Source organism: Salmo salar, chromosome ssa01 (assembly GCF_905237065.1).
Source record: "Salmo salar chromosome ssa01, Ssal_v3.1, whole genome shotgun sequence".
In the NCBI taxonomy this organism is placed as follows: domain Eukaryota; kingdom Metazoa; phylum Chordata; class Actinopteri; order Salmoniformes; family Salmonidae; genus Salmo; species Salmo salar.
The window spans coordinates 50,241,256-50,312,982 of record NC_059442.1 but is presented as its reverse complement, the minus strand read 5'-3'; the positions used below and the strand labels follow the sequence as shown (position 1 = coordinate 50,312,982).

The following is a 71,727-nucleotide window of genomic DNA, read 5'->3' as shown; positions in this document are numbered from 1 at the left end:
GGCACACCTGTATTTGGGGAGTTTCTCCCATTCTCTGCGGATCCGGACTCTGGCTGGGCCACTCAGGGACATTCAGAGACTTGTCCCGAAGCCACTCCTTCGTTGTGTGCTTAGTGTCATTGTCCTTTTGGAAGGTGAACCTTCGTTCCAGTCTGAGGTCCTGAGCTCCCTGGAGCAGGTTTTCATCAAGGATCTCTCTGTACTTTGCTCCGTTCATCTTTCCCTCAATCCTGACTAGTCTCCCAGCCCGTGCTGCTGAAAAATATCCTCACAGCATGATGCTGCCACCATGCTTCACCTTAGGGATGGTGCCAGGTTTCCTCCAGACATGACGCTTGTCATTCAGGCCAAAGATCTTGGTTTCATCAGACCAGAGAATCTTGTTTCTCATGGTCTGAGAGTTCTTTCGGTGCCTTTTTGCAAACGCCAAGCAGGCTGTCATGTGCCTTTTACTAAAGAGTGGCTTCCGTCTGGCCACCTTACCATAAAGGCCTGATTGGTGAAGTGCTGCGGAGATGGTTGTCCATCTGGAAGGTTTTGCTATCTCCACAGAGGAACACTTGAGCTCTGGTTCTTGGTCTCCTCCCTGACCAAAGCCCTTCTGCCCCGATTGCTCAGTTTGGCCGGGCTTCCAGCTCTAGGAAGTGTCTTGGTGGTTCCAAACTTCTTCCATTTAACATTGATGGTGGGCACTGTGTTCTTGGGGACCTTCAATAGTGCATACTTTTTTTGGTACGCTTCCCCAGATCTGTGCCCCAGCTCTACGGACAATTCTTTCGACCTCATAGCTTGGTTTTTGCTCTGACATGCACTGTCAACTGTGGGACCTTACATAGGTGTGTGTGTGTGCGCGCGCCTTTCCAAATCATGTCCAATCAATTGAATTTACCACATGTGGACTCCAATCAAGTTGTTGAAACAGCTCAAGGAAGATCAATGAAAACAGGATGCACCTGAGCTCAATTGAGTCTCATAGCAAAGGGTCTGAATACTTATGTAATTAAGGTATCTGTTTTTAATAGATTTGCAAACATGTCTAACCCTGTTTTGCTTTGTCATTATGGGGTATTGTCAATTTGATGAGAAAATAATTGTATTTTATAATAAGACTAATGTAACAATGTGGAAGCAGTTGTGGTCTGAATACTTTCCGAATGCACTGTAGCTACCAGTCTTTGTTTTGGGTTTTCTTTTGTTTCTGCAAGCTTACACCTTCTATTGAAGTGAAGATTTGTATGAAAAGATTAAAAGCAACAAAAAAAAGTAATAAAGGAAATGAGACACTATGATTAACATTAGATTTGTCCTTTTTAGATAACTATACTAAATATATTCATGTCACAATTGATATCAAACACTGTTTTTAGAAGATCTACAGTAGCATCAACAGCACTCAGAATGGTAGCACCATGATGGAGCCGGAGGCTAGCTAGTTTCCGTCCTTTGGGTACGAAGACTTAGATACAAAACCTAGGAGGCTCATGGTTCTAGACTTAGAGTAATTATGACAACTTCCGGAGGACATCCTCCAATCAATCGGAGCTCTTGCAGCATGATCTGACACCCAATCAAAGGATCAGAGAATGGATCTATACTGGATCAAAATATAAATGCAACCATTTCAAAGACGTTATAGTTAATAAGAAAATCAGTCAATTGAAATCAATTCATTAGGCCCTAATCTATGGATTTTACATGACTGGGAATACAGATATGAATCTGTTGTTCACAGATACCTTTGTGAACAACAAATAATTTTAAAGCGAGAGCAAAACTACCCTTCCCCAGAGATGTGCCTCGACACAATCCTGTCTCGGAGCACTACGGACAATTCCTTTGACCTCATGGCTTGGTTTTTGCTCTGACATGCACTGTCAACTGTGGGATCTTATAGGGAGGTGTGTGCCTTTCCAAATCATGTCCAATCAATTGAATTTACCACAGGTGGACTCCAATCAAGGATGCGCAATGGAAACAGGATGCACCGAAGCTCAATTTTGAGTCTCATAGTGAAGTGTCTGAATACTTAAGGTATGTCATGACGTGACTTTCATTAATGTGATGACTTATTTATTCAAAACACTATGTTTAATTGTTACCTGATTAAATTAATGTAACTAACTCATTAGGAATTTGAGGCACAACGGAAGTTGTTTAACGAGATACCATCTCCCGAATTAAACTCTAGAAGATATACACTGCTCAAAAAAATAAAGGGTACACTTAAACAACACAATGTAACTCCAAGTCAACCACACTTCTGTGAAATGAAACTGTCCACTTAGGAAGCAACACTGATTGACAATACATTTCACATGCTGTTGTGCAAATGGAATAGACAACAGGTGGAAATTATAGGCAATTAGCAAGACACCCCCAATAAAGGAGTGGTTCTGCAGGTGGTAACCACAGACCACTTCTCAGTTCCTATGCTTCCTGGCTGATGTTTTGGTCACTTTTGAATGCTGGCGGTGCTTTCACTCTAGTGGTAGCATGAGACGGAGTCTACAACCCACACAAGTGGCTCAGGTAGTGCAGCTCATCCCGGATGGCACATCAATGCGAGCTGTGGCAAGAAGGTTTGCTGTGTCTGTCAGCGTAGTGTCCAGAGCATGGAGGCGCTACCAGGAGACAGGCCAGTACATCAGGAGACGTGGAGGAGGCCGTAGGAGGGCAACAACCCAGCAGCAGGACCGCTACCTCCGCCTTTGTGCAAGGAGGAGCAGGAGAAGCACTGCCAGAGCCCTGCAAAATGACCTCCAGCAGGCCACAAATGTGCATGTGTCTGCTCAAACGGTCAGAAACAGACTCCATGAGGGTGGTATGAGGGCCCGACGTCCACAGGTGGGGGTTGTGCTTACAGCCCAACACCGTGCAGGACGTTTGGCATTTGCCAGAGAACACCAAGATTGGCAAATTCGCCACTGGCGCCCTGTGCTCTTCACAGATGAAAGCAGGTTCACACTGAGCACGTGACAGACGTGACAGAGTCTGGAGACACCGTGGAGAACGTTCTGCTGCCTGCAACATCCTCCAGCATGACCGGTTTGGCGGTGGGTCAGTCATGGTGTGGGGTGGCATTTCTTTGGGGGGCCGCACAGCCCTCCATGTGCTCGCCAGAGGTAGCCTGACTGCCATTAGGTACCGAGATGAGATCCTCAGACCCCTTGTGAGACCATATGCTGGTGCGGTTGGCCCTGGGTTCCTCCTAATGCAAGACAATGCTAGACCTCATGTGGCTGGAGTGTGTCAGCAGTTCCTGCAAGAGGAAGGCATTGATGCTATGGACTGGCCTGCCCGTTCCCCAGACCTGAATCCAATTGAGCACATCTGGGACATCATGTCTCGCTCCATCCACCAACGCCACGTTGCACCACAGACTGTCCAGGAGTTGGCGGATGCTTTAGTGCAGGTCTGGGAGGAGATCCCTCAGGAGACCATCCGCCACCTCATCAGGAGCATGCCCAGGTGTTGTAGGGAGGTCATACAGGCACGTGGAGGCCACACACACTACTGAGCCTCATTTTGACTTGTTTTAAGGACATTACATCAAAGTTGGATCAGCCTGTAGTGTGGTTTTCCACTTTAATTTTGAGTGTGACTCCAAATCCAAACCTCCATGGGTTGATAAATTGGATTTCCATTGATTATTTTTGTGTGATTTTGTTGTCAGCACATTCAACTATGTAAAGAAAAAAGTATTTCATAAGATTATTTCTTTAATTCAGATCTAGGATGTGTTGTTTAAGTGTTCCCTTTATTTTTTTGAGCAGTATATATCGATAAATCACTTATTAATCATTACCTCATATCAGTTCTCATTCTGAACAGTTGTGACCTTGCATCCGCAAGAACCCAAACTTTTGCTCGTTATTCAGTACTACACATTGGTTTCATTTATTTACTAACTAAATAATAACACAGAATACACATATACACACACATTAAGGAGACAAGTCCCTAGTGGACTGACAAGATGACAGCTTGTTAAACATATGGAGAGGGTTGGGGAAAGAGATAGTGAAAGGGGACATTTATCGTGGATACATTCTAGGACCATCTTCACATTAATCATATACCTTGCACACGAACTGCCGCCCGTTTGGGGATAAGAAATGAATTTACGTGTTGAATGTTCCCCTTTCTCTGTCAGAACGAAGCCCTCTCGGAAAGTTGTTTCGGTGAGCCTTTCCCATGGGCCACTTGTACATGCTCTAATTGTCCACCAGAGGTCATAAAGTCCTTCTTAGTTGTCCCATCTCCAATGGTGATGAGCGTAGTAGGATAGTCGTGTAGATTATCTGACGTAAGCTGTTTTACGTCAGATAGCTTACGTCAGATATCGAGAAAAGCTAATCAGCTGTACCAGGGATTGTCTGAGGTGAGATTCTCGCCATTTTCATCCTCGGGTAGATAGTCAAAGTTCCACACCACTTTACACATGCAGCTGCAGACTGCCGGTGTTTCTGGTCTGGTAGGTGAGGTTATTTTCTTCAACTCGCTTTGAGGCTCTAACCATTTCCCACATGTAGCTGATGCTCCACGCTTTACTGGTCTTGTGTGAATTTCGTTACCAAGGCTTTTTATGCCCATTGGGTAAAAAGGGGTGTTCCATCATGCTGACAATCTCTGATCTCACTCGGGGCATGGCTAGTCACTGTGCATAGTTTATATGAAAAACAATTCTCATTAGACACTAAAATCACATTCCTATCTTAACAAAAATAGTTACATCCGTTTTCATATTACATAGACAACGTAATGGAAGGAAACTTGACATATAAAATGGGTACACTTTGTGTTACAGTATTTTCTTGATACCATTCTTAATGACATCACAAAATAAACAATGTGACATGATTATTCTTTAGTACTGACCATTAACATTCTTATCTTAGAAATATTGTTCTAATATTCACTTTTTGGGTGTTAGTTTTGGTGGCAGAAGTATTCTGGGGGACAAAGGCATTCCTTTCGTTGATACTGAAAAGCAGGAGTGAGATTCCCCTCCTCCCTAAATTATGAGAGGGGTCTGGTCATCGTCTGCCATTTGCCAAGCTGATCTGAGGCCTTGGATCCTCAGCCAGGAGAGTCATGACCGGTATTTCTGTTTTTCAGCGACAGGGACTGGGAGACAGGGTTGAGGGGAAACATGAACAGAGAGATCCTTGATGAGAACAGAGAGATCCTTGCTCAAGAGTGCTCAGGACCTCAGACTGGGGCGATGGTTCACCTTCCAACAGGACAACGAACCTAAACACACAGCCAAGCAGGAGTGGCTTTGGGACAAGTCTCTGAATGTCCTTGAGTGGCCCAAACATCTCTAGAGACACCTGAAAATAGCTGTGCAGTGACGCTCCCCATCTAACCTGACAGAGCTTGGGAGGATCTGCGGAGAAGACTGGGAGAAACTCCCCAAATACAGGTGTGCCAAGCTTGTAGCTTCATACCCAAGAAGAACCGAGGCTGTAATCGCTGCCAAAGGTGCTTCAACAAAGTATTGAGTAAAGGGTCTGAATACTTATGTAAATGTGTTTTTTTATTTTTTATTTGCAAACATTTCTAATAACCTGTTTTGCTTTGTCATTATGGGGTATTGTGTGTAGATGGATGAGGAAAAGGCTGTAGCTAGTGATGCACCGATATAAACATTTTGGCCGATATCCGATATTTTCTTTGCCAAATAAAAGAAAATACCGATAACCTTTTAAGCATTCTAGTACAGTTAAATAGTTAACACACACACATGGACGCAGCGGTCTAAGGCATTGCATCTCAGTGCAAGAGGCGTCACTACAGTCCCTGGTTCGAATCCAGGCTATATCACATCCAGCCGTGATTGGGAGTCCCATAGGGCGGCGCCCAATTGGCCCAACGTTCACCGGGGTAGGCAGTCATTGTAAATAACAATTTGTTCTTAACTGACTTCCCTAGTTAAATAAAGGTTACACACACCACTGACCAAAAAGTTATTTTCTTGGCCTTTACGTATGTCCCCATTACCAGTAAAACAATCAAAACCTATTTCTTTCACTTACTTGCTGTGCTGTTTTGCTGTTCATTTGTTCAGTCGTTTCATTCTCAAACAGGATTTCTATGGAACACCGTTTGGGTCTTTGACGTGTCAAATAACACGCCAAATAGTCTTATTGACTAATCAGGACCTGAATATGACTGCAAGTCACATAATAATTGAACGCTTTCACACATTTTTTACGTAGTTATTAAACATTGATTACACTCACTCGTATTTCATATGTCACAACGATTCATCGATACATATGCTTTGATGCTGGTAAAGTTGTCTCGCGCACCTACAGTGCTGGTCATAAAAAAAGCTAGCTAGCTCATGGATGCAAACGATGTTCTTCCCCAAAAACATAGCAAAACGACAATCTGTTTCAGTCGCTATAGTTAGCTAGCTAACTAAACTCAGCAAAAAAGAAACGTCCTTTTTCAGGACCCTGTCTTGCAAAGATAATTTGTAAAAATCCAAATAACTTCACAGATCTTCATTGTAAAGGGTTTAAACACTGTTTCCCATGCTTGTTCAATGAATCATAAAAAAATGTATGAACGTGCACCTGTGGAACGGTCGTTAAGACACTAACAGCTTACAGACGGTAGGCAATTAAGGTCACAGTTCTGAAAACTTAGGACACTAGAGGCCTTTCTACTGACTCTGGAAAACACCAAAAGAAAGATGCCCAGGGTCCCTGCTCAGTTGTTGAATCTTATGTTAATACAAATATTTACACAAGTTAAGTTTGCTGAAAATAAACGAAGTTGACAGTGAGAGGACGTTTCTTTTTTTTGCTGAGTTTATATAGCTAGATGTCATCTAAAATAACCCTCATTTATAAGACCGTTCTTATTTGATTAATGGTGGTCGGACCCATCTATGTGAAGCTAGCCACAATAAGGATTAGCCACAATAGTGGACTTTGCGGTTAGCCATCAAAATAAAAATATGGCATAGTTCTACTATTTGTATTCATTTGCATCACTGTCAATGAAATACTTGTATTTTGAAGGCAACCCGCAAATTCCACTATTGTGCCTAATCCTTATTGTGTCTAGCTTCACAACACATAACCCGGTCCGGTCGAGCCTCACTAACCAGATGAAGCTAGCTGGCTGCTTATAACATTAGCTTTGGGAAACAGGGTTAAGTAGCTGGCTAGCTATTTATTTTCATGAACTTAAATTCTATTTCAATAGGCGAACAAGTGGCAACCTAGCTAATTCTTACTGACAAGGATTCCTAAGTCATTGCTAAGAATAATGAAAATGACTGCAGTGTTTACTGGTCATTGTTTTCAGGCTGGTTCTATTGGTGCTAGCTAGGTACCAAGCTAAAGCTAGCTACCCCAGAAGTTGCGGTCGAACAAATGATTCTTTATTACCAACGCGGTATTGTAAACACATTCGTGGCCGGGGATTGCTGACTTTTTTGTACAGCTTTGACAGTGTTACTGTATATTTTTTGACACGCAAAGACCCAAACGGCGTTCCATAGTATGTATGTCGTGAAGCTAATAGCAGTGACACAGGTAACTCCGGTAGGGCAACATCGGAAAAATAGCGCACTTGGTAGTGTTAAACGGTACTCGACCAGTCGGTGAAAGCCAACATCACCCACGCGACAGAACAGTTAATTGTCAAGGGCAATGAATTCCATTATCTTGGCTTTAATGGATTTTGTCTCACTGAAATGTTGTTACTCTTTCAAATGACTGCTTGACTTGTTGACTGCTCGATCCACACAGCAGTCATTGTGGGGTTGTTTAGGAATGCCGTGTTGCACGTATACCGCAACATTTTACGTGCCGTCATTACGTCATGTACCTTCGTTATATAGGTATGCATGTCAGCTTTGACATCGGTTTTGCACATTGGGCGTTAAACTAGACAATATCGGCCGATTCCGATTCCATATATCGTGCATCCCTAGCTGTAACGTAACAAAATGTGGAAAAATGTTAGGGGTCTGAATACTTTTCGAATGCACTGTAACTAACGAGATTACAGTGAACGGAAATGTACACTTAATCCAGTATAAATTAATGTATATAACTTATTATACAACAAACAACATTCACAAATTCTACAGCACAATGGCAGAGTCATGTCTGAAGTGTAAAACTAATAATGACTCAATAATCCAAGCCTAGGGCTGTTATGGTGGCCATATTACTGCCACACCGGTCACCGCCACACCAGTGGTCACGTGTCATGACCATAGTCAAATCCAACGTGACCGTTCAGAAAATGGAAACTAGGCTTCTCCAAGGTCTGATGCTGCTGATGGTCATTAGCAACCTACCAAACTTGCTAACTACCTGGTACTCAGCACTCTATTGTCCCTCTAATCACTCTGACATCAATGCAAATGTCATCGAGAATCGAATCAAACGCTTTATGTGGTGTTTTCCCGCTAACTGATTGCATTTTGAAACATTCATGCTTATAGCCTACTGCTGTGTGTGCTTTGCTGTGCTTATAACGTGAAGAAATAGCTAATAGTTTATCAACATTTTAAGCTAAACGTTCTGATCTGTTGCATCAGCCTCATTGCTTTTAAAAAGTGTTTTGATGCTAGTGGTTGTATTAATTGGGATTTATCGCATCCCACAACTGTCCCAGACTATGTTTTGAATATTTATTTCTTGCACAGAAGGACAAGTTGACCAATAGAATAGGTCAACTTTTGTACTATGGGAGATAGTAGATTGACATAGGCTAGTGCTTTTGCTGTTCGGTAGGCCTACTCATCTTTTTGGCTGATGAAAAGTAAATGTGGACAGTTCTTCTAACATCTTCAACATGCGCCTAAGAATTCACGTGAGAGCATTGGCTAATAAGAATTGCGATATCTGAGAGAGCCATGTGAGGGAAAGGTGCTTGGAGCACGTTGCCAGGAGAAGTGAATTATAATTATTATATTCAGCCCAACGGCACAACAGCCACTGGCTGCAAAAGGCATGGATTAAATGTGATAGACACATTTCAGTTGAAGGCATTGTTGTACAACTGACTAGGTATCCCCCTTTCCTTTAGGGGGCATTACTGACACTCGAGGGATGCTGCCGGAAAATGTTTGGCATTGTCAAGTGCTTGTGAAATGGTAAATGAGAGTCTGATGGAGTGTGTGAAGCCGGCGAAAGAAACAAAGCAGAGCTAATGCCTTTCATGCGACTTTTTTCAAATCATCATTAGAGTCGCATCATGCAGCGTTACAATGTAATAAAAATAAAAACATATAGTTTAACATTTGTATCATAACTAAAGTTGCATGAATAACTCTAAATTTAGCATATAGGAGGACCTGTTTCTTTGTTAACCGCTTGACACAGAATAGCCGCATGTGCACACTCCCTCAGAAATAGTTTAGAGAAAATATCATTTTTATTTAATTCAGCTATGTTCAATTGTATTCTTCATACTATAAAATTATATAAAATAATGCCACGGAATTCTAAGCAAATCTTGTCTGCTAAATGAACTAACATAAGGACTACTCATATTGTGTTTCTTTAGACCTGTAAAATAAATAATGGATTTATTGTGATGGTGTAGGTTACACAGTTGAAGTCGGAAGTTTACATACACCTTAGCCAAATACATTTAAACTAAGTTTTTCACAATTCCTGACATTTAATCCTAGTAAAAATGTCCTGTCTTAGGTCAGTTAGAATCACCACTTTATTTTAAGAATGTGAAATGTCAGAATATTAGTAGAGAGAATTATTTCTTTCAGCTTTTATTTCTTCCATCACATTCCCAGTGGGTCAGAAGTTTACATACACTCAATTAGTGTTTGGTAGCATTGCCTTTATATTGTTTAACTTGGGTCAAACGTTTCGGGTAGCCTTGCACAAGCTTCCCACAATACGTTGGGTGAATTTTGGCCCATTCCTCCTGACAGAGATGGTGTAACTGAGTCAGGATTGCACACGCTTTTTCAGTTTTGCCCACAAATGTTCTATAGTATTGAGGTCAGGGCTTTGTGATGGCCACTCCAATACCTTGACTTTGTTGTCCTTAAGGCATTTTGCCACAACCTTGGAAGTATGCTTGGGGTCATTGTCCATTTGGAAGACCCATTTGCGACCAAGCTTTAATTTCCTGACTCATGTCTTGAGATGTTGCTTCAATATATCCACATAATTTTCCATCCTCATGAAGCCATCTATTTTGTGAAGTGCACCAGTCCCTCCTGCAGCAAAGCACCCCCACAACATGATGCTGCCGCCCCTGTGCTTCATGGTTGGGATGGTGTTCTGCGGCTTGCAAGCGTCTCCCTTTTTCCTCCAAACATAACGATGGTCATTATGGCCAAACAGTTCTATTTATGTTTCATCAGACCAGAGGACATTACTTTGTCCCCATGTGCAGTTGCAAACTGTAGTCTGGCTTTTTTATGGCGGTTTTGGAGCGGTGGCTTCTTTGCTGAGCGGCCTTTCAGGTTATGTCGATATAGGACTCGTTTTTACTGTGGATATAGATACTTTTGTACCTGTTTCGTCCAGTATCTTCACAAGGTCCTTTGCTGTTGTTCTGAGATTGATTTGCACTTTTCGCACCAAAGTCTTCCTGAGCGGTGTGACGGCTGCGTGGTCCCATGGTGTTTATACTTGCGTACAATTTTTTTGTGCAGATGAACGTGGTACCTTCAGGCATTTGTAAATTGCTCCTTTTTTTCTGAGGTCTTGGCTGATTTCTTTTGACTTTTCCATGATGGCAAGCAAAGAGGCACTGAGTTTGAAGGTAGGCCTTGAAATACATCCACAGGTACACCTCCAATTGACGTAATTTACGTTATTTAGCCGACGCTCTTATCCAGAGCAACTTACAAATTGGTGCATTCACCTTATGATATCATTTTACATTTACATTTTAGTCATTTAGCAGACGCTCTTATCCAGAGCGACTTACAGTAGTGAATGCATACATTTCATGCATTTTTTTTGTAATTATTATTATAATTTTTTTTTTTTTTGGACTGTCCCCCCGTGGGAATCGAACCCACAACCCTGGCATTGCACACAGCATGCTGGCGTTGCAAACACCATGCTCTACCAACTGAGCCACAGGGAAGACCATGTCAAATAGCCTATCAGAAGCTTCTAAAGCCATGACTTTTCCAAGCTGTTTAAAGGCACAGTCAACTTAGTGTATGTAAACTTCTGACCCACTGGAATTGTGATACAGTGAATTATAAGTGAAATAATCTCTGTCAACAATTCTTGGAAAAATTACTTGTGTCATGCACAAAGTACAGTTGAAGTCGGAAGTTTACATACACTTTGGTTGGAGTCATTAAAACTGGTTTTTCAACCACTCCACAAATTTCTTGTTAACAAACTATAGTTTTGGCAAGTCTGTTAGGACATCTGCTTTGTGCATGACACAAGTAATTTTTCCAACAAGTGTTTACAGACAGATTATGTTCTTGTTAATTAACGATCAATTACTGTGAGACCGACAGTTACAGTATTTCCTTGACAATCGCCGGCTGACAAAATTTCATGACTGCCACAGCCCTAGCCATGCTTTCTGGGAATGTTATAAAGTCCAAATGTTATGGGCGGAGTTAAAAAGTTGACTGTCAGAAGTTTTACAATGTGAATGTTCTTTTAATCCGTCTGTCTGCATATTTCAAGACATGGCATATGAGGGTGCAGTGAGACACCCAATGGGTTGGATGATACTTTTCCCATCAATCATCTTAAAAAAACAGATACTTTAAAACTGGAAATCAACCAATCCTCAGCCGTTAACGCAATGGAAAGATCAAATGCTTTAATATCTAAAAATGTTAAGTGAGTGGGCTACAAAGAGAAACAAAATGGTGCAGTTTGAGTCCATGTGGTGGAAAGTGATGTAGTTGATGTCTTGTTTTTGTTTGTATGTGTACTTATGTTAATTATTAATAAAATCTTTAAAAAGTATTTTGATCGTGAATCAAATAATACATTTTGTGCAAGTTTTCACTTAACATTTTCAACATCCAATGGTTAAATACATTTAGTCAAGACAAGGATGGTTTGTAATGGCTTTTAGAATAGACAAGCATCATAATACCCATAAAACCTAATGATATAAAACACAGAAATGGTTCCAATAGTTTTATCGCCATTCATTTTTCACATTGTGAATTTTAAAAACACTTAAAATTAAGTGTGTGTTTGGTGTAGAGTTACCTTGGCGTGACGTTTAGATAACCGTGTAATTCTTTCTCGGACAAGGTGAGTTTGATCAATATGTTAGCCTCAATTTAGTCTAAAAAATTGGAAATGCTCATTATCAACAAGACTACACATTCCTGCTGGAAGCACGTGCACGTCATCTCTAGCCAACACTGTCAGCTACTGTTCACCTGCGCGATCAGAGACCTGTACCCAATCCATGATGAATCCATGTGCTGTATTGAAATTCATTTGAAAGTGTTTAGCTTCTTCCACCCTTTTTCTCTGTCTTGGCTAGCCACTGACTACTCTTTAGCTAGCTAATTAGCAGAGCAGTAGATCAGAATTTTTAGTTTTTTATTACTTAGCCTAGTGTAACGTGTATGCTGAGAGTCAGGAATCAAGTACAGGGAGTGAATAATTTAATAAATAAACGAACATGGACAAAACAATAAACACGAGCAGCATATAGACATGAAACAATGGAACAAAAACAGTAACACCTGGGGAAGGAACCAAAGGGAGTGACAGATATAGGAAAGGTAATAAAGAAGGTGATGAAGTCCAGGTGAGTCTGAGGCGCTGGTGCGTGTAACGATGGTGACAGGTGTGCGTAATAATGAGCAGCCTGGTGACCTAGGGTGCCGGCGAGGGAGTAAACGTGACACCTAGATAATTGTTTGTACAGTATGTTTATCCTGTGTTGGTGAGTGTAGCTATTACGTTAAATTTGCAATACAATGTGTTCTATACAGCTGTCAACATTATAGAAGGAAAGAAGGAAAGAGACACTTAATCAATTAAATAATCACCCCGGATACCAGACCGATGAATGATAACTCAGTACTGGAATGTTGTCATTGATGAGAATGAATCTAAAAATCTATTGACATTCAGAATTGACTTTGTTTAGACATCGAGCCTGTATTGTAGTTTCATGATCAGAGACAACTCTTGAAAGGCACAGTCTTGTACATGCATGCATTCATTCTTGATTTATAGGATCCTTCCCACTATATGATTGATATGTCAAGTGATAAAATCCCAAGGTATCAATTAAAGGTTTTTGGAAAAACTGCACTTGTCCTCGTAAAAATTACAGTATATTAAATATTCTACGACTAATGTCATCAATCAAATCTAACTTTATTTATTTAGCACGTTTCTTAGGTATTCAAAGTCAAGGTATTCAAAGTCATGCATTGAAAGGCATTGTGGCACTTAACATCCTTCCTTTTGGCAGGTCTCTGTAGGTGACCAGGGGATTCGCTCTACCACATGCAAATACCCTCCGTGGAGCTCATAAGTGTAGCCATGTAACCTATTTTGACAGTTCACAATATCGACCGTACGGATGGAAAAAGCCAGCCATGCTCAACCAGGTGCAGTCAGTGGAGGACCTGTACCCGTCCGAAGACTACAACCCTCTGTCCCGAGAGCCCACAGAGGAGGATCTTCAGTGGCTAAGGAACCGTCTCCGGAGCAGGTTCAGTGGAATGGCATTCTCCTTGAACTTGAGACACAACAACCGCTACCCTTCCTGTCAGCCCTGTCTGTACCGGACATTGTTAAAAAAAAACTGGGGCATGCAGGCATTCTGGCTGGAATGGTGCGGTCGGTGGAGCAGCACGAAGCTATACGGCAGGCAACAGCTGGACAGCACACCAACCCCAACTGGCACACGATGAGGAGAGGGAGGTTGGCGGCCAGCAATTATGGAGCAGTGGTTAGGGGCAAGCGCATTAATCCGTTGTTGCTAAAAAGGGTCCTCAGATCACAGTCGTTGGATGGGGTGATGTCTAAAGTGGGGCACAGATAATGAAGAGGGTATCACGGCATTCAAAATGGCTGAAGGAATGGATGTGCAGGAATCAGGGCTTGGGGTCAAGGATCCTGGGTGCTTCACCGGATGGTCTGGTGGGCACCACAGCAGTGATAGAGGTCAAGTGTCCCTATGGTGCAAGGGACCTTACTATTAAAGACAGTGAAGTCGAAGGATTTCTATATCAACGAGGGAGGGTCTTATAGCCCCCGTGAAGACCATCCTTACTGGCACCATGTCCAAGGTCAGCTCCACATCACTGGAAGGGACACCTGCTTTTTCCTTGTGTGGACCACCAAAGCCTCACCATCCCCATCCAGCGTGATGACCTCTGACAGACTCATATTGCTCCTCCTGTCAGTACCTGTTCAGGGAAGCCAATGTCCCAAAAATATTCACACTAGGCTCCCAGAATAGGTTATATTACATACAAGTTTTGCTCAAAGCAGCCAACTAAAATAATGTAATTAACTTTGTCATGGGCACAGTGGGAAGTCATATATGTGATGTTCAAATAATTTCTTACCCCGTATGTCTTACATGCTGAAGGCCCCAGTCATTCCTGACTAGGGTTGCACGTTTTGGGGAATATTCAGAGGTGGAAACTTTCCGTGGGAATATATGGGAATTAATGGGAATATGGGAATTAACTAAATATATGCAAATTAATATTAATGCCATTTAGATGTAGATGTTTTTTGCATTGGATATATTTACCATATATGGAGACAGAAACCTTTAACCTTATCATAAGTAGACATAATTACAAATGATTAAATCCTTCCAATAGAAAAATATATATAATTTAGTTACGAATTGAACTTTAATTAAACCTGTTGACTCTTCACATGGGATGATTTCACTGAACAAAAGAAGGGGAATTTTGAATGACTCCCAAAGATCCATTGCATCTCCCAAAAACGTTTTCAACATATATCTGTAAATGTCCACCTCTTGAACATCAGACTCTGAGGCCTCATCTTCACTGTCACTTTCCAACCTTGTTGTCAGGCTCAAAAAGCCTCAAATTTGCCCGGATGGCCACCAATTTTTCAGCCCTTGTATTGGTCAGCTTGTTGCATGCTTTGGTGAGTGTGTTCCCAAACAAGGATCAGTTGCGCTCTGAGGCGGCTGATGTTGGTGGGATTTGGAGGATGATGGAGGCAACAGGGGAAAGAGCCTCAGATCCAGAAAGTCCCTTCCACCAGGTGGCTGATGAGATATGTTGGCACGACTGCCATATTGCATCTGCATCCCAAAGTCCTTGCTTGGAAGTGTACTTTGCCAGACTGCCAAAAACCTTGCCCTCATCCAAGCCAAGGTAGAGAGACACAGTAGTGATGACACCATAGGCCTTGTTGATCTCTGCACCAGACAGGATGCTCTTGCCAGCATACTTGGGGTCCAACATGTACGCTGTGGCGTGTATGGGCTTCAGGCAGAAGTTTTCACGCTTTTTTTATGTATTTCAGAACTGCAGTTTCCTCTGCTTGGAGCAACAGTGAAGTGGGCAAGGCAGTATGGATTTCTTCTCTTACATCTGCAAGCAGAGTCTAAACATCAGACAGGATGGCATTGTCTCCCTCAATCTGTGCAATGGCTACTGCAATAGGTTTCAGGAGTTTCAGGCTGCTTACCACTCTCTCCCAAAATACATCATCCAGGAGGATTCTCTTGATTGGGCTGTCTATATCGGCAGACTGTGATATGGCCATTTCTTGGAGAGACTCCTTCCCCCCAGGAGACTGTCAAACATAATGACAACACCACCCCAACGGGTGTTGCTGGGCAGTTTCAATGTGTTGCTCTTATTCTTCTCACTTTGCTTAGTGAGGTAGATTGCTGCTATAACTTGATGACCCTTCACATACCTAACAATTTCCTTGGCTCTCTTGTAGAGTGTATCCATTGTTTTCAGTGCCATGATGTCCTTGAGGACCAGATTCAATGCATGAGCAGCACAGCCCAATGGGTGTGATGTGAGGGTAGGAATCCTCCACTTTAGACCAAGCAGCCTTCATGTTCGCAGCATTGTCTGTCACCAGTGCAAATATCTTCTGTGGTCCATGACTGCCTTTAGCTCATCTGTAAAGTAGAGACTGGTGTGTCTGTTGTACCTTGTGTCTGTGCTCTTGTAGAATACTGGTTGAGGGGTGGAGATGTAGTTCATTATTCCTTGCCCACAAACATTCGACCACCCATCAGAGATGATTGCAGTACAGTCTGCTTTCTCTATGATTTGCTTGACCTTCACTTGAAGTATGCATCCAGCAAATGAGTAGATAAAGCATGTCTGGTTGGAGGGGTGTATGCTGGGCGAAGAACATTCAGAAATCTCTTCCAATACACATTGCCTGTGAGCATCAGAAGTGAACCAGTTGCATACACAGCCCAAGCAAGACATTCATCAGCATTTCTCTGACTACGTTCTTCCATTGAGTAAAAAAACTTCTGATTCCAGGAGGACCATGAGCTGTTGCTATCGATAAGGTGTCTGATTCATCATTTTCACCTCGAATAGAAGTAGAGGGACTTTTGTCAGAGGTTGCTTGTTGTGAGCGCTGAGGGAACTTTATGCACTTGGCCAAATGATTCTGCATCTTTGTTGCATTCTTCACATATGATTTCACACAATATTTGCAAATGTACACAGCTTTTCCTTCTACATTAGCTGCAGTGAAATGTCTCCACACATCAGATAGTGCCAGTGGCATTTCCTGTACAGATTAGATTTTTTTTTTGTAAAAACCCAAATACAATTCCATGTACAGATAAATAGTTAAGCATTTAGATTAAACAACTCCTTTGTAAGATAAATGTTTTAAAATGAAACATGTAAGGAAAAGGGGGAATTAACACTCCTCAGTTAGCTGACTCAAGCAAGCTAAAACCCACATGGTAGAAAAAACTAACCAGCAGAAAGTTAGAAATGATTTAAACACACTTTGCTGTAGGCTACTATTTACTAGTTAACAAAAGATCATGTATGTCATATAAAATATATTCACCTCACCCAGTATTGTAATCAAAACTTACCAGAAAGCATATAGTCCTTGGCTCAGACAGTGTTGTAGTGTAGGCTCAATAGTATCTCATTAGTGTGCAAGATCTTGAGAATCAGCTGTACGTGTGATGGAAGAGTGCACTGTGCATGCAGAGGGTTGCAATTCCATTGAATTGGGGAGAGTTTAACCAAAATATGTCACAAGACCACAAAAAAGGTTCACTGTTATATACTAACTTTTTTGATGAATTTAAGCAAAATTCCCCAAATTCCCAGGTTTAAATTCCCATGTGTTGTCACTGGGTTTCCAGTCCGCCCATCTGAAAGACAAAAAATAAATAAAAATGAAGTTACTTTTACTTGCAAGCTAAGCTGATTACTAAAATGGTAACATCTATACTGAACAAAAATATAAACACAACATGTAAAGTGTTGGTCCCATGTTTCATGAGCTGAAATAAAAGATCCCAGAAATGTTCCATACACACACAAAAAGCTTATTTCTCTCAACTTTTGTGCACAAATTTGTTTACATTCCTTGCCATGGTGTTGGCATAACGTTAGCTAGCAAGTCTGACTACACGAACGGTGAGTTAATGCTAACTTGCTCATTAAAAACTTAAAAGGGTCAATAAAAGGTCACAAGTAGTCATGCTAGCCTATGATGTTTTATTTTTGCTTGTAAGGAAGGTAACATGTACACAACTACAGTTGGTAGTTATCTAGCTAATTTTCATAAGCACCTAGCTATCCACAGATCTTTGACCTAACCAAAATAGCTTGTTACCAGCTAGCAAACAGGGCTTACAGTCAGTACCTTATCACACGGCTCCAGCAACGCCTCTCAATTACAGAGGTTGGAAAACGATAAAATGCACGTGTGCTTATCGGAGTAGTGGTTACAATCCGGTACATAGCACAGACCATTGTTGCTTCTGATCTACGGTTATTAAAAATGATTTGAGAAACTAAAAAATGCTATAATGTCTATTTGCTAGGTTACTTGGCACTTGTCGATGAAAGCTTGCGACACAATGAATAGTTCTGTTTGATAGACATATTAGTGGCTAATTAGCATTTAATTTTAGGTGGGTAATTACAGGCGAATATATTGACAGAAGTTACCTTGTCCGAGAGAGAATTGCGCGGTTATAAAACGTTAAGCCTACACGAAACACAGAAGTAATTCTAAAATACCCTACGGAAAAATGAATGGTGAAAAAACAATTGGCACCATTTCCGGGTTTTACTGCTAGGTTTTATAACTCATACTGTGGTACTTAATGAGGGCTGAAATGTGTTTAGTGTCAATTCAGTTTTTTTTTACAACATCAACTCAACTGAAACATTTCAATGATCTTTCATTAATAAAAACATTGTGTGGCCTGAATCATGTTAAGAAACTGTTGATCAGTTGAACTCTTGTTGAGAAGAAGAATTTTGGTTTGACACATGGCCTGTAAAATGGCATACAGGGAAAAAAAGGAGGAAAGTGGAACACGTGAGTAAATATGGAGTGGGGGATTTCACAAGCCTTCTGGAAGATCTGATGAAGGAGAATTTTTTATTTTTTTTATTTAACCTTTATTTAACTAGTCAAGTCAGTTAAGAACTAATTATTATTTACAATGACGGCCTAGAAAACGTGAAATATGTTTTGAGTGAATATGGAAAAGAAGATCACACAGAACATTTGGAAGAGGTATAGAAGGAAATTAAACTTGACGAGAGTGAGGATTAATTAAATATGGTGGCAGATGGGGACTGCTGAAAAGGAGCTGAGAGTAGAGGGAAGTGGTGTGGTGAGGAAGGTCGGCGTCAAGTTCAAAAAGAGGGATAAGTGCTCCAGTAACTCAGAGATGGAACCTGACGAGTGAGGATGACTGCTGAGTTCGAGCCTCGTTACGATGATGACAAAAATGATTCTGGCCCAGTGGTAGTGAGATTTGTGGAGAGAATGGATCCTTGTATTCTGGCTGATCCATATGTGATGTTGGCTGGAGAAGAGGTTGGGGACTGTTGAGTTGGTGAAAGTAACTCGAAGTGGACTCGTGATGATTGATTGTGTTTCTTCCGTCCAGAGGGAGCGGGTGCTCCGGACCACACGACTAGGGACAAGAAGTGTGACTTGCTTTCCACTTCGGAGCAGGGCGTCATTGAAAAGAGTGATACATGTTGAGGAGGATCGGCTAAAATGGAAGATTCCTGGTTTCTGTGACACCCACCGATTGGTGCGACGCAGACCCGGTGGAGAGCGTGGTGAAACGGAGAAGACATTGTCTGTTCTGCTGAGTTTTGATGCAGTCTTTGCACAAAAATGTCAAGTTACGATGTGCTAGTTAGCCCGTGAGAGCTTATGGTCATGTTTCAGCAGTGTGTAGGAGAGAGATTCCTAGATGTGAGAAGTATGCAGTAGGGCATGAGATGAAGGAATGTATAGTATTGGTGGAGAAAGTTGTGTGTAAGCTGTGGGGATACCCATGGCCAGGGACGTCACTATTAGCAAGTACAAATTACAAGTCAAATCAAAGTTTATTTGTCACGTGCGCCGAATACAACAGGTGAAGTGAAATGCTCACTTGCAGGCTCTAACCAATAGTGCAAAAAAGGTGTTAGGTGAACAATAGGTAAGTAAAGAAATAAAACAAAAGTAAAAAGACAGGCTATATACCGTAGCGAGGCTATAAAAGTAGCGAGGCTACATACAGGCACCGGTTAGTCAGGCTGATTGAGTAAGTATGTACATGTAGATATGGTTAAAGTGACTATGCATATATGATGAACAGAGAGTAGCAGTAGCGTAAAAGAGGGGTTGGCGGGTGGTGGGTGGCGGGACACAATGCAGATAGCCCGGTTAACCAATGTGCGGGAGCACTGGTTGGTCGGCCCAACTGAGGTAGTATGTACATCAAAGTACAGTTAAAGTGACTATGCATATATAATAAACAGAGAGTAGCAGCAGCGTAAAAAGAGGGGTTGGGGGGGCACACAATGCAAATAGTCCGGGTAGCCATTTGATTACCTGTTCAGGAGTCTTATGGCTTGGGGGTAAAAACTGTTGAGAAGCCTTTTTATCCTAGACTTGGCAGTCCGGTACTGCTTACCATGTGGTAGTAGAGAGAACAGTCTATGACTGGGGTGGCTGGGGTCTTTGACAATTTTTAGGGCCTTCCTCTGACACCGCCTGGTGTAGAGGTCCTGGATGGTAGGCAGCTTAGCCCCAGTGATGTACTGGGCCATACGCACTACCCTCTGTAGTGCCTTGCGGTCAGAAGCTGAGCAATTGCCGTACCAGGCAGTGATGCAACCAGTCAGGATGCTCTCGATGTTGCAGCTGTAGAACCTTTTGAGGATCTCTGGACCCATGCCAAATCTTTTTAGTTTCCTGAGGGGGAATAGGCTTTGTCATGCCCTCTTCACAACTGTCTTGGTGTGTTTGGACCATTCTAGTTTGTTGTTGATGTGGACACCGAGGAACTTGAAGCTCTCAACCTGCTCCACTACAGCCCCATCGATAAGAATGGGGGCGTGCTCGGTCCTCCTTTTCCTGTAGTCCACAATCATCTCCTTAGTCTTGGTTACGTTGAGGGATAGGTTGTTATTCTGGCACCACCCGGCCAGGTCTCTGATCTCCTCCCTATAGGCTGTCTCGTCGTTGTCGGTGATCAGGCCTACCACTGCTGTGTCGTCTGCAAACTTAATGATGGTGTTGGAGTCGTGCCAGGCCACGCTGTTGTGGGTGAACAGTGAGTACAGGAGGGGACTGAGCACGCACCCCTGTGGAGCTCCAGTGTTGAGGATCAGCGTGGCAGATGTGTTGCTACCTACCCTCACCACCTCCGGGTGGCCCGTCAGGAAGTCCCAGGATCCAGTTGCAGAGGGAGGTGTTTAGTCCCAGGATCCTTAGCTTAGTGATGAGCTTTGAGGGTACTATGGTGTTGAACGCTGAGCTGTAGTCAATGAATTGCATTCTCACATAAGTGTTCCTTTTGTCCAGGTGTGAAAGGGCAGTGTGGAGTGCAATAGAGATTGCATCATCTGTGGATCTGTTTGGGCGGTATGCAAATTGGGAGTGGGTCTAGGGTTTCTGGGATAATGGTGTTGATGTGAGCCATTACCAACCTTTCAAAGCACTTCATGGCTACGGATGTGAGTGCTACGGGTCTGTAGTCATTTAGGCAGGTTGCCTTTGTGTTCTTGGGCACAGGGACTATGGTGGTCTGCTTGAAACACGTTGGTATTACAGACTCAATCAGGGACATGTTGAAAATGTCAGTGGTCCGGAACAGCTGATGCTCTCATACATGCCTCAGTGTTGCTTGCCTCGAAGCGAACATAGAAGTGATTTAGCTCGTCTGGTAGGCTCGTGTCACTGGGCAGCTCGCAGCTGTGCTTCCCTTTGTAGTCTGTAATAGTTTGCAAGCCCTGCCACATAAGACGAGCGTCGGAGCCGGTGTAGTATGATTCAGTCTTAGCCCTGTATTGACGCTTTGCCTGTTTGATGGTTCATCGCAGGGCATAGCAGGATTTCTTGTAAGCTTCCGGGTTAGAGTCCCGCACCTTGAAAGCGGCAGCTCTACCCTTTAGCTCAGTGCGAATGTTGCCTATAATCCATGGCTTCTGGTTGGGGTATGTATGTACAGTCACTGTGGGGACGACGTCCTCGATGCACTTATTGATAAAGCCAGTGACTGATGTGGTGTACTCCTTAATGCCATCTGAAGAATCCCGGAACATGTTCCAGTCTGTGATAGCAAAACAGTCCTGTTGTTTAGCATCTGCTTCATCTGACCACTTTTTTATAGACCGAGTCACTGGTGCTTCCTGCTTTAATTTTTGCTTGTAAGCAGGAATCAGGAGGATAGAGTTGTGGTCGGATTTACCAAATGGAGGGCGAGGGAGAGCTAGGTATGCATCTCTGTGTGTGGAGTACAGGTGATCTAGACATTTTTTTCCCCTCTGGTTGCACATTTAACATGTTGATAGAAATTTGGCAGAACTGATTTAAGTTTCCCTGCATTAAAGTCTCCGGCCACTAGGAGCGCCGCCTCTGGGTGAGTGGTTTCATGTTTGCTTATTTCCTTATAAAGCTGACTGAGTGCGGTCTTAGTGCCAGCATCTGTCTGTGGTGGTAAATAAACAGTCACGAAATGTATAGCTGAAAACTCTCTAAGCAAGTAGTGTGGCCTGCAATTTATCACAATATACTCTACTTCAGGCGAGCAAAATCTAGAGACTTCCTTAGATTTCGTGCACCAGCTGTTGTTTACAAATATGCACAGGCCGCCCCCCCTTGTCTTACCGGAGTGTGCTGTTCTATCTTGCCGGTACAGCGTATATCCCGCTAGCTGAATATCCATGTCGTCATTCAGCCACGATTTCATGAAACATAGGATATTACAGTTTTTGATGTCCCGTTGGTAGGATATTCGTGATCGTACCTCGTCTAATTTATTGTCCAATGATTGCACGTTGGTGAGTAGTGTTGACGGTAACGGCAGCTTACCCAGTTGCCTTCTCCGGGTCCTGACCAGGCATCTGGCTCTTTGTCCTCTGTACCTGCGTCGCTTCCTCTTGCAAATAACGGGGATGTCGGTCCTGTGGGGTGTTTGGAGAATGTCTTGTGCGTCGTCTTTGTTGTAGAAGAAATCTTAGTCTAATCCGAGGTGAGTGATCGCTGTCCTGATATCCAGAAGCTCTTTTCTTTCTAGTAAGATACGGTTGCAGAAACATTATGTACAAAATAAGTTACAAATAACGCGAAAAAAACACATAATAGCACAATTGGTTGGGCGCCAGTAAAACTGCTGCCATTTCTTCCAGCGCCATTTTTGGGTTGCATAACTATACTGTAATTTTCCATGAAGAAAAATAGTTGGAAAAAGTATTTTTATCATTATTTTGTAGCAATGTTTTTATTAACCATGTCCAATATTTGTTAAGCAATAATAAATAAAAAAAAGCTTAATGTTACTGTTAACTAATGTGATGTCACGTCCTGACCAGCAGAGGGAGCAATTGTATTAGTTTTGGTCAGGACGTGGCAGAGATTTTGTGTTACGTGTGAGTTGGTTGTTGGACTCCCAATTGAAGGCAGGTGTGTTGAGTTGCCTTTGATTGGGAGTCCTTTATAGTAGTGTGTGTTTTTCCTTGGGGTTGTGGGTAGTTGTTTTTGCACTGCGTTTTGTGTGCCTGCAAAACTGTTCCTGTCGTGTTTATTGTTTTTTTTCCTGTGGATGCTTTACTCGTGTTTATTAAAAATATGAGTATCCACATTCCCGCTGAGGCCTTGGTCCATTCCTGACGACAGACCTTACATGTGAGCTAGTCATGCACAGTGCACAGTGCAGTTCCAACACAATCCAAAGGGTGGCAGCCTAGAACACAAATTCATGTTTAGCATCAAATAATGTTATATTTACGTGCAATATAGCAAGATTGGGATTTTAGGCCGCCATCCTTTGGATTATGTTGTAACTGTGTAAACTCACATTAGCAGTAGGCTTGTATTGTAACTGTAGAGTGGGGGGGGGGGTCAATTAGCTACAGGACTATATTTCTACCTATTTAATTACACAAAAACAAATACCCCCCCCCCCTCCAACACCCCTGTAGTAACAACACTTCACAATTTTACACACATGTACATACCAGCATACAATTTACATTTACATTTAAGTAATTTAGCAGACGCTCTTATCCAGAGCGACTTACAAATTGGTGCATTCACCTTATAATATCCAGTGGAACAACCACTTTACAATAGTGCATCTAAATCTTTTAAAGGGGGGGGGGGTTAGAAGGATTACTTTATCCTATCCCAGGTATTCCTTAAAGAGGTGGGGTTTCAGGTGTCTCCGGAAGGTGGTGATTGACTCCGCTGTCCTGGCGTCGTGAGGGAGCTTGTTCCACCATTGGGGTGCCAGAGCAGCGAACAGTTTTGACTGGGCTGAGCGGGAACTGTGCTTCCTCAGAGGTAGGGAGGCGAGCAGGCCAGAGGTGGATGAACGCAGTGCCCTTGTTTGGGTGTAGGGCCTGATCAGAGCCTGAAGGTACGGAGGTGCCGTTCCCCTCACGGCTCCGTAGGCAAGCACCATGGTCTTGTAGCGGATGCGAGCTTCAACTGGAAGCCAGTGGAGAGAGCGGAGGAGCGGGGTGACGTGAGAGAACTTGGGAAGGTTGAACACCAGACGGGCTGCGGCGTTCTGGATGAGTTGTAGGGGTTTAATGGCACAATCATACCATTATACAATCTTTTCTCCAACTAAATATTCACAATGTTTGCAAGTTATATTACACAGTACTTGAATGTTAGTCCATCCATAAAGATTAGAAATGAAATGAAACAGGAGGAGCAAACCTGTCTATGACTTCACTCTTTCCCAAGCGTGTTAGTATGTATATCTTTTTCAATTGTCACGATACATTCTATCTTGGATCATTGGGCTCCTAAGCCAGGTATGTAGGTATCTTAATGCACTGAAAGATCTCTCACAGCTGCTTACTGGGATGGTCAGCGCGGCCTGTATGATTGCTTTCAGTGATGGGAACATATCAGGGTCTAACAGTTTATACACACAGGACATGTCAGAAGTGGCATTTTTCCTTTTTGAGAGGTAATGTTTAGCAAGAATTACTTCTTCTGGCTTGAGAGAAATATGACATGTGTGTCTTGTGTGGACCTCTCTATGCTCTCTCTGTACTGCCTGCTACTCTCTCTCGCTCCCCTCTCTTCTTTGCTGTCTGCTTTCCTGGAGTTCCTATATTATTACAGAGACGGCATAGTCTCAGAGCCTTCTCAGTGAGTATTCTGATCAGACAAACACACACAAGCAATATACAGTTGAAGTCGGAAGTTTACATACATTTAGGTTGGAGTCATTAAAACTTGTTTTTCAACCACTCCACAAATGTCTTGTTAATAAACTATAGTTTTGGCAAGTCGGTTAGGACATCTACTTTGTGCATGACACAAGTAATTTTTCCAACAATTGTTTACAGACAGATTATTTCACTTATAAATCACTGTATCACAATTCCAGTGGGTCAGAAGTTTACATACACTAAGTTGACTGTGCCTTGAAACAGCTTGAAAAATTACAGAAAATGATGTCATGGCTTTAGAAGCTTCTGATAGGCTAATTGACATCATTTGAGTTAATTGGAGGTTTACCTGTGGATGTATTTCAAGGCCTACCTTCAAACTCAGTGCCTCTGCTTGACATCATGGGAAAATCTAAAGAAATCAGCCAAAAAAAAGTTTATCTTGTTCTCCTCAACTTTGTGCCTGCCAAAATATAATTCTTTGACTCCTCCTCTTAAAGTGCCACCGTGCACAGACATTATGGTTTTAGGCAGCACTAAAAGGGTAGGGCAGGCCAGGGCACATGATTGGCGTGTTCATTGCAGTGTAGCCTAGTTTGTTTTACACCATGCCAGCAGAGCAAAAGAGTCGGGGCTGAGACAAAATCAGTCAGGGCTAAAGCCCTGAAAGCCCGGGTCTGGTGACTCCAATGCCCATGGGACTAGCGATCGGAGGTGTCCGGTGAGAGAAAAGCAGGTTGAGGTTGCCAGGGTTAGAGTAGAGCAGAAAGTGTTGTATCCTGAAGCAGTGAAGAGAGTGGTAGAGAAAGATGGGTACAGGGTGAGGTTGGCAGCAGCTGCATTGAAGTAGTCGGGATTGAGAGATTTTACTGCAGAAGATTTGCAGGGGGTGTTGAGTGGTAGTGCTCTGTCCTCCCAGACTGTTGGCTTGGAGTAGGATTAGATGGGGGTAAATAGTAGAATGTGGTGGTGTTTTTCACTGTTTTGTGTGGGCTAATAGTTGGCAGGGTAATTTTCCTTTTCTCCAATGTTGTATTACTGGACATTAATGTAGGTTGGCTGTGACTGGCCTCACACTCCAGTACAGTAGGTGGCGGTGTACGCACCCAAAAGTTGGATGCGAACCGCCAACCTAAACCCAAAGAAGATGTCCACTATCTTGGTTGTGGAACTCAACTATCTTGGTTATGGAATTGTGTTTTGCCACAAAAGTCCGGTTGTGACTGGTTTGATCCAGTCTTCTGAGCATGCGCAATCGGTGTAAACAGGAAGAAGCTGCGAAAACCAGGGAAAATCTAGAAGACGAATATATATTCAACGGGGAAAAAATCATAACGTTCATTGATTACTCGTAATTGTATTATTTTAGCACACGAATATGTCAACGAATATTATTCTGAATAAAGTATTTTAGCACAGCGGTACACGACGATAGTCAGCAACGTTACATTAGCTAGACTTTTCCTTTATTTTTTACAGATTGGCAACTAACTGAAGCTAGTAGCTGTCGTTTCGTTTTACTAGAAAATAGTTTGCAAGAATCTAATTTGGACAGACAAGTCGAGCAATATTTTTTCACACTGCGGCCTGTGAACAACGCCGGGGATTGTCAGTAAACTAACGTTACACGGTTCATTTCCCCTCTCCTTTCAAGTCGTCCGGATGGCCTGCTAACCTCCTATTGTCGGAGTTTCGGGTCAGACTCCCCTCGTCCAAGCACGTTTTCCCCCCTAAACCCTGTCTGTTGCTAGCTACGACAACAGACAGTCTATAGAAATGGTTCAGAAAGGTAAGGCGGAGGTGGGGACGTCTCAAGTGGAGGTTGAGGCGAGCCCAAGCTCGGGGCCGTCTGACGCTGGTTCAGAAGCCCCTGGCTCAGTGGAAGAACCGAGAAGCATCGGGGTGGAACTATCGGGCCGCAGGAAATTCATCAGTGGAGTCGTGGAGGGTGAGTAGAACATATTATATTGAACAAAAATCACATTGATTTGGTATAGCTAGTGATTTTCGTGTTATGATTTTGATGCATACAAGATTTGCATACTAGTCGAATGCCAGAATAATTGTGATTATGCAGGACACTTATTAATAGTCCATTGTACTATTAACAACTGCTCAAGGTCGATGACCCATTCAGAGGAATTATGGGATGTCATTATCTTTAAATCGATCACGGTCTGCTTTCCCAAAAGCATCATAAGATCAGGCCCTACACCCAAACAAGGGCACTGCGTTCATCCACCTCTGGCCTGCTCGCCTCCCTACCTCTGAGGAAGCACAGTTCCCGCTCAGCCCAGTCAAAACTGTTCGCTGCTCTGGCACCCCAATGGTGGAACAAGCTCCCTCACGACACCAGGACAGCGGAGTCAATCACCACCTTCCGGAGACACCTGAAACCCCACCTCTTTAAGGAATACCTAGGATAGGATATATTAATCCTTCTAACCCCCCCCTAAAAGATTTAGATGCACTATTGTAAAGTGGTTGTTCCACTGGATATCATAAGGTGAATGCACCAATTTGTAAGTCGCTCTGGATAAGAGCGTCTGCTAAATGACTTAAATGTAAATGAAAATATAAGGCTATCATTAGAAACTTCGTAGGAGCATCTTAAAGCTGCAATATGTAGCTGCTTGGGCCACCTGACCAAATTCACATAGAAATGTGATTTATAGATCTGTCATTCTCATTGAAAGCAAGTCTATAAGAAGCGATCTTGTGTGCAACTGCAGCCCACAATTCGGGGTGTTCCTGCATGTGTGCATTCCACATGCATCCCGAGCATCCCATTGAATGTATTATCTTAATTTTTTGGTCTCCCGGAGTCCTCCTTGTTTGCTAGCGGGAGACAGTGTTCTTCACTCGCAGCTGCCGAACACTTGCACTCACTGTCGTTAACAGAACAGTGGGAAAACACTGCCTGACAGGCGGGGGCGAAAGGACACTGTCTACCGGTCGCCTCTCTCCTCCTGCTAGCACAGCAGGTGGGAGGCTGGGGCAACACCAGGATGAAGGACACGGTCTACCGGTGTATGGCTACCTAGTTACTGTTGTCACCCCACCCCTTCTTCTGAGTGGTTTTTCAGCGGCTGGCATACAATGTGATTGTGCATTAACGCCACCTACTGTACTGTAGCACTCCCGCCCGTCCTAGCATCAAAATGTACTGATAGAGAAGTATAGAGTGTGTCCTGCAGATGCAGGAATGCCCACATGCAGGAACGCCACGAATTGCAAGCCGCAATTGCACCCTTCTCCTAAGAAGCTGTAGATCTGAGTCACTTTAATAATTCTACCTACATGTACATATTACCTCAATTGCCTCGACACCGGTGCCCCTGCACATTGACTCTGTACTGGTACCCCCTGTATATAGCCCCGCTATTGTTATTTACTGCTTTTTGAATTTTTATTTTTTATTTAACTAGGCAAGTCAGTTAAGAACAAATTCTTATTTACAATGACGGCCTACTAAAAGGCAAAGGGCCTCCTACGGGGGCCCGGGATACATTCTTTAAGTAATAAATACAATATAATTATAGGCCAAAACACACATCACTACATAAAGAGAGACCTAAGACCACAATATAGCAAAAGGAAGCAACACATGACAACACAGCATGGTAGAAACACAACATAACAACAACATGGTAGCAACACAACATGGTAGCAGCACAAAACATGAGACAAACATGATTGGGCACAGTCAACAGCACAAAGGTCAAGAAGGTAGAGACAACAATGCATCACACAAAGCAGCCACAACTGTCAGTAAGAGTGTCCATGATTGAGTCTTTGAATGAAGAGAGTGAGATAAAACTGTCCAGTTTGAGTGTTTGTTGCAGCTCGTTCCAGTCGCTAGCTGCAGCGATCTGAAAAGAGGAGCGACACATGGATGTGTGCTTTGGGGACATTTAACAGAATGTGACTGGCAGAACAGGTGTTGTATGTGGAGGATGAGCGCTGCGGTAGATATGTCAGATAGGGGGGAGTGAGGCCTTAGAGGGTTTTATAAATAAGCATAAACCAGTGGGTCTTGCGACGGGTATACAGCGATGACCAGTTTACAGAGGAGTATAGAGTGCACTGATGTGTCTGATTTGGTGGCAAATCTGATGGCCGAATGGTAAAGAACATCTAGCCGCTCGAGAGCACCCTTATCCGCCGATCTATAAATTAAGTCTCCGTAATTTAGCATGGGTAGGATGGTCATCTGAATCATTGAGAATGACACAAATATTAATTTTCTCAAAGTTTGCTGCTTCAGTGTCTTTAGATTTTTTTGGTCAGATGTTACTATGAAATACTGAAGTATAATTACAAGCATTTCATAACTGTCAAAGGCTTTTATTAACAATTACCTGAAGTTGATGCAAAGAGTCAATATTTGCAGTGTTGACCCTTCTTTTTCAAGACCTCTGCAATCTGCCCTGGCATGCTGTCAATTAACTTCTGGGCCACATTCTGACTGACGGCAGCCCATTCTTGCATAATCAATGCTTGGAGTTGGTCAGAATTTGTGGGTTTTTGTTTGTCCACCTGCCTCTTGAGGATTGACCACAAGTTCTCAATGGGATTAAGGTCTGGGGAGTTTCCTGGCCATGGACCTAAAATATTGATGCTTTGTTCCCCGAGCCACTTAGTTATCACTTTTGCCTTATGGCAAGGTGCTCCATCATGCTGGAAAAGGCATTGTTCGTCACCAAACTGTTCCTGGATGGTTGGGAGAAGTTGCTCTTGGAGGATGTGTTGGTACCATTCTTTATTCATGGCTGTGTTCTTAGGCAAAATTGTGAGTGAGCCCACTCCCTTGGCTGAGAAGCAACCCCACACATGAATGGTCTCAGGATGCTTTACTGTTGGCATGACACAGGACTGATGGTAGCGCTCACCTTGTCTTCTCCGGACAAGCTTTTTTCCGGATGCCCCAAACAATCGGAAAGGGGATTCATCAGAGAAAATGACTTTACCCCAGTCCTCAGCAGTCCAATCCCTGTACCTTTTGCAGAATATCAGTCTGTCTCTGATCTTTTTCCTGGAGAGAAGTGGCATCTTTGCTGCCCTTCTTGACACCAGGCCATCCTCCCCGATCCCGCAGCTGAATCAACTTTAGGAGACAGTCCTGGTGCTTGCTGGACTTTCTTGGGTTCCCTGGAGCCATCTTCACAACAATTGAACCGCTCTCCTTTAAGTTCTTGATGATCCGATAAATGGTTGATTTAGGTGCAATCATACTGGCAGTAATATCCTTGCCTGTGAAGCTCTTTTTGTGCAAAGCAATGATGATGGCACGTGTTTCCTTGCAGGTAACCATGATTGACAGAGGAAGAACAATGATTCCAAGCACCACCCTCCTTTTTGAAGCTTCCAGTCTGTTATTCGAAGTCAATCAGCATGACAGAGTGATCTCCAGCCTTGTCCTCGTCAACTCACACCTGTGTTAACGAGAGAATCACTGACATATCAGCTGGTCCTTTTGTGGCAGGGATGAAATGCAGTGGAAATGTTTTTGGGGGATTCAGTTCATTTGCATGGCAAAGAGGGACTTTGCAATTAATTGCAATTCATCAGATCACTCTTCATAACATTCTGGAGAATATGCAAATTGCCATCATACAAACTGAGGCAGCAGACTTTGTGAAAATTTATATTTGTCATTCTCAACTTTTGGCCACGACTGTAGAACAGTATTCCCCCGTCTCTCTAGGAGCATTTGTGTGCCCAGGCATCATAAGCGTATCAAAAGGATCCCACCCTGGTCACCAATGTAGCTGACCGATTGTAGAGAGACAAGTGCATCAGCAGAATGCAATCTAAAGCTTGTGTAGTACAGAGACGAGAACTCTACCATCTATGGCTAAAGCCTGGACTCCTGACGGGGACAATGTAATTCTCCCCACTGCATGTTAAAATAGTAAAATAATGTTTGTCACCTGTTACACTGATTCTACATTGAATTTAGTCTTTGAGATGCTCAAACAAGCATATGTATCTGTAGTTGGTGTTCTCCAACTCTAAAATGCACTAGACTGTGTCAGGAAAAAATCCAATAAGATGAGACAACAGGCAAATGCATATGTGGTCTTAATGTCTGAATAGTGACTGCAGGGATAGTTCAAACTGCAGTCGGATTGTTCTCACAGGTGAGTGAATCAGCCCATGCTTGGTGAATGGCACTTGGTTGTTCTCTGGGAGCAGGACACTGGAGAGCTAAATAAATCATGTGAGACATTTACATTTACTTTTACATTTAAGTCATTTAGCAGACTTACAAATTGGTGCATTCACCTTATGATATCCAGTGGACATCTAAATCTTTTTTTTTGGGGGGGGTTAGAAGGATTACTTTATCCTATCCTAGGTATTCCTTAAAGAGGTGGGGTTTCAGGTGTCTCCGGAAGGTGGTGATTGACTCTGCTGTCCTGGCGTCGTGAGGGAGCTTGTTCCACCATAGGGGTGCCAGAGCAGCGAACAGTTTTGACTGGGCTGAGCGGGAACTGTGCTTCCTCAGAGGTAGGGGGGCCAGCAGGCCAGAGGTGGATGAGCGCAGTGCCCTTGTTTGGGTGTAGGGACTGATCAGAGCCTGAAGGTACGGAGGTGCCGTTCCCCTCACGGCTCCGTAGGCAAGCACCATGGTCTTGTAGCGGATGCGAGCTTCAACTGGAAGCCAGTGGAGAGAGCGGAGGAGCGGGGTGACGTGAGAGAACTTGGGAAGGTTGAACACCAGACGGGCTGCGGCGTTCTGGATGAGTTGTAGGGGTTTAATGGCACAGGCAGGGAAACCAGCCAACAGCGTGTTGCAGTAATCCAGACGGGAGATGACAAGTGCCTGGATTAGGACCTGCGCTGCTTCCTGTGTGAGGCAGGGTCGTACTCTGCGAATGTTGTAGAGCATGAACCTACAGGATTGGGTCACCGCCTTGATGTTAGTGGAGAACGACAGGGTGTTGTCCAGGGTCACGCCAAGGTTCTTAGCACTCTGGGAGGAGGACACAATGGAGTTGTCAACCGTGATGGCGAGATCATGGAACGGGCAGTCCTTCCCCGGGAGGAAAAGCAGCTCCGTCTTGCCGAGGTTCAGCTTGAGGTGGTGATCCGTCATCCACACTGATATGTCTGCCAGACATGCAGAGATGCGATTCCCCACCTGGTTATCAGAAGGGGGAAAGGAGAAGATTAATTGTGTGTCGTCTGCATAGCAATGATAGGAGAGACCATGTGAGGATATGACAGAGCCAAGTGACTTGGTGTATAGCGAGAATAGGAGAGGGCCTAGAACAGAGCCCTGGGGGACACCAGTGGTGAGAGCACGTGGTGCGGAGACAGATTCTCGCCACGCCACCTGGTAGGAGCGACCTGTCAGGTAGGACGCAATCCAAGCGTGGGCCGCGCCGGAGATGCCCAACTCGGAGAGGGTGGAGAGGAGGATCTGGTGGTTCACAGTATCAAAGGTAGCAGATCGGTCTAGAAGGATGAGAGCAGAGGAGAGAGAGTTAGCTTTAGCAGTGCGGAGAGCCTCCGTGACACAGAGAAGAGCAGTCTCAGTTGAATGACCAGTCTTGAAACCTGACTGATTTGGATCAAGAAGGTCATTCTGAGAGAGATAGCAAGAGAGCTGGCCAAGGACGGCACGTTCAAGAGTTTTGGAGAGAAAAGAAAGAAGGGATACTGGTCTGTAGTTGTTGACATCGGAGGGATCGAGTGTAGGTTTTGTCAGAAGGGGTGCAACTCTCGCGCTCTTGAAGACGGAAGGGACGTAGCCAGCGGTCAAGGATGAGTTGATGAGCGAGGTGAGGTAAGGGAGAAGGTCTCCGGAAATGGTCTGGAGAAGAGAGGAGGGGATAGGGTCAAGTGGGCAGGTTGTTGGGCGGCCGGCCGTCACAAGACGCGAGATTTCATCTGGCGAGAGAGGGGAGAAAGAGGTCAAAACACAGGGTAGGGCAGTGTGAGCAGGACCAGCGGTGTCGTTTGACTTAACAAACGAGGATCGGATGTCGTCGACCTTTTCAAAATGGTTGACGAAGTCATCCGCAGAGAGGGGGGAGGGGGAGGAGGATTCAGGAGGGAGGAGAAGGTGGCAAAGAGCTTCCTAGGGTTAGAGGCAGATGCTTGGAATTTAGAGTGGTAGAAAGTGGCTTTAGCAGCAGAAACAGAAGGGGAAAATGTAGAGAGGAGGGAGTGAAAGGATGCCAGGTCCGCAGGGAGGCGAGTTTTCCTCCATTTCCGCTCGGCTGCCCGGAGCCCCACATGAGAGATGAATGAATGAATGAATGAATAAAATAAATCACAGCAAAGGAATGTAGGAAAATGAACATCCTGAGGCAGGGTGCTACGCAATCATCCTACTCCAACTATTGGCAGGGAAAATTTGCCATTTCTTATTTGTCAGCATGAATGAAATTAGTGGGTCCTTGATGACAGTATTAGATTGACACTACTTGTCCTATAGATTTTTGTAGTATAAAATTATTACTTGGAATAAACTGATAGCTAAACTGCTCCTTGTCCCAGAATGACACGCTAGCAAGTGATAAAGCTGTCTGCGCCTGGTAGTTAGCAACAGATCTACTTGTTATAACTACCTAACTAATTAGCAAGGTATTTTTATTGAACCACCCATAAGACTCATGAACATCTAATCAAATTTGATTAGATTTAATTAGCTAAGTCAGTTAAGAACAAATTCTAATTTCCAATGACAGCCTACCACGGCCAAACCCTAACCCGGACGCCGCTAGGCCAATTGTGCGCCGCCCTATGGGACTCCCAATCACGGCCGGTTGTGATACAGCCTGGAATCGAACCAGAGTCTGAAGTGACGCCTCTAGCACTGAGATGCAGTGCCTTATATTTACATTACTAAGTTTCCTGTGTTCTAAATTGGGAGTCTTTTTACAGGTTGCATTGACTGTATCACATTTTTTTAAACTAAATAACGTTAGTTAATTATCTACTACCTTAGATAAGGATAACGTGATTGGCAGACGTGACCAGCAGAGAGAGTACCACGACTTTTGATTGGTTTACAGTTTAGTACTCGCCGGCGTTACCTTGCGAACATAAAAGTAAGTATTTAGATTTTTTTTGTTGCAAGAATTGACATTGCCAATAAACAGAAATGTACTCAGAAGAAATAAATGTAAAAACCTGCTCCCTCAACAAGAGATCGATCATCTCGAACACTAAAGCAGCTAGCTTGCTACCACCCACCACCTAATAACTTCTAAATGAAGTTGACTACATTCAAAGTTGCCAATGTCTTGTAATCGATACAAACAAGTGATGTATAAAAATATGCTTCAAATGAAAACCTAGACGGCTGCGTTCAAATAGGCCTCAAGCCTACTGTAGGCTATTTCAAACATATTGAAATAAAATGTAATGTTAAATCAATTGAGTTCTATTTTTCTACTTGTATGCTACTGTCTGTAATTTGTCTCAATATATTTAATGATGTGTAGCCTTACTTTTGCACAATGTGGCAAATCTTGATTTAGTGCATTATTATAGGGTAAGCATTATAATAAGCAGCCTAATATTTGCAGTCACTAACCAGGTTTCCATCCAACCTTTTTTATGCGTGTAAAGAAAGTAACGTTACATGTCCGATAAAAAAACATGACTGGTCTGATGACTGGATAAAAAAATGGCAGGCCTCATGGAAACAGCACATTTTCCAATAAACTTTCCAAATCTCGACAAAACTAATAAATACGCTAGACAGGATGATCTTTTTGTGTCGGTAAAATTCATTATACGAGAAATGCGCAAATATTAATATAATAACCATCATATCGAAATAAACATGGAGTCGTCCGGGGCCACGTTGTGTGTTGCTCCTGCTACGACTCGGAAGTTAATTTGATGGAATCTCTGACATTTTATTCATGCAAATGAGAATATTCGCATTAACATCTTTCGCCAATTGGATGCAAACCTAGCTAATGCCGATATCTTTCTAGAAATTGATCTGTCGTCAGTATTGTGGGACAATTATAAGATTTTAATGGAGAAAGCTGATCCAAGAGTAGCGTTGCCTTTCTTTTGATGCTATCAGTGTCGGCACATGCCTCAACGGCTCACTTAGCGAATGTTTTCTCTGCGTGGTGTTTTGGGAAACGTATGTTACATCTTCGTTCGTTGTAGGAAAGATGCATCGTGAAAACACTTGTTAGCCTAAGTTCCACCGCTGTCAGGAAACCATGCCCAGCTTTGTAATGGCTTTGAAGAAGCTTGATGTAGGGCCCTAGCTACGTATTGTTGATGGACGAATATGTTGCATTGCAATACCAGGTTATGATTGGATCTCCGGCATGCTATTATGGTAGAAAAGGAGCGACATTAGGGGTATTCGATTCTGGCCCGTGTTACCCTGGGGGCGACTTTGTTCTGGTTGAAAATTGATTGCATTCGTTTTGGAACCGGGCTGCCTCCCGGGCGTGAGCCAAGTGCCCCGTTTAAAGCCCACGGCAATGTCGGCTCAAAACAAAAGTGACACAAGCTACATTAATCACTTGGAGTAATGAGTAGGTATGTGTATTCACATGCAAAGTGGTTGCTTTTGATAACTGTTGATTTGCGTTCCCAATATATATTTGATGGAAAATGTGTTTCTGGACAATGCACCATGCTGCCTTATTGACAACATGACTGAGCAGGGCGCTCCTCACGTTTTTTTTCTCCCTTTTTACGACACAGGCTATAGACCGATGCACCGCGGCTCAGGTTAATAGAACTCCTTCAATGGCCGTGTTCAAGAGCATCCAAACCGTGATTTATCAGGGGTAAATAGTGACTGACTGATCTACAAAGAATACTGACTGATCTACAAAGAATGAGTCGTTATTTATGTTGCAAGGTGATTTGTAGATCAGTCAGTCGGAAGTCTGATGCCGACAGTGCAGGAATGTCGAACAAGCCCAAAGAGCATCGCATCAAGGCAGTGATTAGCGCCGGCTGTCGGCCAATCAGCCAGTTACAGACTCATTTTCAGCCGGATACATTTTCCACTTCTTATTAACTTGGGTTACTTTTCATTTAAGTTTAAATTCGCTAGTCCATCGAGCCCTCTTCTACTGGAATGAACGATATGCATCTTAGGGCTCCCGAGTGGCTCAGCGTCTAAGGCACCATCACAGTGCTTGAGGCGTCACTACAGACCCTGGTTCGATCCCGGCCGTGATCGGGAGTACCTTAGGGCGGCACACAATTGGCCCATCGTCGTCCGGGTATGGGGAGGGTTTGACCGCGGTAGGCCGTCATTGTAAACTAATAATTTGTTCTTAACTGACTTAACTTAAGGATAAATAAAAACATTTATAGCGATCTATTGAAAGGAAAGGCGCATGTCTGTCACAAAGCGAGCGATGACAGGGAAACGCTGCAGAGAGGAAGAGGTGAAGCGAGAGGTTTCACTTGCCAAAATCTGTCCAAAATAAGCCTTTATCCTGAGTTAAATTTTTTAAATATTTTTTTGTTATTTTTTAACTGACGATTTTAAATTATGAAAACATCAGAGGAAGATGGTGAATCATCACTGCAGGAACAATAAGTAATGGAGAGCCTCATTCTGGTCCAAATATGATAATTGAGACCCTCACGAAATCCTGGCATTAAAACAGAATTCAACAATATAAAAAAATATTGACCTTAGTAGGGAATCAACTAAATGTATTGAGAATTAATTAATTTGCCCAATTTCATCATAATACATTAACAGAATGCATCAGTGATTCGTATTTCCTGCAACTTTCTGAAGAGGCATCGAGAATGCCCCTGTCTGTGTGTGCAGTGTGCACGTCTACCACTTTGTGTAGCCTTCAGTGATTATGCTAATGAAAACCTTCTGGTAGATGGAAAGGCTTTCCCAAAAACCACAATGAAATGTTAACTACAAAGTAACAAAAAATACTGCTAAACAACAGCCTCTTGCTACAGTATATGTGGAAAACACTGATCAAGGAGGAGCCTAATGCAACACCCATACAGTCTTCAGGGCACACACATGGCAGCTGAATGTACACAGCCAGGGGAATAGATGGGGGTGGATGTCTGCAGGCCTGGAATGTTTGCTGTGTGTGTTAAAGGGATACTGCGAGATTCTGTCATTTTAAGAGTCTTTTCATTTTTCTACTTACCCAGAGTAGGATGAACTCGTGGATACCGTTTTTATCCAGTCATTGCGCTCGCTAGTTAGCATTGGCTCGCGAAACTTCAGCTAACTTCCTTCATACTGCACGCTGAGACATTCAGAAGGCATCCACAAGCCTCTAAGTAGAACAAGGGCTTAAATAACAATCTTTCTTTTATTTGCAACAGGCTTCTATGGCCGGCCATGGACAATGGAACAAAGGAAAGAGCTGTTCAGGAGGTAATATAATACAGCAGGCTGGCATATGGTGTTGAATAGTGCTCTATCATAATGGAATGGGTGAATGTACTGAAATTTTCAATATCATCAATTTAGAAATGGCTTAAATGAATTTAGTCAATATGTTCTGTGATAAACAAAACATACCATGTCACACAAAGCCTGTGTTAATCACAATATGTATTGTTCCCCAGACAGCAGAAATGGGGCTTGAACACATACCTCTATGCACCTAAAGATGACTACAAACACAGGATGTTCTGGAGAGAGATGTACTCAGTAGAAGAAGCAGGTAAGGTTGTCTCATGGCCATGGGTTGAAATGATTCTTGTCACATATACAGACAAATATGTAATAAACAAACAAAAGTACACAGGTGTTGCTGCTTGTGCTTGTTGCAATAGTGCTCTGCTTTGATAAAGAAGCTTGCTCTGAAACGCGTGAGCATGAAACATTTTCAAAGGGAATTATGTTGCCGCCTTGAACCTACTCATAGCATTTGTTTTACGTTCCTATGTCTGAGCACCCCTTCAGCATTTCAGGACATATTTGAAATATTAGTTACAATACAGCGATGTAATAAACAAACCATGCCTCACATATTTCACATCAATACTGAGTGTGTGTGAGTGGGTGTCACGCTGATGTGAAATAGTATCTGTAACTAATGCATCTCTCTCTTTATAGAACAACTGATGACTCTGATCAGTGCTGCAAAGGAGTATGGGACCGAGTTCATCTATGCTATCTCCCCAGGCCTAGACATCACCTTCTCTAACCAGAAAGAAGTGTCCACACTCAAGAGGAAACTGGACCAGGTAACACAAACTGTAAAAAAAAAAAATGCAATCTTTCCTTCTTCCTTTTAGACGACGCACTAAAATAACTCCTTATGTGCTTATAGAGATTTTAGGATTGGGTTAGAGGAGTACTGTCTTGCTAATAACCATAATCTTTCACCACAGTTAAGAATGTAGGCCTATAGTCTTATCTACATCCTTGATGGAATACATAGCCTCTACATCCTTGACGGTCTGCACTCACTCGTTTGCCGGGGTCTTAACATAAAATATCATTATTCATTCTCTCCGTTAGGTGACTCACTTTGGCTGCAAGTCATTTGCCTTACTGTTTGACGACATAGACCACAACATGTGCCCCGCCGACAAGGAAGTGTTCAGCTCCTTCGCCCATGCCCAGGTGTCCATCACCAACGAGATCTTTCAGTACCTGGGAGAGCCTGAGACCTTCCTCTTCTGCCCCACAGGTAACACACGTGTGTTGTTACTGAAATTTGTTCTGGATTCAAAGTTGAAGGAAGATATAGATTTCATGTATATTTTTCATTGTCTCCCTAAACCAGAGTACTGTGGAACGTTCTGCTACCCCAATGTGGCCCAGTCTCCCTACCTGCACACAGTGGGAGAGAAGCTGCTGCCTGGTATTGAAGTGCTGTGGACAGGTACAGTAGATCCAAACTAGTTCATATCCCACATGTTTTGGCACTCATTAGATGGAATTAACCTTACCATTATAAGATAAAAACACAGTAACGGACCTTGTAACAACATATTTTTTAATATACTTTAGAACTTGCATGACTCCTACATCTACATTTTAGTCATTTAGCAGACGCTCTTATCCAGAGCGACTTACAGTAGTGAATGCATACATTTCATACTTTTTTTTTTATTTTTTTGTACTGGCCCTCCGTGGGAATCGAACCCACAACCCTGGCGTTGCAAACACCATGCTCTACCAACCGAGCTATCTATGTGACATTATGTTTCTAGGTCCTAAGGTGGTATCCAAAGACATTACAGTGGAGTCCATAGAGGAGGTCTCTAAGATCCTGAAGAGAGCTCCGGTAATCTGGGACAATATCCACGCCAACGACTACGACCAGAAGCGTCTGTTCCTGGGGCCGTACAAGGGGCGCTCCACAGAGCTCATCCCCCGCCTCAAGGGGGTTCTCACCAACCCCAACTGTGAGTTCGAGTCCAACTTCGTGGCCATCCACACCCTGGCCACCTGGTACAAGTCCAACATGAACGGAGTGCGCAAGGATGTCGCCATGAGTAAGTCTGACTTGATTTCTGGCGGATTCGGGTACTATGAAATTACACATATCATCGTCATGGGTACGTCTGACTGGGATGGACTTTTATTTATTTATTCACTTGCTTTATTAGAATTATTCGTTAGGGACATTATGTTCTGTAATGTGCCAGATTGAGCTAAAAATACACATTTCTTAAAGCAGGGATGTACTGCTTTGGTCCTCACGACTGCTGTGCGTGTTGGTTTTCATTGTTGTCCTGAATCTGAGAGTGTTATTTCCAATTAATGACAATAATTGATTAATGAAGTTCAACATAGAAACCAAGAGCAGTAGGACAGGACTGTAACCCTTGTAGTCATCCCTGTCTTAAAGGCTTAGGGTCTTTAGCAGTGTTATGCATGCTTGTTAATCCATGTGTGAATTCCTCAGGGTATCGTGTTGGAGACACGTGTCTATTTGGAGGACCAGTGAATGTTTTGGTATTTGTAGAGTAGGGTCACTCACCGTCACACAAGGTACACAAAATGGCTGCCAAAGTCTCGTGTCTGTTTGGTTTTTAAGAATGACACAAAATATTATATCTATCCTCGAAAGAGGACAGCATTGTGTCTTCAGATTACATGGCTTTCAAATAAATCCAATCACATTATTGATTACTCCAATAGAGGAAGGGAAGGAGGCACTTTCACAGTATTCAAACAGGCCTGTACATTACACCTGGTAATGGTGATCTGTTTGGGTATCAGTGTGGCAGCCCCCCGCACCTCTCCAATACCCGTATGTGTCTTTCGAGGGGTTGGGTTAAAAGCGGAAGTCAAATTTCGGTTGGATTTTGTGTGACATTTACCAATAAAGTAATCTTAATCTTATTTATCTCCCTTCTCTTCCTCCTTCTCTCCCTCCCTTCCCCCCTCTCTCTCCTTCCTCCATTCTCCTCTCAGCGGATGGAGAGGACAGTACCGTGTCTATCCAGATCAAGCTGGAGAATGAGGGCAGTGATGAGGAGTTAGAGACAGACATGTTGTACAGCCCTCAGCTGGCCCTGAAACTGGCCCTCACAGAGTGGCTGGGGGAGTTTGTAGAGCCTCACCAGTACAACAGTAAGAACCGTCACCTACCTATCATCTCTCATTTATATAACGGGTGGGTCTAATCCTGAATGCTGATTGGTTAAAAGCGCATTCCAGCCGGTGTCTATTCCACAAGTTACCACCGGCTAAATCTATGTCGTTAAAATGCATATTTACTCTGTTCCATCTGACTGCGCAATCCACTGTCTCATCAGACCAGTCAGGCAATTTATAAACTTTATCTCCTATAAAAAGCATCTAGACAATATCTCACATTTCTTTTAGACTAACATTTAGTTTAACAGTGGAGATTTGTATAAACCTTGCTGTCTGTCTCTGACATTTGCAACATTGTTTCAATATTCAAATTCGATCTCCAACTGTCCCATATTAATGAACGTGTAGGAGTCGGGACTAGACAGAGCAAGGCAGCGTTTCTCAGCCAGTCGAAATCATGACTCAGCTGGTATTATTTTTATGGATATATACAAAGTAGACTGCTAGTTTGCAGTCTTTCCTGCTTCAGTTTGAAGATGTTGTGTTAGCTGTGTTGTTTACTAGCTCCTCTGAGTAACAGTGTCCTGACATGAGAGTCCATTTTCTATGCCAGGCGAAATCGTGCCTCATCTTATTGTTCAGAATGTATCCAAATAAATGTCACTAGAAAACAGCTTATGCAAATGCAGCTACTGTTGTTATTCTGGCTGTACTGTTTGACATGACTGTAAGTTAGCCGTAGTTAGCTAGCATATATATATATATATATATATATATATTTTTTTTTTTTTTAGGGGATGGATCAGCTTTAATATTGCGGATAGATTGTTGCTTTGTAGTTGGCTGGCTAGCAAGGAAGGGATAAGAACATTGCCAGCCAGTATGTCAATGGAACATTTTAGAACGAACGATTTGGGTCGCATCCATAGATGCAGAACAAAAAGACCGTAGCAACCCTAGATTTGTGTCGGGACTATATCTTGTGGAAGGATGAAATAGTATGAATAAATGCATCAAAATGTTTTTAATTAAAAAATATCAATCATTATTCGAATATTTTGGTAACCCGTTGTATAAAAGTGATAATGCCCTCGAAGCCAGTGTTTGGATTATATATTGGAACGGTTTGCCAGCCCTCGACTTCGTCTTGGGCCTAACAACACCCGTGCCAATATATCCTCCGAACACCTGCTTCTCGGGCATTGTCACTTAAAACCTGTTTGGGATAGGGGTTCCGCTAGCGGAATGTTTCGACAACATCCGGTGAAACTGCAGAGCGCGAAATTCAAAAGAAATTATTGCAAATATTTACCTTACATACATTCACAAGTGCAATACACCAAATTAAAGCTGTACTTCTTGTTAATCTAGCCACCATGTCAGATTTCAAAAAGGCTTTACGGCGAAAGCAAACCATGCGATAATCTGAGGACAGCACCCCATCAAACAAACATATGACAATCACATTTCAACCCGCCAGGCGCGACACAAAACTCAGAAATAACAATATAATTCATGCCTTACCTTTGAAGAACGTCTTCTGTTGGCACTCCAATATGTCCCATAAACATCACAAATGGTCCTTTTGTTCGATTTAATTCCGTTGTTATATCTCCAAAATGTTCATTTTATTTGGCGCGCTTGATTCAGAAAAACACCGGTTCCAACTCGCCCAGCATGACTACAAAATATCTAATAAGTTACCTGTAAACGCTGTCCAAACATTTCAAACAACTTTCCTAATCCAACTTTGGGGATTTTAAAATGTAAATAATCGATAAAATTTAAGACGGGATAAACTGTGTTCTATACCGGATAAAAACAATGTGAAGCGCGTGACCTGGAGCGCGCACCAAAACAGTATAGTCCACTCGGCTGGACCCTCGTTCTGAAAAGCCATACTTCTTAATTTCTTTAAAGAAAAACATCGACCGATTTCTAAAGACTGTTGACATCTTGTGGAAGCAATAGGAACTGCAACCAAGTGCCACAGAAATCTAGGTTCCCATAGAAAACTGAGTCACCTCAAAATTGTTTTTTTCCTGGATGGTTTGTCCTCAGGGTTTCGCCTGCCAAATACGTTCTGTTATACTCACAGACATAATTTGAACAGTTTTAGAAACTTTAGTGTTTTTTTTATCCAAATCTACCAATTATATGTATATCCTAGCTTCTGGGCCTGAGTAGCAGGCAGTTTACTTTGTGCACGCTTTTCATCCAAAATTCCGAATGCTGCCCCCATCTTAACATTTTTAAATAACACCTGTCTGTGTGTGTGTGTGTGTGTTCCAAATAACAATGGTAAATGTCTCAAAAAATTCAGCACTGGATTTTAAACACTTATTTCACTCATGCATTAAAGCTAGCCATTCTATTTTTGTCTAGTATGTTGATATTTGTTATAAAAGCCTCTTGTATAGCATGTTGACAATGTCTCTGTTCTTATCTCCTCTCCAGGTCGCCAGGTACCCCACAGCGGAGCTAAGAGTTCAGCTATTGACGTGTCATCACTAGGTGCCTCCTCCCTCTGCTCTGCTACTACAGTCACTACAGTGTTCCAACAGCCCATCATGACCCCCACAGGCGCCCCCGACCCCAACAACCACCCCATGGCCAAGAGACTGCAACAACAAGAGTTGGAGGAGGTAGTTACTGATTTAACTTAGATCATTTTTATATTAGATAGGGTAGAACACACAGTATGCAGTGCACATCCAATGGTTTTAAGTTGGTTTCCCTGGTTTGTCTCTGTTGTGTCAAGTCTCAGTCTACATACAGTACAACAAAACCAAATATTTCATTACAACTGATCAAGAATAAACACACAATTTTACATGGGCTCACCAAGATGGTGAGGCAATAACCTGTTTCCTAAACGTTTTCTAAGCGTTTCTAATGTTGTTCAGGTGGATGTTGAGAAGAAGGAGTCTGACGAAGAGCCCATGGAGATGGTTTTGGAGAAACCTGATGAGACGGACCCAGAGTCAGACCCTGTAGCAGAGGCTGCAACTGAGACCAAGAGCAGCCTGATCCTTATAGACAAGATGGCAGAGGATCTGAAGCCCATGGACACAGACAGGGAAGTCCTGGTTCCTGAGTCCAAGTCTCCAGAGGAGGACATTGACATGGCCCCCATGCAGACAGACGAACAGCTCAAACAGGTAAATCGTTTGTGTGTGTCGGAACTGGGTTCAAATACATGTTTTATTATTTGTTAATTAAATACTTATGTTCTGTGTATTTTCAAATAATACGGCCCTAATCAACTACTTCTATTGAAAGTATGAGTTTCAAATAGTTTCAAATACATTATTTCAAACACCAGACCTGGGTTCAAATGCATGGGATTATTTAAATATTTGTATTTTAAAATACTCAGATACAGACAAGTGTATTTTAAAATACCTGCCAATACTTTACAAGTGTATTTCCAAATGCATTCCAATATTCAACTACTTGTATTTTCAAACCAAAAATATACAAATACTTACTTTCAAATGTCTTTGTGTCGGAATATATCTTAAATAATGTTTGAACCCAGTTCTGGTGTGTGTGACGTACGTACATGTGTGTGTCCGTGACTCAGATTATCCAAAGTGATTTGCAATTAAGTGACTTATGTTTTTAAAAAAAAAAACTTTTATTTGTCTTTCAGGATGTCTTTGTGCCTGGTCCCAATGAGAAGGCATTGTACACGGCAGAGCCTCTCTCTCTGGAGGACCTGACCCTGCTAGCTGAGCTCTTCTACCTGCCCTATGAATACGGACCCAAAGCCCTGCACATGCTCAAGGAGTTCAACTGGCTACGGGCCAATAGCAGCACCGTCAGCGTCAACTGCGAGGGCAAGGAACCAGAGAAGGTAGGTGGAAGGGAAGTAGGGGATGGAGGGAGATTATCCCTAAATTAGCGTTGTTAGTCAGAAGTTTTTCTGATATTCAGAGCTATGAAATATTCAGGTGTGGTGGTGATCACCACTGCGGTACAAAATGGTATTTGTGTAGTACCTTTATGCAGCCGTTGGGGGTGGGTCTAAAACACTGAAACTGTATCCATGCAGTGGCACACACAGTGTAAAATCTTTACTCACAGAGATGACCGTTTTGTTGTGTTGATACATTTAGTTCCAAGGCTGTGGATGAGGGGTCGCTTAAGATGGCGGCATGATGGGTCGTAAAATTTCTAGCTAAGAAACAATTTTAGAGGTTTCTCACAAAGTTGTTCATTTTAGGCTGAAGTTGCAACAAAAACAAAGTTTGGACACCTACACATTCAAGGCTTTTTCTTTACAACAAAACTATGAAATAACACATGGAATCATGTAGTAACCAAAGAAGTGTTAAACAAATCAAAATATGTTTTATATTTGGGATTCTTCAAAGTAGCCACCCTTTGCCTTGATGACAGCGTTGCACACTCTTGGTCATTCTCTCAACCAGCTTCATGAGGTAGTCACCTGGAATGCATTTCAATTAACAGGTGTGCCTTGTTAAAAGTTAATTTGTGGAATTTCTTTCCTTAATGCGTTTGGACCAATCAGTTGTGTTGTGACAAGGTAGGGGTGTTATACAGAAGATGGCCCTATTTGGTAAAAGACCAAGTCCATATTATGGCAAGAACAGCTCAAATAAGCAAATGGAAACGATGGGGAAAGAAATTGCTTGTGTCAAGAGAAAAATAATATAACATCATAAAGGGAATAATGGATTGTATAAAAAAAACTGATCTAACTAATCAGGAATTACTGGAGTTATCATCCATGCAAATGCAGTTAGGCTGTATCTACGAGGAAAAGGCCCGGGGAGCATTTGTAAGATCCAGACAAAAATGGATGGAAGAGAGAAATACAAAATATTTCTTTAATTTAGAAAAAAGGGCAGGCGGAATGACTTCTGATGTAAATGAATGATCAAATGAAAATCCAAAACAAATCTCTCAGCATGTTGCCCAATTTTATCAGAATCTGTGTACAAATACTCTAAATGAAAAGTCAACTTCCAATATGGATTTTTTTGGGGGACAATGTAGCAAACACTGTTAAGAAGATTTATAATGATTTCAGGGATTTTTGTGACGAGTTACCTGAAATTGAGATAAAAGATTGTATTAAAAGCCTTAAGGACTATAGATCCCCTGAAAGTGATGGTTTAACAAGCAAGTTATATAAAACATTCAATGATTGATTGATTCCTTTCATTCTTACTATGTTCCAAGAATCAATAGAAAAAGGGGAGTTACCGGCTTCCTTAAAGCAAGGTGTAATTACTTTGATTTCCAAACCTAATAAGGCTAGTCTTTTATATAGACAACTGGAGGCCCATTAGCCTGTTGAATAATGAACGAAAGTTATTTGCCCTTGTATTTTCTAAGAGGTGGAAAGAAGATTTACGTCATATAATTGATGAACAGTCTGGTTTTATGCATGGTCGACACATTAGTAATAACATCAGCTTGATCTTAGATATGATTGACTATAATAACCTCATCCTTGATCATTTTCTTAAGTTTGTAGATTTTTATAAAGCTTTTGACACTGTTGAGCTTGAGTTTATAGCAGTATGTTTTTGGGGGTTTGACTTTTTTAAGCTGTCAACTTTATGCGGTGGTTGTATTAGCTCTGTGAAATTAGCTCACGGGACATCTCAAAGATTTGATGTTGGACGTGGCATTACGCAGAGGTACCCAATTAGCATTTTTTGTATTGGTTACTCAAATTAGGGCTTTTCATATCAAAGGGAATTTTCAAGGTATTTCAGCAATGAATTTAAACTATGATACCACCATATTTTTGAGAGACAGGAATAGGGTTTCCAAAGCAGTTTCCTGTATGGTAGAGTTTTTCTTGAGAAAACAAATAAGAAATTGAACTTCTAGTTACTGAGAGATATTTCAAATGGTCAGGTTTTATTGTTCGAAGCTGATGGTTATCCAGGTGGGTTTATGTCTCGTTATCACTTGACCTATCCCCATTTATAATTTTATTTGGAGGAACAAGCCTCACTATCTATGGAAAGATATTCTCAGTAATCCAAAGAACACGGATATCTTGAGGTTTTAGATTTCAATACTCTAAATAATACTTAGAAAATAAATTGGATTCTGAAGTATATTAAGAACCAGAATAGTATTTGGAATGTCTTCCGTAAGTATTTATTTGACTCTTGGTGGGTTAGAATTTTGATGTTGATAAAATCCTTCTAGAATTGGCTAAATTCCATGAGCAGGCACTTTTAGCTTGGATGTTAGCATATAAACATAATTTGCCCCCTCACAGATACTTTCTATGGAACAACAAAGATATACTATTTAAAAATAAGTATCTATTTTTTTTCCATAACTGGTTTAAGAACAAAAATATTTTACTGAATGAGGATGGATATCTACTCTCATATGGGGAATTTCTTGATAATTGTAGAATTCCAATAACCCTGAAAGAATATGCAATTGTTTTTGATGCGATTCCAAGATTATTATTTATTTTTGTATTCCTCTGGTTGATGTAACTAACATCGATTTACATGAAAATATATTAATTGGCAATATTAACATCCTAAAAGAGAAATAATAGGAATATTGTTTGTTACTACATTTCCCTCAGCAAGATTGTTTTGGTCAAATATTTATGGTGTTTATACAAAGGGGGAATGCATGGAAAATATTGTATCAGTAACACGGTAAAGGAAGTTTCATTTAAAATTATACATATAATTTATCCTGTGAAACAACATGTTTTGGAAAGATTCAAGCTGAATATTGACTAATTGTGATTTCTGTGGAATGGAGGAAACCATTTTTCATCTTTTTTTACCTGTATTTATAGTATGTTTTGGATTGACATATAGAACTTTGTTACAAAGAAAACAGGACCAGTTGTAATATTTAATTGTTTTGATTTGAGAAATTCTGACATTAATAAAGATGTTGTATATTTTAAATAATATTAGGCACATTTCATATTCACAAATGCAAATGGTCTAATTCAAAATCTAATTTTTTTCAATTTATAAATGAATTAAACAATATGGCACTACTCTAAATAAAATGAAAAACAAGAAGGCAATTAAAACTTGTTCTATTATTAATGAATATGATTTGTTTGTTTAGGATTCCTGGCAATGTAAAAAGTTTGTTTGCATGTGACTATTTCTTGTTTGTTAATAAAACATAATTTTTTTTAAAGACTGTGGATGAGTTCTATCAGTGACTATGGTACCGTTGGAGATGTTTTCTTTAAACAAGTCTCAACTGGGTCATGTTCATTAAGCACCAAACAGAAGAAAATGGACAGAAACAGGGAGAGACTAGAAGGATTTTAGTCATTTAGCAGATGCTCTTATCCAGAGCGACTTAGCTAGCTAGGTGGGACAACCACATATCACAGGCATAGAAAGGGGGGGGTTATTTTAAGATTCTGTAAAGAGATAGGGTGCCCTAAAGAACACCACCCTGTTGTCTGCCCCCAGGTCGCGGAGTGGAAGTCCCGGGCGGAGAAGTTTGAGGAGATGTGTTGCTCGGTCATCCAGATGTTCACCAGGCTGTCTAATTCAGCCAACCGCACCATCCTATACGACCTCTACCCCTACATCTGGGACATCAAGAGCATCACCTCCATGGTCAAGTCCTTTGTCCAGTGGCTAGGTACTCACAGACACACACACGCTCACACATCCACACTCATATTAGGCAGGGCAAACCCGTTTTGGTGATTTCTGATATATCATCAAAATAAATCAATCGCGGCACATTTTTGGAATCATTCAGCAGTTTTTACGTAATTAAGTACAATGCCATTGGAAATGAATGCTGACGCTGCCTCCTGTTGACAAGACATTTTCATAAATAGCCCAATGTCAAAACAATTTGAATGTGTCCAAATCAATAACTAATATGCAGAAACAGTTTGACACTTAGAACATTTTATGTTTCTGTTTTCAATCTACACATACATGTACAACAATAGTAATCATATAAGCCCCTTATAAACTGCACATGCACCAAAAATAGTTGTCTTGACAAGTGTAAATAAATCACTGATATAGCGAGGAAACCATGATGTACATGCTTTTGAAACTAACACAACAACAAAAAAACACATGGAAACTGAGATTTTTTTTTTACATCACTGGTTAGACAACAACCTGCAAAAGACAGTCAGTTACATTTTGGAGTGATGCATTTTGATTTGTGGGTCACCGAAAGAGAAACACAACACTTATTTGTCAACCATTCATATTGATGTCATGTTGAAATCAATTGCGTGAGAGGGGGGAGAACTAACACAGCTCAAAGAAACCACACTGAATCTGGGAATAATGTGTACATCACTGGTTATAGGACAATTTGTAGAAGACAGCATTTTGAAGTGTTGCATTTTGATTCAAGTGGGTCGCCAACGCGGTCAGTGTACGCAACACTTTTGTTTGTTACTCACTTCCATCGATATCACGTTGAAATCAATAAAGCAGGGGTAAATGTTTGGGCTGTAGCGCTGTTCAAACTAACACTATTCAAAGGCCACACTTAAACTTGGAATAACCTATACATGTTTGGTTAGATGAGAACTTGTAGAAGGCTTATATCTATATATTAGATGTTGATTTCGGGAGGCTACCATCATGGAAAAGGGGATAACTTCATTTTCTGTTAGTTAATGTAAAATAATCACAACGTGGCATAGAACATCAACAGTGACAGTGGTTGGCTGCTATTTAAGTGATAGTTTGAATGTCAAATCCATCTATTGGTGTGTGGCCAGCGATTTTGATAGAGAGACCGCCCCGAATGTTCCATGCCATTAACTCTGCGTTCTAAATCCTGCGCATCCCAGCATGTTACAAAATCAACGGTACAAAACCTAAAATATTGATATGCTTTAAGCAATCAATCTTATGTCATTGTGATGACTAGACACTTTTATACTGACATCACCAATCTGATGTAAAAAGGATGTGTAATTCCACTTAATTTTATAGGGTGACAATGCAAGCTTGTGTAAGGTAGTAACACAAACTGTCCACATTAGGGAAATTAGCGCAATATACAATAATTTTATGTAAAATACTAAGTCATTCAACATGTCAATTTAAGATGATAGTATATGTTGCCCACTCACAAACTATTACAACAATGACATCTGTTTCTCACTTACTTAACCATTTAGAGAGTTTAAAAATGCTCTAGACTAGAGCCTCCATAGTGTCCGTGCAGCAGCCTGAATGTTTGACGTCCCTACTCATACACAGACCAACTAGGTACGTATGGTATGGGCGTTCAGCATGACTCCGACTCCTCAGAGCAGCAGAACAGTTAGTAAGTGTAGGACATGAAACGCATATATTGTAGGCATGAAAAAATAAATGTCACGTCTTTAAGCTTCATGGTGAAGTTATTAATCCAGTGAAAATGCAGCTATTCTCATGGCCAGTTTTAGATAAGCTGAAAATATACACAAAGGTGAATATCATTGAGGTAAACATCTTTATGAGCATTACAGATATGTTTATGACCATATTACAGTTTCTCCATGATAAAAATTGATAGTGCAGCTGTATGATTTTTCATCTGCCATCCAGTCTTAGGTAGTTTAGTCATGCACATATTAATCATCTGCACAGGTACTGGAACTATAGGGCCCACTGCCCAGTCTGCTTAACAGATGGATAAAGCATATTTGACTTGGCAACGCAATATTTCACCTCTCTTGGCTTTCACCTGTGTTCAAGGTGAGTCTAGAGCACTCTTGTTGTCAGCTCTTACGGCTAGTATTAGGATAACTTAGGCTTAGTTTATATATCCACCAGTGCCAGACAGACATCTGCTACATTGCTTTTCAATCGTTGTTTTGATTCTGTTTTTATTGCACTTTTTGATTTGTTCATTTTACTTTTCGACTGACTGAATGCCGCTTGCACTGCTAGGCCCCCCTACATAAATTGGTCCACCACAACTAAGTGAATTGTCAGTATCAGTGGTGATGGGTCCAGATATGGGGTACTGCTGCTTGCTGTGTGTCAAGTAACAGGCTTCTGCGATCACTCCCACCCCTTTAGCGTGCTAACGAGCTTGGAGAGCAAGGTGACTGACTGTGGAAGGCCATTCTGGTGCAAGAACAAAGATAACAATGAATGCTCTGAGCCAATGTATTACCGGTACAAAATGTTACCGTATTGAAACTATTAATTTCATAAACTGCCCTCACTAAAGCCGTAACTGCCGAGGTCTGCAAGGTCAGTGCAGAGCCTATTCTCAACACATGCTCTGTGTACCAGTGTTATTGCTGGCTCTGAGTGCCTGGCCTCTACTGAATAGTTTCTTCTAGCTGTATCGGAGCCAATTCTCTTTGGATTTAAAAACACTCCATCTCACACACACCTCGATTACATCTAACATGTCTTTTGATAATCAGTCAACCAGTCAGGGATCCCAAGTGCACCATTATACAGTTAGAATAACTTTTCTGTGAGAGGTCGTCTGCAGCCATAGAAAGCTGTTTTGATCAATCCTGAAGCACTAGCATGGCCTGTAGGTTACACAGTAACCACGTTTCATTCACAGGTTTCTGTCCAGAGCAGAAGACTCTAACCTATACAGTAAACAGCAGGCAGCAAACCCACACTGGCAGAACCACTGCTATATCATAGCTATAACGGCATTCTAAACCAGTATAACATTTTAGACTGTAGAGAACCATTTTGTCTGTCTTTGTGAATAATTTAGTGGAGGTCTGTCTTTCTAAACAGCACTGGCTGTGGCCTAGCTAAACAGAACATTAAGCAACATAAAGGCTTTCCCCTCATCAGGTCAATCTATTGTTGTGTAGACAACAGCTTCTCTTTTATTACTAAACCGCCCTCAAGGCCCTATCAGAGAGCTCTATTCTATGTATCCATCCCTTTACTTGTCTGTAGTTGTGCAACCGGCAGTCAGTCTTACCTTCTCCTCCCTGGTGTTGTTACTGAGACACATTTACTAACGACTATCTTCTACTGTTCTCTCCTTTCACCGTGTGCAGATGGACAAATCCTCAGTACCAGTTTCTACTGCTATTGGATCGCAGTGGCCGACGTATGCTCACTGCAGGCCTTGTCACCTTTCTTATTGTTTTTTGTTTTGATTGATTTTCATATCAGATTAAGAGATTTGATTTGGGTGATGGAAGGAAAGTTGCCCTCCGGATGAAGTCACAGTCACATTTTGCGCAGCGAGCTGTAGTAGCGAGCGATAAGCGTTAACGTATTTCAATCTTTTTTTTTTTTTCTCTGACAGCGTTTTGTTTCTCTCTAACATGTATGTTTTTACCAGTAGGCCTTTTCATAGATGTGGCTTGGACAGGCACTGGGTGCACCTACACACTGGGGTTCACACCAGGCTTTCAGATTGTTAGTCTCTCTACCATCCTCTAGTTTGGGGGTACTAACTACAGTATACACCACATTTTTCAGTCTTTAATATGCTTTGAAAGTGACTAGTCGTTCCTTCACGAAGCGACTAGCAACTTACATTGCAACATGACACGCTGAGGCAAGCAGAACAAAACTGTGAAATAACAGTTTTATTAAGATGGAGATCCGTGTCTCCAGTGACTTATTTGATGTCAACAAATGGCGTGTGGTGGCGCTTCACTCCTCAAGCAGCTAAAAGCTAGCTGTGAGTTCCTCTCTGTGGGTGCATCTGTGTGATGAGTGGAGCCAGCCTCGTCAGAGGAAGTGTTCTAGTCAGGGTGAGGTTGTTACTGTATGTTATAGCAGGAGCGTTAACTCTACTGTCATTTTCTCGTGCTGCATCTGTGTCTACACATGACAGGAGACCTCATCACCAGATGTGGCATCGTCTAGCAATCTGATCTTACTCTATATAGCACTTTTTTTGTAACAAAGTGCTGCACAGGCACAACAACCAATGATGGCAATCACTCATATATATTTGAAAGGTGTGACTGACAATACAATTTTCAAGGCTGCTCTCGTAAGAACGGAGCAGAGTACCATCACCACAGTAGGTACTCGCCAGTCAAGCGAGCTCTTGAGGTGCACTGAAACTGCACCCCTTTTAGTTGTGTGTCTGCACAGAACTGTCCTCTCTATGTTGAGTTAAAAAAAGAAAAGAAATTCAAAGCATCTCGCTCTTCCTGGTTTGAGTCCTGCTCCCTGGTCATGTGCTGAGGCATGTTAGATGAGAATGTGACTTCAGATGAGGTGCTGGGATCAGTGGGGCTACGGCAGCTGAAGCTTACACAGTAGGACGAGTTCCCCCTATACACTGATCTAAGGTCAGTTAAGCTCGTTAGAGTATGAATGACTTGGAAGTTCTCACTGCAAGTGAACCAGAATCCGACTGTTTGAGTCTAATTGATTCAGGCTTTATAATCTCAATGATTCTTCCCAGTGAGACACACAAAAGTAAGCTTTAGTTGCTCGAGCCCCAAGTCCAACCAAACCCATTTCCTACACATTGTATGATTTAAAAAAGCTTTTTATTTTCTTTAGAGTTATTGGAAAATAATGATAACCTGACCCTCCTTGATAACCTGACCCCCCCACCACCACCTATCTGCAAGTTCCGTTCTATCTCTTGGTCCCATGGTAATGCTGTTTCCATCCGCCGCTGTGTGCTCCTAACAGGGTGCCGTAGTCAGGCCACTGCACAGTTCCTTAGTGGAGACCAAGAGCCTTGGGCCTTTAGGGGCGGTCTAGCAGGAGAGTTCCAGGTATATACCAATGCACTGACTTCTCAGATCATAAATGTGATGTAATGCTAGTAAAGAAAATAAGAGTTTTGTGTTGAAGAGAAAGTCGTTGTTGCGCACAGCAGACGCGAAAGGGTTTGGTCTGTCAAAGGTGGGCTTTTTACTAGGTTTAAATCTCTTTAAAAGGTGTATACCTCAGAATCCTTATATAAATAACTCCATGTCTTGGACAGAGAATGCCTGTGAATTTCTAAAGGTATTGGTCCAACCAGCATCTGGTGTGGTCTGATCAGTCTAAAAAAGGGAAAGCAGTCACACTTGTTTTCTAATCTCCAAAGTGTCTCAAATTCGAATTTCTTTCAGCTGACTGCCCAAAGGAGATGCTGCTTTTCCTTGGTGCACGTGTTCTGCCACCTCTCCCCTGAACGTGTGGCATGGCTAGGGTTGGATTTATATGACATCTCATTTCTTTGCAGGAAAAGCTCAGTGCAAAAATCCCCCCTTTGCACACGGAAGCGTATGCATCACAGCGCCAGCGAGAACGCAAGCGAGTCCGTCCGCACAAAAAACTCCATGAGCAAACACGATACTCCTAGACTAGAATATACTGTTGGACGATACTCCTAGACTGTTGGAAACAGTTTTTGGGGTTTTTTCTATTCTGTATTAGATGATCTTTAAAAGACTTGGTGGTTAGTCTTTAGCTGTATCTAATGTTTAATATACAGTACCAGTCAAACGTTTGGACACACCTACTCATTCCAGATGTTTTGTTTTTTTTCTTCTATTTTCTACATTGTAGAGTAATAGTGAAGACATCAGCACAATGAAATAACACATATGGAATCATGTCGTAACCAAAAAAAGGGTTAAAGAAATCAAAATATATTTGCGATTCTTCAAAGTAGCCACCCTTTGTCTTGATGACAGCTTTGCACACTCTTGGCATTCTCTCAAAAAGCTTCATGAGGTAGTCACCTGGAATGCATTTCAATTAACAGGTGTGGCTTGTTAAGAAATTCCACAAATTAACTTTTATCTTAATGCGTTTGAGCCAATCAGTTGTGTTGTGACAAGGTAGGAGTGGTATACAGAAGATAACCCTGTTTGGTAAAAACCAAGTCCATGTTATGGCAAGAACAAATCTAATAAGCAAAGAGAAACCACAGTCCATCGTTACTTTAAGACATGAAGGTCAGTCAATCCGGAAAATGTCAAGAACTTTGAAAGTTTCTTCAAGTGCAGTCGCAAAAAACATCAAGCGCTATGATGAAACTGACTCTCGTGAGGACCGCCACAGGAAAGGAAGACCCAGAGTTACCTCTGCTGCAGAGGATAAGTTCATTAGAATAACTGTACCTCAGATTGCAGCCCAAATACAGTTGAAGTCGGAAGTTTACATACACCTTAGCCGAATACATTTAAACTCAGTTTTTCACAATTCCTGACATTTAATCCTAGTAAAATTCCCTGTCTTAGGTCAGTTAGGATCACAACTTTATTTTAAGAATGTGAAATGTCAGAATAATAGTAGAGTAATTTATTTCAGCTTTTATTTATTTCATCACATTCCCAGTGGGTCAGAAGTTTAGATTCGCTCAATTAGATTCTGGTAGCATTGCCTTTAAATTGTTTGGGTCAAATATTTCGGGTAGCCTTCCACAAGCTTCCCCACAATACGTTGGGTGAATTTTGGCCCATTCCTCCTGACAGAGCTGGTATAACTGAGTCAGGTTTGTAGGCGTCCTTCCTCGCACACGCTTTTTCAGTTCTGCCCACAAATTTTCTATGGGATTGAGGTCAGGGCTTTGTGATGGCCACTCCAATACCTTGACTTTTTTACACAACCTTGGAAGTATGCTTGGGGTCATTGTCCATTTGGAAGACCCATTTGCGGCCAAGCTTTAATTTCCTGACTCATGTCTTGAGATGTTGCTTCAATATATCCACATAATTTTCCATCCTCATGAAGCCATCTATTTTGTGAAGTGCACCAGTCCCTCCTGCAGCAAAGCACCCCCACAACATGATGCTGCCACCCCCGTGCTTCACGGTTGGGATGGTGTTCTTTGGCTTGCAAGCCTCCCCCTTTTTCCTCCAAACATAACAATGGTCATTATGGTCAAACAGTTCTATTTTTGTTTCATCAGGCCAGAGGACATTTCTCCAAAAAGTACGATCTTTGTCCCCATGTGCAGTTGCAAACTGTAGTCTGGCTTTTTTATGGCGGTTTTGGAGTAGTGGCTTCTTCCTTGCTGAGCGGCCTTTCAGGTTATGTCGATATAGGACTCGTTTTACTGTGGATATAGATACTTTTGTACCTGTTTCCTCCAGCATCTTCACAAGGTCCTTTGCTGTTCTGGATTGATTTGCAATTTTCGCACCAAAGTACGTAAATCTCTAGGAGACAGAACAAGTGTCCTTCCTAAGTGTTATGATGGCTGCGTGGTCCCATGGTGTTTATACTTGCGTACTACTGTTTGTACAGATGAACGTGGTACCTTCAGGTATTTGTAAATTGCTCCCAAGGATGAACCAGACTTGTGGAGGTCTGCAAATGTTTTTTTCTGAGGTCTTGGCTGATTTCTTTTGATTTTCTCATGATGTCAAGCAAAGAGGCACTGAGTTTGAAGGTAGGCCTTGAAATACATCCACAGGTACACCTCCAATTGACTCAAATTATGTCAATGAGCCTATCAGAAGCTTCTATATCCATGACATCATTTTCTGTAATTTTCCAAGCTGTTTAAAGGCACAGTCAACTTAGTGTATGTAAATGTGTTACCCACTGGAATTGCGATACAGTGAAATAATCTGTCTGTAAACAATTGTTGTAAAAATGAATTGTGTCATGCACAAAGTAGATGTCCTAACCTTCTTGCTAAAACTGTAGTTTGTTAACAAGAAATTTGTGGAGTGGTTGAAAAACGAGTTTTAATGACTCCAACCTAAGTGTATGTAAAATTCCGACTTCAACTGTAAATGCTTCACAGAGTTCAAGTAAGAGACACATCTCAACATTAACTATTCAGAGACTGCGTGAATCAGGCCTTCATGGTCGAATTGCTGCAAAGAAACCACTGCTAAAGGACACCAATAATAATAAGAGACTTGCTTGGGCCAAGAAACATGAATAATGGACATTCGAGTGGTGGAAATCTGTCCTTTGGTCTGATGAGTCCAAATTTGAATTTTTTGGTTCCAACCGCCAGAGTAGGTGAACGGATGATCTCCGCATGTGTGGTTCCCACCATGAAGCATGGAAGCGGTGGTGTTGGAGTGCTTTGCTGGTGACGCTGTTGGTGATTTTATTTAGAATTCAAGTCACGCTTAACCAGCATGGCAACCACAGCATTATGCAGCGATACGCCATCCCATCTGGTTTGCGCTTAGTGGGACTATCATTTGTTTTTCAACAGGACAGTGACCCAACACACCTCCAGGCTGTGTAAGGGCTATTTGACCAAGAAGGAGAGTGATGGAGTGCTGCATCAGATTACCTGGCCTCCAGAATCACCCGACCTCAACCCAATTGAGATGGTTTGGGATGAGTTGGAGTGAAGGAAAAGCAGCCAACAAATGCTCAACATATGTGGAAACTCCTTCAAGACTGTTGGAAAAGCATTCCAGGTGAAGCTGGTTGAGAGAATGCCAAGAGTGTGCAACGCTGTCATCAAGGCAAAGGTTACTACATGATTCTTCACTATTATTCTACAATGTAGAAAAAAGTACAAATAAAGAAAAACCCTTGAACTTTTGACTGGTCCTGTATGTTAGACTTGTGTAGTTTTGCTCCTGGAGTTTTGTCACTGTGTCAGCGCCAGCATCATGACTTCTCTCTACAGGAGGGCCTTGCCCTGCCCAGCGCAGCGACTCGAAGCGATGCCTTAGACCAGACACGGGGAATGGAGCAGCAGTATCTCCTTTAGCCAGCAGCACCTTTCTCAGACCAAGCCTTTACTCCTCCCATATACACCTGTAACTCATATTCCTCTGTCTTTGAAAAGAAAACATTCTTTATGTGCTATGCTCTCATAAAAACAGATGTGATGATTTGCTACTGCTGTTCACTGTCTAGCCAAAAGTGCCACAGAAGCCATTTTTAGTAATGTTACTTCCATGTCTTGGACCATTGGCTGGTTTAACCTTCCTTTGACACCCAGCTGTTGTTGGTGCCACAGTGTCTTAGCAGTAGCAAAGGAGCTCTGAGACAGTGAATGCAGAGACCGTGCCTGATGTCAGTTATACTGAACCTTTCTGTTTTGATCCCTCGACAGAGATTGTTGCCAATCGACGGGGCAAACGATCTTTTCTTCCAGCCTCCTCCCGCACTGCCAACATCCAAAATCTATTCCATCAGGCCCTACTATGCTAAAGATGAGGTAAGGAGAGTTTTTATGGCACCTTTGCCCTACATCAGTAGGTGTGTCTGTCTGTGTGTGGGTATGGGTGGGTGGTTATTTCCCTGTATGCGGACAGTGATTAGCTGAACAGACTGGGTGTAACTACACGCTATTGGTATCTGAGCTGTCCTCACTTAAACACTGCTTTGAGGTTCATCGGTAGGCCTGTTTACCCATTCTGCACTTTCAGCAGTCACCTCCATTCTTCTGTGTGCGTGCGTGTGTCGTTCTGAGTCCTTTCTAACTGCTTGTGTGTTCCAGCATGCGGTTTATAAGATCTGCAGAGAGATGTACTCTGAAGGAGTGGAGGAACTGCCCTTCTCTGGAGAGGAGCCAGACCTCATAGGCGACAGGTAAGAACCTTTTTATTTTAGTTGTTATCTAACATTTATTTTGAAAACTATGGAAGTGGAGAAAATTCACCCTAATGTGAATTGTTTCTCCAGGTTAGTAGGAGGGTTTCTGAACCTGAGTCCAGACTATGGGTTTGTCCTGGAGGATGAGGAGGGGATCTGTGGTTACGCTCTGGGCACTGTGGACGTCAAGCCCTTTGTCAAGAAGTGTAAAATGAGCTGGATCCCCTCCATGCAGGAGAAATACAACAAGCCTGACTGCCAGAAGGACCTCTCTGAGGCTGAGGTAGGAGACCGGGTTGACAGTCTCTTTCACTTGACTGTTTTTATTATAGTTCTGTGATACTTTTTTATATATAAAAGTTGTGCCATGAACATGATATCTGCTTGTCTTACCTACTTTGGTCGAATGCACAAATACCCCTTTCACACTACTGAACTGAGCCGAGCTGAGCTGTACTGGGCTGGCAGGTTACGCATCCACCATAGTTTCTGGAAAGGACGATGTCAAAGGAAAATAACCGAGACAGCTCAGTACAGTTCAGGTGGGCATGGTAGTGTGATGGGTATTATTGTACATTGCTCTGGATGAGTGTCAAATTACTAAAATGGCAAACGATCTCTCCCCCCCTCCTGTAGAAGATGATGTTGAGTTTCCATGAGGAGGAGGAGGGCCTCCCAGAGTCGTTCCTCTCCAACTTCCCGTCCCTCATCAAAGTGGACATCCATGCCAAGGTCACCGACCCCAGCGTGGCCAAGAGCATGATGGGATGCCTGCTCTCCTCCCTAAAGGCCAATGGTAGGCAGAGTTGACAGAACAGGTCTTAATCAATCAAGCACATTTGCTCGGGGGAACTAATCTATAAATCATCCCTAGCATACGTCTATGATCCATTATCGAAAACTTCAGTCGTCCACATCCCAATTATAATGTATAAGGATGCTTGTCATGAGCATGTATGACCCCCTTATGTTGTATCGTCATCTCATAATGGTCCTAGCTAAATACCAGCCATTTTGAGTCTGTTGAAAATGTCCTACGTAGAGAGACGTAACATTATTAGCCTTATAATAGTACATAAAGGCTTATACATGCTTATAACAAATTATCACGCATATCTGCAGGTTTTAAGTAGTGTTACCATAACTGTTACTTCCCTGTGGCTCAGTTGGTAGAGCATGGTGTTTGCAATGCCAGCATGGTGTGTGCAACGCCAGAGTTGTGGGTTCGATTCCCACGGGGGGCCAGTACAAAAAATGCATGCATTCACTACTGTAAGTTGCTCTGGATAAGAGTGTCTGCTAAATGACTAAAATGTAAAATGTACTTATGTTGCTAAGCTGTTTACTCTTTCCCCCCAGGTTCCATTGGTGCGTTCTGTGAGGTGCGTCAGACAGACAAGAGGATGATGGACTTCTACAGTAAGCTTGGCTGCTTCGAGGTCGCCAAGATGGAGGGCTTCCCCAAAGACATAATCATCATGGGCCGCAGCCTTTGAGAACAACTACATCATCAACACGGGACGCAGCTTCTGAGACAGTTAGCCTGGCTAACCAAGCAACCATGGAGCTGTATAGAAAGCTTAAGTCAGCCAGGCTAAGGATCACTGTCTGTTACCTTTACAAAACAACCAATACTTGATGATTTTATACTTCAACCACCTGGACTAGACAAGGCCAGAGGCAGCCTGTTTTTAGACAGTGTTCAGAAACATAGCATCTTGTACAGATTCACTGTGCTGCCGCTAAAGGCCCAGAGCTCTGCCGGAATGAAACAGAATCTGAAACTGTTAAGAGCCACAGAGGTGATCTGTAAAGCCCTGTGTGTGTTGATTTGAGCCAAGATGGCAGACGGTTTCCCTCTGTCTTTGGTCTCCAGAATGGAGGTGATGACTGTTCCCCGTGCGGCTGCAGGAAGTAGGAGCTGGTCAGGTGCCATCCACTCCCATTAGCCTTTCAGACCATTCGACTTGACTGTCAGTAGCCCCGAGTGGGAGTCTCTGTGTCTCACACAGACACAGTCAGGGGGTGTATTGAGATATTACTCCATCTGAAATTGCACCGTATTCCCCATGTAACACATTACTTTTGTCTGGTTAAAGGTAGTGCAGTGTATAGAGAATAGGGAGTTATTTGAGACTTGGTAGTAGATCCTGACACTACACCCTAGTATAGGCCTAGCTGACGGGGTGCTGGTTGAGGATAAGGGGCCTTTAAAGTATATTACAGTTTTCTCCTACACCATCTCTTCAAACGGGTAGTCCTCCTAGCTAACAGAGTGGAGAGTGTTTTATGATTCCACCTATACTGTTTTCTAGTGCATCCATTTCACTCTTGACTTTGAAAAATTGTCTCTTTCTGGTGTCTTACAGATTCCTCAATAGTTTACCTAACCATGACAGACATGCAGATGAAATCATATGTTTGAGTGCTCGAGGAAACTTCTGAAGACTTAAGTAACGAGTTGTTTTCTTGAAACCCACCTGAATAGAAATGGATAACCTTGAAGAGAGAGAAAGGAATATGTGGAACTTGTCACTTATGTTATGGTTTGTCTATTCCCTTAACCCTTTGCTTTTGGCCATGCTTTTTTACTAGGGATGTAACGATTTACCAATACGCATCAGTCCCCGATTTGAAATGTTTTAAGATATAGGTGCACCGGTCCACGGACCCCAAACCGATCCAAATGTAGCATGCATCGGTCAGAAAACGATTTAAATGTTACAAATTGCCGGTTCACCAAAATGTTTTGCTCATATTACATTCTTTTTACCTTCTGAAAATACTTCTCAACTTTTGTGACAACTGATGCGTCGTCTTTCCTTCAGTGTCGAACTGCATGTAACTGTGTTGACAGTCATTGATCTACAAGGCATTTTGCATGCCGAACAACCCCAGGCAATATCAGTAGCCTAGTCAAACTGATACCCTTTACAGACAGACTTAAAAAAAAAAAACAGGCAATGTTTTTTAGGGCCCAATTCATAAGTCACATTTTTACCACATTCTTGCCGGGATAAGCCTTTTTATATCTCCCGTGCACATGCCGGCAAGTGTGGGAGTAGACGTGGGGCCAATGTGGGTGGACATCCTATTTTAATAAATCCATTGAATATACGCCATCACAAATAAATCCATTATTAATTAGTTTTAGGCTGGACCTAAGAAACAACTCATTTTTTCCCAAAAAATAATAGAATGCCATGTTTTGAGTTTAATTATGTTACTGGTCTGTGCGGCCTATATGGCTGCGGCATGCACGTGAAATCAATATTTATTTTGTTAATTAAACAGACAAGACATACTTGGGCTACATTATTGCATGCTAAATGTTTCTGATCAGTGATGGATGAGCAAACCGATCGATGAGCTATACCACCTCCACTTATTTTCCCAGCCAGAGAATTAACCAAATATACAGACAGAGATTCAGTGAAACAAAACCACATTGATTGATTAAGACAAGTCACAGGCTTTTGGTCGGGAGTAGGCCTAGGCTACTAAGCGACTGCCAGTGAAGAGCAAAATAATCCACTTGTTAAGCTACATAACATGCTGGCAAAATGTTGTGATCAGGGCTAATAAATGAGCCAACCAGACAAGATGATCATGAGCAGCACTCACCTCAACTTAGCAACCATTTCCACAGCCTAATTGTAGTCTAACCAATATCCAAACAGAGGTTCGGTGAAAAGAAAAATCTGACATTGATTTATCAAGACCCCATGCTTGTCTCAAAGCAGTGTGAAACGGTGCTGAAATAGTTGACCACACGCAGGTAGGCTGCTGCATCAATCAAATGTATTATAACAGTTGGATGACTGGGAGTTTCAGTAAGCAACAATTTGATGCCTTCAATTGGATTAGCCTACTTTATTCCAATATTTTTGTCATTCGGTGATGTCTATTCCAATGATAATTCTTTATGGATCCATCCAGTTATAGTTAAGAAAACTGTGTATGTGGTGGGCTATGCGAAGATGGGTGAAGTGACATGTCTCGCAAAGTTTAGAACTGCCAGGATGATAGTAGTAACTAGTGGTGCCTAGCAACCATCAAGAACTTAAGAGCGTGCCAATGCCGCCTCATCATTACGGCTACATTTCATACTAAGCCGTAGACAGAACTGTACCGCAACCAAGTCGCCAGCAATACCTTTCATATGTGAAGAGAAGTCGGCAAAAAGTTATCGGGATGCTAAATAAAAAAGCGGAAAAACATCTTAGTTTGAAACGTGTATGAGAAGGGTGCAATTGCGGCCCGCAATTCGCGGCGTTCCTGTATGTGGGCATTCCTGCATCTGCATATTCAGGATAAGAATGCCCACATTCAGGAATGCCACAAATTGCAGGTTGCATTCACACACTGTTGGTCAAACTGAGCACAGTGCCCAGTTTTGCGCGCTGACCAACACAAGGTAGGCGACCTGTTCCTGCTCTTGCACATCTGTGCGGCACCTTCAGCATGCAAATGCTAAAATGGCTTGCATGATATTAGGCTTTATTAGTTGAGTGACAACCTATGTCATTTGCTACGTTATTGCTATCTATGTGCTGTTAAATAGTTTTTTACCGGAATGAAAGTAAGCTACCAGAGACAACTCTTATCTGGCTATACCTGCTGAACAGGGCTTACACTAGATTTTGTTTTGTTTATTCAGGTTCACCATCAGCAATAGTTTTGATAGTTTTACTTTAAACAATCAGTGTAGATGGTAATTTTTAAATATACAGGGTAAATTTGATTATTTCATGACAAGGACACCAATCACTTTTGCGAGGCGCACTGCATGGTCGACGCAAGAGGATATCACTCCATAACTTCCAAACGGTCAAAACCATTTGGATTTGAAAAAAAGTTGTGCTATATATTCATTGCCTATGTCATAGCTAATTTGTAAACAAATATTGATACGTTGCTAGCTCTAACACTTAATTTGCAAAATTTCTACATTTTTGATTTCAGAATCAGTGGGGGGACAAAAACACAAGATGCGTTGCCTGCCCCCCCGCGCTTAATCTGGTAGTGGGGTGGTAGATGCCTAGTCTCCCTTATGGCTCATCTCAGGTGCCTGCATAGTACATACACCGCATAGAAATACATAATTTACACGAACACACACACAGAGAGGCCCAGCTCATTAGCTCCAGCAACAGCAGATTTTAATTTAGAATGGAAAACGAATGTGTTTATGCAACAAATGTTAGTGCATCGCCTCGACCGAATCGCATCGATTCGTTCTCTAATCAAACCTAATGGCACAGAATTGTTTCAAACTAAAACGTATCGTTCCTGTATCGTATCTAGATACCTATTGAATCGTCTTAAAAAGGAAAGATGCGCATCCCTATTTTTTACAGTATGTTTATATATTGCTTTTGTATTGCCTTTTGGTTCATTGCCTTTCTATATGATTTTTCTACCTGTGGATATCTCCAAGGGGCCTATTGCCCTGTACTGTAGCTCACAGGTGATTATCATGCACTCTTATCGACTGTCAATCCACCTGACATATACATAAGGGGACTTGAGAATGGGTGGGCTCATTTTAGCTTACTTGGTGCCCAGGGTGGGCTGGGTTTTGATGTTTAATTACCATGGAACGGTCTACCTTCCGGTACCCCAGGCGAGCTAAAAATGAACGCACCTTGCCTCAAGGGTGGGCCATCTGCTCTGAAAGGTCTCTAGATTCAGTCACAAATCCAGTGCTCTGGCTCTTAAGCCAAGAGAGATGAGCCAAATCTTAATGTTAGAAAATGTGAAAATAGGACGAAACAGTTTGCAGATGCTTTAGCACTCCCACTATAATACAGCTGCTCTATTTCTCAACTTCTCATGATGTGCTGAGGAACGCTAACCACTAACCAGAATCTTATCCAATACAGCATGTTCAGTTAGAAATATACTGTGTAGAACAGACGCGATTCCATGCAAAGCAGAATGAGGAACGTGGCTCTGTACGCCACATTTCTATCTGCAACGTCCTACAACATTGCACCCACTTGAATACCATTGCTGCCCTTCTCCCAGTTAGGGTTGTTAAGCTAGAGTGACATTGACTGACTACCTTCACTGGCCCTGGCTGTGCCAAGAGAAATGGAGGGAGTGATATACTATACCTAGGCCTTTTGTATCTACGTATGTGTTAAATGTTTTATACTCAGTGTTTCTCATTTTGCTGTTTTTGTTCATGTAAAGAGAGTAAAAAGCACTTTGATCCTAACATGAAGCCTTCTCTTTGTAACAGGAGGATCAGCCGTAGCTCATGTTGTTGCTTTGTCCTAGCTGCCTGCCAATGTGATGTTTTGATACTGCTACATACAGTACATCTGTGCTGTGCATGATGCTTATTAGATTTGTTTGGTTTAGCAAACATCAGAAGAAAAAAAATCACATCCATATTACAGTCTAGTTCACCGAGGGGAGTTGATAGCTTGATGCCCTTCCTCAACTTATGACTTCACTGCAGACAATAGACAAGTCAATTAAAACCTGTAAAGGAACAGGGGGGAAAGTATTTGGTTAGCTCATTTTTGTTCTCTGATTTGTCATTTGTCAATGAGCACAAGCCTGAATCAGTTTAAACATTTTAAACACTAGTTAGATTGAAGTATTTTAGTCCGCTCTATTCAACACGTCACCCTCCGTACTATATTATTCTGTGGTGGTCAAGTACGTTTCCCAGAGAGAATAGGAACATGTATCCTCCCAGTTCTCCAATGATATTGAAGGATTCACTTTTCCATAACGTCAGACATTTTTTTTCATTGCTTGTGCTATTGTGATGACTGCTTTATTTTTCTGCCTCCTGATTTTGAAAGTATAGCTGCAGTTGAAAGGGATTATTGTAGGCCTGCATTTGATGATACATACATTGGGACATAGGTTTTTTTGAGGGGGATGTTTACTGATAATGTAACTAATTTCTGTAAAATGTGTATGTAAAAGGAAAATGGTTTATAATATTAATAAACAATGTAAAAAGTGTTTTGAGTAGTGTATTGTATGAACTTGTGAAAAATGTGTTATGATTACTGATATGACTGGGTGTTGAGTTGTAAACAGCTGCAACTATTTAACAGGTATTATGTAGACTACTCTATTTAGTATTTATTAGAATCCCCATTAGTTATAGCCTAAGCAGCCAACAGTGCATGTGCGCTAAATCTGCACTAGGCTGGATGTGCCCAGTAATACACTCGTGTTCCCCATGGACCGGCTCAAACAGAAAGCATCCTCCATTCTGGCTGCAAATTTCCCTCAACGAGTTTTAATTTTGAGAAGGTGGAAAAAACGGGGGAAACATGCGTAGGCCTACTTTCTTTATGCACCACCATTTTTGAATTTTCTGACAACGTAGAATGTTGCATACATTTGGCTTAACACGGTGTGCTACATCCTAAATTGTCCAAAAATACGAAACCGGTGTTTCATAAAGAAAGTACGCATATTTTCCGCATTTTTTCCCCACCCGGTCGCCATTAAATCTAGTCAAAAGAGGAAAATGACTTTTACAGACTGAATGGAGGATGCTTTATATATGAGCCGGTCCACGGGGGATACGAGTGTAGGTATTACCGGGAATTCACATCAAGCCTAGACGACCATGCATGGGCGCTAGATTTGCACTATCGGCTGTCAAGGCTACATTAGCTGCTGCCTTGAGCAACTGTTCCTGGGGTCCAAACAGGAACTAAAAAATTAGGCTACATCACAAAACAGCCTACTTCATAAATAAAATGACACGTTATAAACGACATTGTTACATTACTCTTATTACAAAATGAATCTAAAATGTACAGTACTACAATATGTGTACGTCTTCACAGTCCCACGAGGTGCCCTGAAGTGTACAGTCGTGGCCAAAAGTTTTGAGAATGACAAATATTAATTTCCACAAAGTTTGTCTTCAGATATTTTTGTCAGATGTTACTATGGAATACTGAAGTATAATTATAAGCATTTCATAACTGTCAAAGGCTTTTATTGACAATTACATGAAGTTGATGCAGAGAGTCAATATTTGCAGTGTTGACCCTTCTTTTTCAAAAGACCTGCAATCCGCCCTGGCATGCTGTCAATTAACTTCTGGGCCACATCCTGACTGATGGAAGCCCATTCTTGCATAATCAATGCTTGGAGTTTGTCAGAATTTGTGGGTTTTTGTTTGTCCACCCGCCTCTTGAGGATTGACCACAAGTTCTCAATTGGATTAAGGTCTGGGGAGTTTCCTGGCCATGGACCCAAAATATCAATGTTTTGTTCACCAAGCCACTTAGTTATCACTTTTGCCTTATGGCAAGGTGCTCCATCATGCTGGAAAAGGCATTGTTCGTCACCAAACTGTTCCTGGATGGTTGGGAGAAGTTGCTCTTGGAGGATGTGTTGGTACCATTCTTTATTCATGGCTGTGTTCTTAGGCAAAATTGTGAGTGAGCCCACTCCCTTGGCTGAGAAGCAACCCCACACATGAATGGTCTCAGGATGCTTTACTGTTGGCATGACACAGGACTGATGGTAGCGCTCACCTTGTCTTCTCTGGACAAGCTTTTTTCCGGATGCCCCAAACAATCGGAAAGGGGATTCATCAGAGAAAATGACTTTACCCCAGTCCTCAGCAGTCCAATCCCTGTACCTTTTGCAGAATATCAGTCTGTCCCTGATCTTTTTCCTGAAGAGAAGTGGCATCTTTGCTGCCCTTCTTGACACCAGGCCATCCTCCAAAAGTCTTCGCCTCACTGTGCGTGCAGATGCACTCACACCTGCCTGCTGCCATTCCTGAGCAAGTTCTGTACTGGTGGTGCCAGAGCTTGCTGGATTTTCTTGGGCGCCCTGAAGCCTTCTTCACAACAATTGAACCGCTCTCCTTGAAGTTCTTGATGATCCGATAAATGGTTGATTTAGGTGCAATCTTACTGGCAGCAATATCCTTGCCTGTGAAGCCATTTTTGTGCAAAGCAATGATGACGACACGTGTTTCCTTGCAGGTAACCATGGTTTACAGAGGAAGAACAATGATTCCAAGCACCACCCTCATTTTGAAGCTTCCAGTCTGTTATTTGAACTTAATCAGCATGACAGAGTGATCTCCAGCCTTGTCCTCGTCAACACTCACACCTGTGTTAAGGAGAGAATCACTGACATGTCAGCTGGTCCTTTTGTGGCAGGGCTGAAATGCAGTGGAAATGTTTTTGGGGGATTCAGTTCATTTGCATGGCAAAGAGGGACTTTGCAATTAATTGTAATTCATCTGATCACTCTTCATAACATTCTAGAGTATATGCAAATTGCCATTGTTACGGATACAGGTATCCTGTGTATGTATCCTGTGTGTGTATTTCTTTTCTCTCCTTCTCCCCTCCTCACAGGTGGCAATCATCATTCCCCAATCAGTCACCAATCAGTCATCAATCTGAAGACACACCTCCCCCTGTTGCCATTAACCAATCACATCCCCTTTCTCTTGGTTTAAAAACCCCGTCAGTTGTTTTCTCAAGAGCTCAATCTCTCTGTTACTCAATCTCTCTTTGGAGAGCTCTCATTTGTTTTTTTCTCCTACATCTATGTGTCACATTTGTCCGGTACCTGTGAGTTTTGTTAATGTGTTGACCGTTTGTTTGATTGTGGGAAAAGGGGGTACCAAGACCAGTTGCCCATGGGCATACATTGCACGTAGGAAAATGGTGTCTAAATACACTAGTTAGAACTGGGTGGACCACCCACTGTATTTTTAGTTAGTTAGTTAGCTGTATTGAAGTAGGCTATATTGAAGTAGGCTAGTCTAGTTTAGGGGTGTTTTTGGATTATTGTTTCTTTCCTTGGGTCCAGCTCAGCCCCTCTTCCCGCCCCCCTTTACCATGTGTTTAAAAATAAACCCTGAGTTTGACGGTAGATTTGTTGTCTGTGGTTTTTGTTCTCACTGTTCCTTTTCACTATTATAATTTGCATGAGTTATGTTATGGGTCTTGTTTCCATCCCCCCCCCCCCCCTAGACTGCAGGGCCAAAGGGATTTGTAACAGCCATCATACTGAGGCAGCAGACTTTGTGAAAATGTATATTTGTGTCGTTCTCAAACCTTTTGGCCACGACTGTACATAGCGTTCAATCATGTTCTCAAACTGGATGGAAACGTGGTTAATATTTGCGTAAAGTCATACCAAAGATGTTTATAACTAACCCAAAATAGACCAGAGCCTGTTTCCAATGGGAGCAAGTGAATCATAGTGGGAAGAACAAGCAAGTTAACAGGTGTTATGTAGACTACTATATTTATTAGGATCCCGATGAGTTGGACCGCAGAGTGAATAAAAAGCAGCCAACACGTGCTCAGCATATGGGAACTTCTTCAAGACTGTTTGAAAAGCATTTCAGGTTAAGCTGGTTGAGAGAATGCCAAGAGTGTGCAAAGCTGTCATCAAGGCAAAGAAAGGGTGGCAACTTTAAAGAATCTAAAATATATTTTGATTTGTTTAACACTTTTTTTGGGTTACTACATGATATCATGTGTTATTCCATAGTTTTGATGTCTTCACTATTATTCTACAATGTAGAAAATAGTAAAAAAAATTAAGAAAAACCCTTGAATTAGTAGCTGTGTCCAAACTTTTGACTGGTACTGTATATAATAGCATCATATAGAGTACCGCACTGTATCTGCCAGTTGTTCGCTAGAGCACACTTGCCACAACCAAGTAGGCATATTTACTCTCTAACGCAAGTGTTAGTTTTGTCACAATCAGTAGAGTTGAACATGCGATGGAAACAACTTTTTTTTTATTTGGTTCATGAAAAATACATACACTGATTTTTAGCCACAAGTCCATTTGGTGGAAACACACCACTGATGGGGAAATGTGAGTATTTTCGTTATGTGGATTGTAGAATATTCGCATGAAAATCTGTCGCCGATTGGATGGAAACCTAGTTTATGATACGGAATTAGTTGTTCTAACTTCTTATAGTGATAGACCAACAATAACTGATGCTGTAACAAGTAAACTCCAGACACAAATCCTATTGGCCCCTCCCCTTCAAACACACTTTGAAACGTCCTAACGTCTGCGACGCGATTTGTTTTGACGTCATATGTTGTATCTCTTGAATGCGAGACTGATCTTCCATCGAGCTAGCTAATACATTTACTTTATTTTCACATAAATTATGTCACACAGTCACGGAGAAGACGATTGCTGCTCGGAAGACCACGGGAGTGTTGGCCAATCGAGATTGGAGAGCTATGTATTCAGTAAGGATCGCCTTTTCCTAAACAATCTGTTGTATAAAATTCTTGGTAGCAGCACACGTGGGGATGCCATCATGTTGTATTTTGGATCGTGTTTGCTTGCATTTAGTTTTTTTATTTTTACAATGAGAGTAACCGATTTAGAGAGAAATGTATTGTATGGACTGCTAAAATATAGTTAGATTTTGTCATAATTATACACTACAACTGTACGCGGTAATGTTACATCCGCCTCTGAACCACACGTGTAACGTTAGCTAAAATTGCAACGTATCTTCGTAGGTTGTGAATTATCCTCCAAAGTACCGTTCTACACATTCCAAGGGGATGAAGAGGAGGATTTGGAACACTTTCTCGAGCTACGGACGGTAGGTTTTATTTTAAGCTAGCTAACTATATCATTTCACTCTGCACAATTAGACAAACTTTTTTGTAAGACATGATAATCGTGACATTGGAACCATTTGTTATCAGGTGTCCCTGCTGTACAAATATTGTATAAATCTCTAGGTTTGCTTGGGAGAGGGAGCGAAGGAGGAGAGTAATGTGGTGGAGGTGACTGCTATGAACCACCAGGGGAAAACTATTTCTGTACCTGTCGCCAACCTCCATATCAACTGCTTGCCAATGGTGAGTGGCACACATACACCACCACCTACTTCAGACTGGGAGGGGAAGGAAACATGAGATTCAAAAGACAACACTTCTACATTCTCCTACACACTGCCTATTTGTAAAGTTTCTGACTTTCCACATGTGGGAAATGAAATAATCTCGTAATGCACTGGCCACCTGTAACACTGAGGTTTCAGATGTTTGTCTAGTTAGCCCTTTCAGATCCACACAAATTCCTAAGGGTTGATTTTGGATTAAATGTCTGCCTTGCCGGTCTGCCTTGTGGTGTGTGTGTGTGGTTGGAAATCTCAATTGTCTTCCTCAGGTGAGTCTTGGGGAGTTTGAGCTGAAGGCCCCTGTCACCATTAGACTGAAGTCGGGTACCGGACCAGTGACCGTTAGCGGTCTGCACCTCATTGGTAAAATGATTGCTTTAATAATTGGCCTGTAAGGACATGATCATGACCACATACGTTAAAGGAGAAGATTCACCCATCGTATGATGCAAAACTCGTTATACCGGCTGTATTTCTGCCTATTTGAGCGGCAATGGCTCAGATACACATGAAAACATGAAATGACCCTGGGAATGGGTATAGCAGTGCTTAGAGCACAAAAAACTATAACATTCAAAATAGATTAATCTTTCCTTTTTAAAGGGATAGTCTAAGTTCTCTGACCTGTTGGCAGTGAGACAGGACTGTTTACTCTGAGGAACTGCTTTTTCCTAGTGATTGATAACTTGTGTCCTCCTCTACCAGCCTCTGACAACGCTGACTCTGACTTGTCTAGCGAAGAAGAAGACTTGGACGAAGAGATAATCCCCATCAAACCAGCCAAAAAGAAACAGAAGTTGTAAAGGGACTGGATATCTGATTAACAAATGTTTTTTTTAGGGAATAAAGATCTTGTACCAATAGGAAACATGAAATTCACATTCTCTATCCCACTGCAAAGTTGTTTAGGAATGTGGGAAGAAAAATACCGTGGGGAAATTATGGATGAAAGGTGCACGAATATGGACCTCATTTTTGATCTTTGATTGTGGCCATGTTTGCGTTGTGGTTACTGAACCATGTCCTAGGGATTAGTCTACTCTTTTTGGCCTGTTGGAGCGAGCTCTTGTTTTCAACTGCGGAAGTGTTTGGGTTCATTATAAAGAATCAATTGCAATGTATTAAATACAATCAAGATCCTAAGATGGTTTTATTATTGTAACAAGTGTTTGGTTGAGTGGAAATGGATAACTAAGCTTTTAGGAAATATTAGGCTGGGACCCAATCCGATTGGCCATTTTCGCCTATGCGGAAACCGCATTCACGGTAAATGGCACATATGTCGGTTCAGTCAGAAAATACCTTTTAATTGTCAATGATCTAAAGCTGATCTGAATGAATCCCTGCCATAGTTTCCTACATACTTTCTTCTCATGGTTACAGCACCATCAGTTGACTGAATTATTTTTTTTTACTATTGACTTTCAGAGTTGAAATTTACCTTTGTTGGTGAAAGTGGATATACATTCATGTTTGCATGCTATCGTTTATTTGGATAACATATTAAACCTAATTGTAAATGGGGTTTCCAGGTTGGTGGGGAAGGGAGTTGGAGAGGTGGGTGTTAATGTATCGTTTTTCTTGTTCTTCTGGCTGGGTTGGATTTGAACAAATCAGGATAAATAAGTTAGCCAGGTAGCTTTGAGAAACACTCAAGCTAACATTGAACATGGGTTATTGAAAGTAGCCACACCAAGAAATTATGGTCAGTTTTGTACTATTTAGGGAAATGAAAGCTGTCTAATTAAATGATCCTTTGAGATATTACCTTTGATCATTTTTGTTGTACATTTTCAGATTCTATAAATAACACTTTTGGTATTAAGTCTCATTTATTGCCTTTTTAACAAATCAACTGTACATTTCTGAGTCTGACATCTCATGTTGCACCCAGTGTTGATTGGTCATCAGAGGCTAAGGTATTTCATTGAATTGTGTTATTCTTAAGATATGCCTTGCCCCCTTCACACACAAACAATAGGCAGATGTACCCTTACACATAGCTCTAGGTGTAAGACAGGGTTTCCCAAAC

The 71,727-nt window shown here is 42.1% G+C and overlaps 2 protein-coding genes across 2 annotated transcripts; both read left to right on the top strand.

Moving 5' to 3' along the window:
* The first annotated feature begins 26,018 nt into the window (after positions 1-26,018).
* Positions 26,019-64,768, top strand: oga (O-GlcNAcase). Its single transcript, XM_014198910.2, has 18 exons — positions 26,019-26,789; positions 37,160-37,211; positions 37,406-37,503; positions 37,899-38,029; positions 38,307-38,478; positions 38,575-38,673; positions 39,005-39,289; positions 40,215-40,373; positions 42,798-42,985; positions 43,247-43,501; positions 43,996-44,199; positions 47,801-47,975; positions 52,958-53,043; positions 57,300-57,404; positions 57,687-57,778; positions 57,872-58,064; positions 58,418-58,577; positions 59,141-64,768. Exons 1-18 carry the CDS (start codon positions 26,618-26,620, stop codon positions 59,275-59,277), a joined length of 2,763 nt encoding a protein of 920 aa, XP_014054385.1. The 5' UTR covers positions 26,019-26,617; the 3' UTR covers positions 59,278-64,768.
* Positions 64,769-68,872: 4,104 nt separating this feature from the next.
* npm3 (nucleophosmin/nucleoplasmin, 3) lies at positions 68,873-70,835 on the top strand. Its single transcript, NM_001146539.1, has 5 exons — positions 68,873-69,027; positions 69,307-69,392; positions 69,535-69,654; positions 69,965-70,058; positions 70,401-70,835. Exons 1-5 carry the CDS (start codon positions 68,943-68,945, stop codon positions 70,496-70,498), a joined length of 483 nt encoding a protein of 160 aa, NP_001140011.1. The 5' UTR covers positions 68,873-68,942; the 3' UTR covers positions 70,499-70,835.
* Positions 70,836-71,727: the final 892 nt, after the last annotated feature.

Excerpts from the sequence above, each read along its gene's own strand:
- oga (XM_014198910.2), top strand. The coding sequence starts at position 26,618 with ATGGTTCAGAAAGGTAAGGCGGAGGTGGGGACGTCTCAAGTGGAGGTT. Across the intron at positions 38,479-38,574 it reads CTTCCTCTTCTGCCCCACAG|AGTACTGTGGAACGTTCTGC; the intron begins GTAACACACGTG and ends TCCCTAAACCAG. Across the intron at positions 57,405-57,686 it reads CCTACTATGCTAAAGATGAG|CATGCGGTTTATAAGATCTG; the intron begins GTAAGGAGAGTT and ends TGTGTGTTCCAG.
- npm3 (NM_001146539.1), top strand. The coding sequence starts at position 68,943 with ATGTCACACAGTCACGGAGAAGACGATTGCTGCTCGGAAGACCACGGG. Across the intron at positions 69,655-69,964 it reads ATATCAACTGCTTGCCAATG|GTGAGTCTTGGGGAGTTTGA; the intron begins GTGAGTGGCACA and ends TGTCTTCCTCAG. Across the intron at positions 70,059-70,400 it reads TAGCGGTCTGCACCTCATTG|CCTCTGACAACGCTGACTCT; the intron begins GTAAAATGATTG and ends CTCCTCTACCAG.